The 71,363-nt window shown below is 48.3% G+C and overlaps 3 protein-coding genes across 5 annotated transcripts in view; 1 reads left to right on the forward strand and 2 right to left on the reverse strand.

Moving 5' to 3' along the window:
* Positions 1 to 3,271: 3,271 nt before the first annotated feature.
* Positions 3,272 to 22,211, reverse strand: LOC149336103 (uncharacterized). Of its 2 annotated transcripts, XM_089552585.1 has the most exons (5): positions 22,069 to 22,211; positions 19,352 to 19,492; positions 17,644 to 17,797; positions 5,307 to 5,405; positions 3,272 to 4,043 (listed from the first exon to the last, which is right to left on the reverse strand). In XM_089552585.1, the coding sequence occupies exons 1-5, from the start codon at positions 22,108 to 22,110 to the stop codon at positions 3,694 to 3,696; spliced, it is 786 nt and encodes a 261-aa protein (XP_089408711.1). In that variant the 5' UTR covers positions 22,111 to 22,211; the 3' UTR covers positions 3,272 to 3,693. The 2 variants fall into 2 exon arrangements, with proteins under 2 accessions (XP_089408711.1, XP_089408712.1); XM_089552586.1 differs by lacking the exon at positions 19,352 to 19,492 and having other exon boundaries at positions 22,069 to 22,208.
* Positions 22,212 to 37,904: 15,693 nt separating this feature from the next.
* Positions 37,905 to 48,132, reverse strand: LOC149336104 (uncharacterized). The gene is made up of 3 exons (XM_089552588.1): positions 47,699 to 48,132; positions 45,520 to 45,694; positions 37,905 to 38,458 (listed from the first exon to the last, which is right to left on the reverse strand). The coding sequence occupies exons 1-3, from the start codon at positions 47,747 to 47,749 to the stop codon at positions 38,148 to 38,150; spliced, it is 537 nt and encodes a 178-aa protein (XP_089408714.1). The 5' UTR covers positions 47,750 to 48,132; the 3' UTR covers positions 37,905 to 38,147.
* Positions 48,133 to 65,962: 17,830 nt separating this feature from the next.
* LOC149336105 (uncharacterized) overlaps positions 65,963 to 71,363 on the forward strand; it is a 17,012-nt gene continuing 11,611 nt past the window's right edge. Inside the window, exon 1 of one of the 2 annotated variants that reach the window (XM_089552590.1) lies at positions 65,963 to 66,065. Coding sequence is in view for 1 of the 2 variants with exons in the window: in XM_089552589.1 (XP_089408715.1) it covers positions 66,413 to 66,415 (3 nt within the window). In the remaining variant the exon portion in view is untranslated. The other variant, XM_089552589.1, reaches the window with a different exon arrangement.

Genomic DNA, 71,363 nt, shown 5'->3' on the forward strand with positions numbered 1-71,363 from the left:
CCGAACCTTCCCTCCGCCCAGCGACAAGCTGGACAGGGCGCACGCGGTGACCCTCAGACAACTGCAGACGCTCACGTACCCCAACCCGGAACTATACCACAGGCTTTACCCCGGTACATACCCGACAAATATATGCAAGGTCTGCAACGCCAATGTAGCCACTTTAACTCACATGCTCTGGGACTGTACCAAAAACCTTCACGGTGCTAATTCCGGAACCCTCCCGCCGCGGTTGGCCGCTGCCTTGCGCAGCCCCAGCCTCGGGGACCAACTCTGGGCCGTCCAGCAGGCCCGCGAGGCGACGGCGAGGCAGCGCCTCGACGTCCCCACGTGGGAGACCTAAGGCCCCGTCGGCGAAAGCTCTGCAGGACTATGAATAAAGTTGTTACCAACCAACCAATGTAAATATATGTACCATTATTTTGCATGCTACTGATCTCAAACATATGGGTCAATGGTCAGATGGATTCTTTATTTTCGGCTTTATGTACTGGTATGACCACAGCTGTCTTCCAGTCTTCAGTAGTACACCATGACGATACGACTGTGAGAATACGTATTTCATGATGAAAGAACTACTCTTTTTAGCATTCTATATAAATTTGTTATTTATACCACCAATTCCTCTAGAAGATGTTAGTTTCAAATCGATAATCTGTATGATGCCTTGCAAGTCAAACCTGATGGGAGCCATCGCGAGATGATCGCACAGTTGGAGATCAGGACGGTTGATGACATTGGATGAAGAAGGAAACGACCTAATGAAAATGTCATTCAATACAGTAGCACAGAGGTGGTCGGGAGCAGGTTCACTGGTGGTTGCAATAACGACACTCTATTTTGCTTCAAGGTTTTATGTTCCACAAGCGTTTTGAATTAGCCTTCAGAATGTTCAGGAAGGTTACTTTAAAGAAGGTGGACTTAGCAGACTTCAGTGCTCGTTAATATGCTGAAGCAGCTGTCTTGTGTGCTGCCCAATCGGCAGATTTTAATGAATACTTAGTTCAAAAGTCTTTTCTGTTAGAAAATTGTTTTAAATATCTGTTATACCATGGAGCACACACACTGAAAAGGGATAAGACGATGAATCAGTTAAGACACTTTATTTCGGTCATGCAACAGTCTGTTTCCACTCTGCGCTCGAGATAACCTAGCAAGAAAATACCTAAAAAGGAGCTCAGTTATTAGGGCTAAAAAATGAGCTTTGTTATAGTCGGTAATGGTGTTGGAGCATTTAGAAAATGCACGATGCATGCAATAAATCGAATGTGAAATGCAAGATATTGTGGTCGCTTAGGCTGGGCATATGCATTACGTGTAACATATCTTCAGATGATGTTAGTGCAAGATGTAGACAGGCGGAAAGGCTATATACTAAAGGCCCCGCTTGCTAAAGAACTGGTCCGCGAGCCATGGTCTCGCCCGAAGTGTGACAAATCCAGTTTTCTAAAAACACTGGTTTATTCCAGATGCACAAAAAGCACTTTGCAAGGACACAGCAGCATTAGACGACAACATTACAATTTCAATATAAACATATTTTAAACAGTTCATGTCTAAGAAACAATGGATCATACAAACTCTAACATCTTTTTACTACCATCAAAGAAAAATCGTGTTTAAAAGAAATGCAAACAGTGGAGTGCCTAGGCTCCGCTCTGCTCGCATTTCCATCATGATAGTAGTGTCTGGAAAATCCCATAAAAGTCACTTCCTGTGAAAAGCACGAAGTAACGGCAGCGCTACATGAGGGTTTAGCCAGGTTTCACTCTGTCGAGCGCATGTCAATAATTTTTATGACGTCAAATGCTTTATTAACATGTTTAAAACACGACAATATCTGTGAAAGCATTCTACATTAGAAAATAATGCTGTAAGTATTTTCCATTGTTGGAAATTCAGAAAGAAGGGCTTTCAAATAGCAATACAGAAAATGCACTATTCCTCTATTGATTCCCACCTAGGAGGGACTACAGAAGGCTACCAACGGTGTGGTAGCGCTCAAAACACTGCACTCCGTGTAGAACCTAGCACCACATACATCAGATCCTCGTTTCCCCCAGATGTTCTTGCCGCTATAGTCTCGTCGTTATCTTCTTCACTTGAATAAAATGTGGAGTTGTCATCCTCGTCGCTATCATCCCATGAATAACTGCACTCCGCACTATAATGCCGCATGGATGATGCCATGTGTTTGAGTGCGCGGGAAATTCCCTTTCTACAAAGGTGAGCCTCAATACACAAGGAACTCCTCCTGCCATCTAGTGTGAAAAAATGGCAGTGGTTTAGCTCTGTTTAAACCTGGTTGTGTTCGGAAAGCAACGGCTCCCTGGCTATGCTTAGGATTTTCTTGTGGCTAGGCTGGCAAAGCGAGCGCCGGTGGCGCCATCAGGTGAAGCGCGGCTGCGGCAATTGCTAGGAGACGGCCCAAGGTCATTCGTGGAGTCGCCGCCATGGCAACATGGTTAGGCATATGTGCATAGCAACACGCCACGACTTATGTCAAGGCTGTTTCAAGGTCATTCGGAGGCTCGTGACGAAATGTGTGCACTATAGTAGTGTAGCTTCGCTACAAAAATTAAAGCGGAGATAGCCGAGTGCTCTCGTGCAGAAGCTGATCTGTGCACGCCGCTGCGGGTTCAAAACCCAGGCGCGGCCATATTGTTTTATTTCTGGAGATCTAGCAGGCTTCAGACACTCAAGAATGAGTTTTTTCGAGACTGGAAGCATTAGTGATAGCGCAATAAAAGATTACAGACCAGAAACGCACTCGACCGTCGGAATCGTCGCCATGCCTTGGTTGCAGATCAAAAATGCACTCGATGGACGACATCGTCACCAAGCCTCGGTTGTTTATTTGCTGCCCCTTCCACACCACGGCTAGACAAAACAGGAGAATGGAAAGGGGGACACACGCCTTAAATAAATTGGTTTTTGAGGAAAGGAAATGTTGCAGTATCTGTCTCACTTATCCCTATGGAGGAAAAAAAACTGAGGAGGGAGCGTCAGGGGACAACCTTGAAGCCAAGTCTCAACAAGTAAAGGTACAGTAAAAAAAAGAATTATGACTGTGAACATAGGGCTGCATGGTATGGGGTAGTGTACATGCCTCTCAAATTGCAGCTCACGCAAGGTGATTCAGTACAATTTGATCGTTTTTGTACCGATTGCGAGATTGTTTGCTCTGGAGTAGCCTGGTGATGATTGCGATTGTAACACCGGTTCTGCTTTACCTACGAAAAGTGTTTAGTAGTACAGCAAGAGAAAAACATTGGCAGACTAGTTGTTTTATTTTTACAGATACATTTGTGCACTTCATTACACATCGTTCAACGAAGAGAGTGAATGTGGCCAAAAGAAGAAATGAAACGTATTACAAACCCGGTGAACTCCCTCAAAAAAAGCAACGAAGCCGTTTGAGTCAATAAAAAAGCGCTGGAAACACAACAGTCGAGACAAAACACTGCGTTTGGGTCTTAAATGCGCTCTCTTGAGCACTGTTCTATGTTTGCATCATAACAAAAGAACATCTAAACATGGCACAGTTTAAGCTGCGGTACATATTATACACACTGACAAAGCACATCCTGCTCGAAACTGGCGCACACCCAAATGGAATCTGCCTGAATTAAAGATGAACTGACTGAAACGGGATCTGCTTCGTATTCCTTTTTCACAAAACCCCTTTAATCCTCATTCAGCAGGAAAATCTGGCAACTTCGTCAGCGAGGGGCGGCCATGCTTCCTTGCGCAGTGGTTGGACAGCATGCGGCCCGTTGGGAACTCCAGCGGGCAGAAGTCGCACGGCAGCAGTGGTGCTCCCGAGTGCATTCGCAGATGATACTCAAGCTCGCGCTTAAAAGTGAACGTGGCACTGCAGCGGTAGCACTGGTACGGTTCTTTTTCTTCGACCACCTTGGCCTGGTAAAACGGCCTTCCTTCGCTCCCCAACCGCTTGAAGCTCACACGTTGTTTGCGCCGGCGACAGCGTGGCACCTCCTCGTCCCCTTCTCTCTTCTCGCCGTCGACCTTGCTCTTTTCACCTGCGATTTTTGTTACACACGCATACTGGTTGGAATGCCTATGCAATAGGGGATATTCAAAATTCTGCAAGTGCGCTTTCCCGCATATCAATGTTGCCGCCAACAAGATGGCGGACCATGTGTTTCCAGCTGAAACAAAGCAAGAAAGACTGGTTTTTTGTTTGATTCTTCCAAAATACGTTTCTTACATTCTATCCACACCTTTAGCGCCTGTCCTGAAGCCCATGTAGCTCCTTTATAGCGAAGTCGGCCATCTTGTTAGGGGCAACATTGTTATGCAGGAAAGCGCACTTGCGGAATTTTGAATATCCCCTATTACAGGCATTTTGAATTTTTAAAAAAGAACGCCAACCAAAAATGAAACAACCCACCGGTTCAGAACCTACCCTGTTCTTTCGCCTGGTTTGACTGCGGGCAAGTTGCAGCTGGCCTTTTAGTGTGAAAGTACTACTTTACTAGCAAAACTGAAAAACCCGAGGTACGTGTGAAGCCCCAACCTTTGACGGCGCACTAGCGGCAGAGACCTTGCGTAGCTGCTCCATCAACGTGCGAACTGACACCCCCCTCCCCCGCATGCGGCTACCAAGAGCGGCTGACGATACGATATCGCATGGTTGCCTTTGAGGCGGTGCTGCCTCAAGTACTTCCTCATGTCCTAGTCGGTTTAACTACACTAAAACCCTACATACTTTTCTTTATCAGAGCTTCTCGGGGGTCCCAAATTTTGTATCTGCTGAATTGACAGCACTTCAGTCATCCATCTTTTTCAAGAGGAAGGCATCATTTGACAGCTTTCCTCGTTTTAACTAACCCTGCTTTCAAAATGCTGCTCTGGTTACTTCCTGTTCCTATACATAAAAAAATACCTTGAAACATTAGCGATTTTCGAAAGATAAAGAGGGGACTGGCATGGCAGCGATTATCGGTGACTCGAAAAAAACTGTTTTTGCGTAGCAGGGTTAAAGGAAACTGCGGATGCGGTGAGCAAAGGGTGTAAAATATCGGGCTAACTATGCTCCCTAAAAAAAATTTTCATAAATTTCTGGCTTGGTACGATCACACATGCACTTCCTTCAATCTTTATAGCACAGATATACCACCCCCCGTCCCAGATGATGGCCTGCTAGAATATCACTTCTGCAAGAGCTACACCACCTAGCCGGGAAACATCCCCTATAACAGTCAGCATACGGACTGGGGATACGCAAGCACGACATATCGAGGTCACAGCCTCTGGCTGCTCCTGCAGAACTTCCAACTCACTGTTCACAACACGTTTCAGATGCCCACGTGGATCACCAGCAGCGTCAGCATGGACACCGGCCTGGACCTGATGCTGAGCTGCTGCATCCGCGGTGTTACCTGGAACAGAAGACAACACAAACTGGGCAGTGATCATTACGTTATACAAGTCACTGTCCTGTACAAACCACCCTGTCATGCAAATACAACACACAAACTCATTAACTGGGATGCCCTTCGCACTGCACGCTCCACCCTCCCAGACACTCCCATCGCAGACATCGATGCCTGGGTGCAATCACTCAAGCACGACGTTCACCACAACACGCAACACATTGAAACGACAACCGAAACCCCTACCCTGGACACATGCCTAGCCCACCTCTGGGAGGCTTATCACAGCCTCCTGGAATGCTGGAAAGTGAACAAACATAACAGGTTACTTGAAAAGTGGCTGGCCGCACTGCGGACGCAAATCCAACAGCACTCTGCCGATCCAACTGGGGCCAGATATGTGACGGCATTGCCAGAAACCTGTCCAGCAAACGTGCATGGCAACTCCTCTGATACCTCACTGATCCCACACGCACCAAATCAGCAACACAGCACCACGTGACACGCTTTACACATGAACACATTGACGATCCCGACACCCTCCTAGACACGCTTCAAACCGTGTACACCTCTCCAGGCGTCCCCACACCTCTACCCCACTACACAGGACAAGCAAATCCCACAAACGACACCGACATCACGGAGACGGAAGTTAGAGCGACCCTCCTGATTCTTCCGCACCAACTCCGCACCTGGTGCAGGCCAAATCACAAACTCCATGCTTCGTAATCTGGACGCCCAATCGATCACCCAGATTACAAAACACTTTAACCAGTGCTGAAGGGAGGGTAACGTCCCACAGTCCTGGCAGCACGTGAAAGTAATATTTATACCCAAACCCAAAAAACCACTTACACCCCAAAATCTTCGCCCGATTTCGTTAACCCCTTAAGGGCCAAATAAATAAAAAAATTATGTTCCCAAATTGCCAAATTTTTTTATTACGTAAAATGCTTTAGTAACGTGTTTGAAACGCAAACAAAATCACAGAAACAATTTATGGCGGATAAATTATATTTTATTACTCATTACCTGGACCCTCCATACCTAACACCTCTGAGGAGAATTCAGAAACAACAAAATAAATTCTTGAAAGTCCAGATAGTGCGAGCGGCTTAGAATTGGCGTGCAAAAGATGCACCACTGCTTCTAGGTGCATTCAAACTAGATGAGCCTGCTTGCCCAGCTTACTAGAATTCAACAGCTGAGAGGCGTACCGGTTCGTCTCGACCACTACAACTTCAAGCAGCTCATCGTTGAAGTAAGCCTCAAAGAGCTCCAGCGGTTGAGGAGGAGAACTTGCTGTGAGCTTTAGTCCTGGAGAACCCTTGAAGGGAAACCGCGGAGGTCGGGCTGGGATATTGTCCAGGTCTATCCGGCACCATTCACGGGAGCTCGCCATCGTGTCATCGCTGCTGTCTTCCACTTCTGACTCGCTGTCAGTAAAAATGTCATCGCTATCCTCTTCACTTGAAGAAGAACAAAAACAGCATCGTCATCACTTCCGCTATCATCCGAAGCAGAATAATCTTCCACACCAGATCCACGCACGGATGATGCCATGTTTATTCGAAAACGTGGGAAACGGGATGCAGGAATTCCGCCATCTAGTGTACAAAATCGCATTCAAGAAAAGCGCCAATTATGGGACCCGTGCTGCCATCTATGTTTTATGTGGTAAAGTACCGTTTAAGAGCTGGGCTCGCCAAAAGCCCCTTGAAACGTTGCGGAAAAGCTATGACGAGCTCAGCTCGTCATAAGCAAAAAAGTGCCAATCGCTTGTGACGAGCTGAGCTCGTCATAAGCCCTTAATGGGTTAGCTTCATGCTTCGGGAAGCTCCTCAAGCAAGTTGTGTTAGTGAGACTCAAAAGGTGGACAACAATCTATACCTGCATAGCATGGTGGGATTCTGTCCCCATCTATCTGCACAGGACGGCATGCTGCAACTCACATACGACATTTTCAACCTACTTCTTCCAGGTCACACCAAGGCAGTCTTAGCTTTGGATCTCTCTAAAGCTTTTGATCGCATTAAACATCAGGCGATCATGACTGCCCTATCCCCATTGAATGTGGGTGAGCGCACGTATGCCTACATTCAAGCATTTCTCACTGACCGCACGGCTGAGATACACTTCGGCCCTTTGTCTTCCCCCTCCTACACGCTTCAGAGTATCGGCACCCCTCAAGGGTCCATCCTTTCCCCCTTTCTCTTTAACATTACCCTCATCCCCCTCGCCCGAAAATTGGCAACTATTCCCCACCTGAAGCGCACTCTATCATTGACCACGATCTGTCATGGTCGAGGCATTAAATATGCTGAAGAAAAGACACTCTTTTTGGCCATGTCTTTTGCTTTGTAGCTGGCATTAAATGGGGCCCAATGGAGCGCTCCTTGCTAAGACTTTACTATACTCTCTTTATAGGCTACATTCGTTACAGCCTTCCTGTACTCTCTACCATGAGCATTTCCTACTTGCAAACATTAGAGAGTGTTCTAGCACAGGCGCTCAAGGTATGCCTCGGATTACAACGTTGTGCCTTGCAGAAAGGCATGATTAAGGAATCTTGTGCGTGGCCATTATCAATCTACCTGTCACACATACCAATTCGTGTATATTTATGCGCGCTTACACGGAACCACTGTCACCCGCTGACGAAGATTTTTGATGAGCGACCGGGGCAGCAGTTTAGCATGTGCACTGCGCTGCCATCAATCCGAATTGCCATCAGACTATGCCCTGCCACATCATCCCTTGCAGCCACCATGGGTGATGGCTCAGCCTTCAGTATGTCTGCATGTTCCTGGCATACTAAAGAAATCTGTGATGCCGCTAAGCGGACTGAAGCAACTTGCTCTTGCCTACATCTGGTCAGAATACCAAAACTGTGCGCAATTATACACAGATGGATCTGTGCCACCAAGGGCATCGACAGCAGCTTTGGTAATCCCTGCTCAGCAGACGACTCGGAGATTCATTTTAGGACACAATTCTACTCCAACTGCTGCAGAGCTTGTGGACCTTCGGGAAGCGATTCGGCACACCTATGGAGAACCGCCTCAGGAGTTGTGCATTTTCACAGACTCTAAACCTGCGCTACAAATTTTGGGATGCTTCCTACGCCACACCGCATACCAGGCTCTGGCTCTTGATATAACTATAGACTCCTTTCATCTGCTCCGCAAAAAGGCCACCGTGTAGTGTTCCTGTGGATCCCTGGTCACTGCGGACTCGACAGAAATGACATTCAGCAAAGCGGAAAGTTGGGCAAGTTGGATAACGTCTGCGTTATCTTGCTTGCTTGTCTGCGTCGTTTACTTTCCGTCCCGTGTGTTCCCTGTGCGCTATTTTTTACATCATGATCGACAGAAATGAGACTGCCAACGCTGAAGCAAGGAGTGCCTTCAGCAGTGGACTGCGCACAGCTTGCCGTTCTCTAGACCAGACGCCATTTTTGTCATTTCCGGATCCATGAGGACAGCAACGGCTAGATACTGGGCCCTGCCAGACACTCGACACATCCGTCTTGAACGGCTAGATCCGGCGATGGCCTTTTCTGTTTCTCGCAGAATACCATGCCCTATTGCATGCCTAGTGCATAGGTTACGTTCAAACATCGCCTTCAGGCACAAGTACTTGCATTTAATTGGACAAGTGGACTCCCTAGACTGTTCCACATGTGGCGTACTAGAGACTAGAGCATGTTTTAGTGGCCTGCCAAGCATGTGCATGAGAGAGACTTATGCTAGCATCTGTTTTGTAGCCTTTTTACACCAGACCCCTCTCGGACGATTTGATGCTCGGCGCTTGGCCAGATAGTTCGAAATCACTTCAGGCAATGCGAGCGCTCTCACGCTTTTTAAGCGATACGAGCCTTAACTCGCGTCTGTAATGTCAGCAAGTATGCCTTGTCGTTTATCATCTACCTACTGCCATCATCATCATCCCCTATCGTGACCATCTTTTTTCTTTTCCCGTTCCCATGTGCAGAGTAGCAGGCCAGGTATTCATTTTTCAGGCCAACCTCTCTGCCTTTCCCGTCAATAAATCCTCCCTCTCTTTATGCCAACAACCCAACGCTGTAAATCACCCATGACAGTGACGGTGGCCAAGAAAACACCTTACAGGAAGCAGCCATCCTCACCCAAAATTACGCAAGGAACATCGGACTGTGTTGCTCCCCTGAGAAGTCCGAACTGCCCCCATCTGGCTAAGAACTATCGCTCCTCCATTGCCATTGAACTGAATGGGCACCCGGTACCGGAGGTTGACAACTTCCGCATTTGGGCCTGCACATCCAGAACGATGGCAAAAACACCAACACTCTCAAGAAACTTAAACAGGTTGTAGATGCGATATCGCACCTCATCCGCAGAGTTTCGGGCCATCACAGAGGCATGGAGAAGCATCTCCTCTGTCTCCTCAGTCATGCCTTCGTCCTCAGCCGTGTGCTGTCTCAGGTGGACATCAACTGGAAATTGAACTGTGAGTAACTGGTTGTTCCAGTTGGGAACAATCTGGTTCCAGTTGGAAGCCAACTGGCACCAATTTTGAAATTCAGTTAGAGCCCAACTGGTCCCAGTTGGGGGCCGAGTGGGAGGCATATGTTTCCAGTTTACCACCAACTTGGAGACCATTTCCCCGTCGAGAGCCAAATGGGAGGAACTGGGGACCAACTGGGAAGTGGTTCTATTTGTGGGTCAAGTGGGAAGCACAAATTCCCAATTGAGGGCCAACTGGGCAGAACTAGTCGTGGGTAAAAACTAAATGGGAAGTTATTTTTACTGCTTTGAAGGATGACGAGAAGGAAATAAATGCTGCTGCGGCTCAGCACATTTTACAGTCATTAGGTGCAGAAATAAATGTACTGTGAAATTAATAGAAGCCGGCTTATCGGCGAATATTAATCCGATCGCACTGTGTGCACTGCATGCGAAAATGCCCATAGACGCTCTCCTGGCGAATAACACCTCTTCCCTCAAAACTCTGCATTGCGTGTTTAGCATGGGTCGCGCTGTAGCGAACATATCGCTTGCCTATGTTATTAGCAATGCATTCTTTCCTTTTATTTAGCCCATTCTCTATCTCCAGCTCGTCGTGACATAAGCGTTTCAGGCAGGGTAACATTACAATTATTTCTTTATAATTGAACAACCACCGAAATGACCTTCTATTTCTTAGACCATGACATGCCATGACTGCCGCGGACCGGCGGCAGTGCCGAAAGCGCTGTCGTTGTCTACGCCACCATCGCGTCAAAATTCATATCGTATTTTATCAATAATAGCGCAAACTGCCCATGACAATTACAGCTGTGAGAAAAGTAATATGTTGCAATTTAAAAATTATTAACTTATTTTCTGTGCTCGTGCCACAGCAAGCAGACTACTAAGTATATACGTAAAAACGTGATGATACGAAACAAGCGTCAGTTTCACTCTGCATGAGCGAGGGCAGCCATGGCAGCAATGGTCGAGCCATGTCAAGCACACGGTGTGAGATTTCTCGTCGTGTTCCATGGGAGCATTGTGTTTAAAGAACCTCGACATAGCATTAATTATTTGCTTATTATTGCTGGCGAATTGTTCAGCAGTTTTTTCCTTGATGGAGCTGAAGGAAGACAGTTTGCTTGCTTCTATTACTCGGCGAAGTGGACCCCTGAGCACAATTATGACTACAAGTCGTTTTCACCGGCTACAATCGTGACCTTCCCAGGTGCGTACTCAGTTTGCTCACTGAAGTGTATTTTATGCTGTTTGTGCGCTCGTAATGAAAAAATCTAAAAAATTTATCGGCACGTTATATCTTTACGCTCACTAGTTTGGCTGTTTTGCCAAACTCGCTGCGCATTGAAACAAAGGTTGGTGATGTATGCAACTGACCTCTACTACCGAAATGTGGGCATGCATTCGGATGGTGTGCTGAAGTGCATGTGGAAGCACACTCCGCTCAGCATGACTGCTTTTTAGTGCCGCAAGGGCATCCTTTGATGCCTTATAGACTTGCGTCGGTAAAAACAGCGTAAATTACTGGGCTTGTTTGTAGTGGTAGCTGTGCTACTCTCTTGATTGTCGTCTATAAAAATGAACAATTATGCATTGTTTTGCAGCAACCCTGACCTATTCAGCTCAGCAGAAGAGTATTGATGCCACCAGAGCTGTAAACCTGATGATTATGCTCAATGAGAAGATTCAGCGAAAGTGCTGAGCGCAATAAAACACTGACGCACTTTAAAGTCATCTGCAATGTTTTGGGCTCCCGTGATGGCCATGTAGTACTCGCTTACTCAAATGTATTTGAGCTAGCTAAAGTGCTTGGACGTCTTGACGCCTCCATAGAGAAGTCCTCCGTGAATGGGATGCGGTAGGACCCCATCGCATCTGGAATTGCAACGGGTCCCGGTTACATCTGGTATTGCAATTGCTTCCAGGTGCAACTGGTTTAAGGAACAGATTTCCAGTTGCAACTGGAAATATGTTCGGTAAACCACTTGGACTGGAACCAGTTAGAAATTTTCACCTGGGGCATACTAGCCCACACCTACAACTACCAAAATGCGACATCAATGCTTTGGATGCCTTGATCCGCAAGGCATTCAAGGTAGCACTTTACCTTCCCCTCAACACACCCATAGACAGATTACTAGGCCTGGGCATCCATAACACGATCAGGGAACTCGTAGACGCCGGCAGGCCCAATACATCAGGCCCAAACAAACCTCCCCAGGCCGGTATATCCTGGACTCCCTCGGAATCAGAATACTGGCCAACAACCCTACCCTCCTCGCCATTCCTCGACTCCTTCACTGGTAGCTGCTCATTTAACCGTTCCCGAGGAATATGCACCCATCCTACCATGAACAGCCCCACAGAGCCAATGCGAAGGCACTCCATCGAGCGTACGGCTCCGAGCCGGACGCTGTATAGGTGGACGTTGCCTGCACGGGTGATGAAATGACAGCAGCTGTGGTGGACTCCTCTTTATCCACCCTCCTCACAATACCTCTCCCTCCAGACACATCCCCAGAGGCTGCAGAGGAAGCCGCCAATGCACTTGCTATCACACGCACGGGAGTCCGGTACATTTTAACTGACTCTAACAGTGCGACTCTAAATTTTGCTCGAGGCTGAGTCCACGTCCCAAATTTTGGCATACTGGGCTCGTCAGTTGCACCCCCCCCCCCCCCAACTGGAGCTGATATGGGTGCCTGCGCACTCCGGGAATCCCGGAAACGAGGCCACCGACCTTTTAGCCCGAGGTTCTTTAAACCGGGCTCAGGTGGCCTCGGATCGGGGATTCACGAAGGAGCGCATGCACTCATTCAGCGAGCTGGTGCAGGCCTACAGAGCCTCACGCCAGCTCTACCCCCCGCCCCACCCCTCCCTAGATAACAAACAAGCAGTACTCTGGCGCAGACTACAGACACACTCTCTCCCCTCACCCCTTACCCTAGCCCACTATCATCCATCCTTTCACACTCCCGCATGTGCCCTATGCCCAGAACCCTTCATCTCTTCCCTCCACATCCTTTCCCTCTGCCCGGCGGACCCTCCCACGCAGGACGTAGAAAGCCTCAAGACCTGGGAGGACTGGGAGACCCTGCTGCGCTCGGAGGACCCGGCCGTGCAGACCATCGCCACCGGCCGGGCTGCCAGTGTTATGGACCTTAGATCCTAAATAGGGGTGTGCGAATATCAAATTTTTCGAATACGAATCGAATACGAATACTTAGTTCCGAATATCGAATCGAATATCGAATAATCAAGGACAGACGCATTTAATCACTACAAAACATTTATTTGGGCACCCAAGAACATCACAGTTCAACTATCGATGATTAAATGAACACAAAAGGTGTGTGTGGCTGCACAAAAAGTATCAAAGTCTCGAACAATATTCTTAGAAGAGTGGAAATATCAGAGAAGATGGCTAGTACACAGCATTGATTAATTAAGGCTAGCTTGCCATCAGCACAAAAGCACGTTGCTGGGATGACGTAAAAGGTTGTCGTGAAGGAAAACCAGCTGCACCACATGGTCAGACAGAAGTAGTTCCCTTCTAACTGAAACAACTCCTCCAGCCACAGAAAATGCCCTCTCACCTGGCACTGACCTGGCACGTATTGCGAGGTACTTCGTGCACAGCTCTGACTACACCAGCTTCGCAGGTATAGCCACAAAAAAGCTCACCAGCGCAGTCAGCTACGGCATGGCCCTTGGAGGAAGAAAGAATTTTCCTTCCGTGTAGGCGCCGCCATGTTGTTATATATCTGTCGATAGGGCTTGCGGACCGAAATGAACGCCGGTGCTCACAATGAATATTCGGCTAGATACGAATATTCGCGTCGGGTCGAATATTCGAAACCACACGAATACTTGGATTTCGAATCGAATTCGAATACTAAAAATATATTATTCGAAATATATTCGAAAATTTCGAATATTCGCACACCCCTAATCATAAACACTTGAGTGCAGTGCGGAGACCCAGGGGTGTGCCCCGAATTCCTTTTATAATAATTACACAGTTTTTTCCTTTTCTCTCTGAACAATAACTGTTCATGATCCCCTCGTAATTACAATCTGGCTACCTCCTAAACTTGGGGAAAAACACAGTGCACTCCTACGACAAGGACGAAGAAAGACAAGACGATACAGCGCTGACTTCAACTAATTATTTTATTGTAGAGCGACATATATATATGCTCGAAAAGTGGGCAGGAAGACATCGGTAACAGCTGCTGAGTTTGCACGCGACCGAAAGATAACATACTAAAGTTGAAAAACATATGATGGCAAGGGTGAACCTAGGAGACAACAAAAAATGAAAGCGAAAAATGATAAAGAATGACAAGTGGAAGGGCAAAAAAAAGGATGATGCGAACAAGCAGTACAAGGGAAACAAATAACACTATGAGATGGCAACAAGTGAACAAAATGCACTAAAAGGCCAAAAAGACTATTAAAAAATAGGAAGAAATTTAAAAGCGATAAAAGAACCAAAAGGGGCATTAAAAGCACATGATAAAAAAGACAAGTGGAAGGGCAAATAAAAGGATGATGCGAACAAGCAGTACAAGATAAACAAATAACACTATGAGATGGCAACAAGCGAACAAAATGCACTAAAAGGCCAAAGACCATTAAAAAAATAGAAAGAGATTTAAAAACAATAAAAGAACCAAAAGGGGTATTAAAAGTACAAGACAGAAAACAACCTAACTCAAAAGGTCAAAAAGGATAAAGGACGTAATCTGGAATCCTACACGTTACCCCTTTAACCGCTAATTTATTTTCCAAAAAACGTACCAATATCGCCAATTTTTTTTTAATTGACCATAACTTTCTCCATGTAATTCTGTTTCTGAAAATATATTACTTCGATGGTTTCTGGTTAAAATTAACACAAAAATATTAAAAAGAAAAGCAGTTTACGAGGGTGGCTTTCCCACAGTGCATGCCGTAGTGATGGGTAGAACGCATTGAAATACCGCGTATTTATTTCATATTGTACGCTGTGACACAAAAGAAAGTGCCTAGACATTGCTTCGTCCTAAAAAGAAGGCCTCATTCAGCTTTGAGATCACGGGCCCCAACTTCCAAAGCCTGGGGTGCGGGTGGGTCGCTTCATCCACGGTTTTCGTATCAGTGAAATGGAGGCAGCGCATCGACGCGTTGAAGCGGTTCCTGCTCATGGCCTTCCTGAACACTGCTGTCTGCAAAACTTCTTTTGTAGACCAGTACATTTCCACTTGAGGTTTACCAATGCCCTGCGATATTATCGAGCAAGGAAGACCATGATCTCATCGCGGTCTGCCGGATTCCATGCAGAACGCCGAGCAGCAAAGCACTCTACCACGTAGCGGTTCGTCTCTGTGACGATTACATCAATGATGTCCCAGTCAAAAAATACCTAAACCCAGCCAAGAATGCTGTGCTCGTCAGTGGGATACCATAAGATCTCAGGCGCTGAAAAAAATGAAACCGTGGAGGCGCGAGCTGCGGGTTTTTCGTGCTCACACGCTGCTACACACGTGCAGCGGCTCACCCTCGTTGTTGTCACCGCTTTCCTCATCATCTAAAGCCGACTCTAGCACGTACAAAGTCCTAGTCACTTTCAGAAACAAATTCCATATTCTCAGAAATGCTGCTGTCACAACTGCTAGAAGAAGCAGCTTTTTTTCTCGAGACACTGCCACCCCCGACATTCGTCACAAATGGCTCTTTTGAGCCTTCAATTATGCGCCAAAGGCGCAAAATGCGTTTTTTTTTTTTTTTATGGTCGACTACCGCCCTCTAGTGTTCAAATTCGCAACCACTGCAACTGACGACCACAACTCGTCTTTTGAGGTGGCAGCACAGCAATATCGGGCCGGACGGGTGTGACTCGTCATTGGCGATTTTGGTACGTTCTCCCATGACGAGTACAGCTCGGGGTTGGCGGTTAACGGGTTAAAGTTACTCTGTGCCTGGCTCAAATAGTCTAACTCACGTTTCGCAAGCGCTATCGATGGTGTGCTAACACAACCTTCACCTAGCTTTAGAATGTGGGCAGCTTCTATGATTTCGTATATGGTTTGATGCACATTTCTTGCGATGACAGAGCATTCATGAAGAAAAGGCTCACAGGAGCCGGAGGGGCACTTTAAGCAGTGAACACCCAGGTTTTTCTTGACAGCGTGAAAAACAATATTCGAGTGCTCCATAAGACGTTCATTGAAGCAACGTCCGAGTTGCCCCACATAGGCCTTGCCACAGCTCAAGGCAATTTTATAAACTAAACGAAAGGTGCGTGGTGCCTTAACAGGGCTGGCTGGCTCTCTCGCAGCCACCATGACTTGAGGCTATCGAGGGCACAAAATCACCTGTGTTGGTTGTATGAGCCAAGAGGGGGCAAGTCCTTGCTGCCGTACAGTTCAGCTCACTCTAACATCGTTAAGAGGGGGCATTGTGAACCTTTGTTTCACAAATGCCTTAATGAAGTCCTGTGTCCACTCTATGGACCATAGCCTGAAAGAGCAGGTTTGGCGGCTGATAAAAGCTGGCTACCCTGAGCACCTGCTGATCTTAGTAGCCGGCTTCCTCTTGAGGAAACTCAAAGGAAGCCAAGTGAGTACTGCCCCAGACCACCAACACAAAGTCGCTGTGGTGCCGTACCTGCATGCTCTTTCTCACAGGCTCAAAAGGATCGGACAAAAGGCAGGTGTCTGAGTTGTGTTCTCGGCGCCCAACAAGCTACCCAAGCTTTGTTCCAGAGTGAATGCCCCGGCTGCGAAAGAGCCAGCCTGCCTGTTAGGCACCATGCACCATTCGTGTCTTGCGAGGTTGGTGTAGTTTATAAAACTGCCTTGAGCTGTGGCAAGGCCTACGTGGGGCAAACCAGACGTTGCCTCAATGAGCGTTTTATGGAGCGCTGAAATAATGTTTTTAACACTGTCAAGAAAAACATGGGTGTTCACTGCTTAAAGCGCCCCTCCGGCTCCTGTGAGCCTTTTCTTCATGAATGCTCTGTCATCGCGAGAAATGCGCATCAAACCACATGCGAAATCATAGATGCCGCCCACATTCTAAAGCTAGGTGAAGATTGTGTTAGCACACCATCGATAGCGCTAACGACACGTGAGTTAAACTATTTGAACCAGGCACAGAGTAACTTTAATGTGTAGGATTCCGGATTACGTCCTTTAGCCTTTTTGAACTATAGACTAGGTTGTTTTCTGTCTTCTGCTTTTAATGCCCCTTTTGGTTCTTTTATCGCTTTTAAATTTCTTCCTACTTTTTAATGGTCTTTTTGGCCTTTTAGTGCATTTTGTTCACTTGTTGCCTTCTCGTAGTGTTGTCTGTTTCTCTTGTACTGCTTGTTTGCATCATCCTTTTATTTGCTTTTCCACTTGTCTTTTTTATCATTTTTTGTTGCCTCCTAGGTTCACCCTTGCCATCATGTGTCTTTTCAACTTTAGTATGTTATTTTCCGGTCGCGTGCAAAGTCCTCAGCAGCTGTTACCCATGTCTTCCCGCCCACTTTTCGAACATATATATATGTCGCTCTACAATAAAATAATCAGCTGAAGTTAGCGCTGTATCGTCGTCTTTCTTTGTCCTTGTCTTCGGAGTGCGCTGTGTTTTTCCCCCAAGATGAACTACGAACTAGCCTGCTCTTCCACCCTTACCTCCTCAAGGAGGTTCTGTGTTACTCTATTATTCACGGCAATCACGCTAGTGCAGCGGGGTGATCGGCTAACCTTGCTTCTCAGAGCTGTCCCGCAGAGCCTCCTCTCTCATGTGTCTGAGGAACTCGTCGATCACCGTTTCGTAATTGTCATCCAGCAGGTCTGCATCAAAACATGCTCCACTCCCAGACACAGAGGCGGCCTCATCAGATCCAGGAGGGGACACCTACGCACGGAAATGCAAGAGAATAGGTTCACGATGAGTGCAGGTCATGACATTAAAGGGACACTGAGGAGAAGTTGAAGTTGACTTGCATCGACAGAATACCAGCTCCTGATTACAAAAACGCCATTCACACTGACAACAAAGCTCTTGTAACGTAGAAAAGAGCAAGAACCAAAATACAGGTATCGCCGCCACAGGCCAAACTCGCAAGTACAAGCTTCATGACGTCATAGGACAAAACAGTGTTGCTAGAACCAATAGTTCTAGCAACACTGTTTTGTGTTGCTGCGCCTCAGTGATTCGTGGCTTCTCGTGTCCTAGTGTTGCTAGAACCAATAGTTCTAGCAACACTAGGACACGAGAAGCCACGAATCACTGAGGCGCAGCAAATGCATGCGCAAATCTTGACGTCGTCAGATGGCGCCACGTACCCGACAGCTACGCGCGCTCCTGCAGCGCCGGGACCAATCAGCGCCTGCATGCTCACAGCGCTATGCGGGCTCCCGGTATTCCGATAACGGTAACAAGGTACACGGTATGCTAAAGGTGTCTATTTGCGAAAACTTCGTTGACGACTTCGAGAACGGGATCCATTGTAACGCTGGCAAAATGCCGGTGCAAATGTAAACGAAGTGACGGCCGCAATAGCCGATAGATGCCTTCAACGTGCGGCCGGCGGTAGCTTTCTTTTTGGCTGCTGCTGGGCCGCACTGCTGGCCGCCAGAAATCACGGAGTCTGCGTTACGTCATGTGCACGTCATGTTTCACGTCACTTAGTCCTGTGTCGTCATAGGAGAATACCAAGTTTGAAACAGAGCGGCAGGAAAAACTTTTTCAACTTCGAATCTAAATTTCTTAGAAATAAAGGCATCTTTCGCTGCCGGCCAAGTGGCAACAAAGCCATGAAATGCCGAACTATCGTATTTTGCTATAAAAAAAAATATTAAGAGCTCTCCTCAGTGTCCCTTTAAGGTTCAAGGTGGAGAACAGTTCCCAGAGTTTACTCGAGTGTATCTTGTCATGTCTGTCCGTGTCCTCATCTGAAATAAGTAGCACTGAATAACTATTCTAGAAACAATGCACTAGCCCCGTAATTTGTTTTATTAATTAATAAAGTAACCATGACAGGGTTACATTATATACGTAAGAGCAGTGCTGGTGACGTCGATTTTGACAATTTAGTTTCGGCAGCTTGGCCAAAGAGTGCCACAGGTAACGCTTCTGACCTGCATGAAGTGAGGTCAACGTTCCATTTTTCCAGGCATTTCACTCAAAAAAGTTTGCACCCACTGGGAAACGCTGGACACTTTTGAAATGTCAATCATGTCCCGATCTCGCACATATGAGACTGATGATCAAATCGCTATAGGCCACCGCCAGGGTACATTTTAAGACTAATGTCACTTTAGCTTTTCTTGTTTCTCGCGGGTGATCACTGACAAGGTTGGCAGAGTGGAACCTTATTCGTCCCATGTCCGCGTAGGTTTCGAACAAACGTGCTTTCAGAGCTGAATAATGCAGTTAAGTTCGAGATCTAATACGTCTTTTTCTCACCTGTAATGTCTCGTCACTTCGCATCACTTGCGTAATGACTTGGCTGGCTTCTGTGGGCAGTGGGCTCATGGATCCGGAGGCGGTAGCAGCATGATCCTCAAGTAATCCGATTTCTTGCAACAGTGGGATGACCAGATCGCTCTGCGTCGAAGACCCCAGCCCACTGGTCACAATAGCAAGGCAAGGCATCGAGACATTTGACAGGCATAAAGGACGTTCGGGTTTGCCAGATTTTTTGTCCAAAGAACTCGTTGCTTGGCACCATCGTGTGCATACCATGAAACTATCATCCTATTGAGAGGAATTTACACCTACTTGCCAAACACCAGAGACCTTAGTGACATTTTATCAGTAGCCACCTGCACACAAGCCAAGGATGTTCATTAGTTTTAATTTCTTTTCGCTTTTAACAACCACAATTAATGTACCGATGTCTATGGTTATGCCCCATGGACAGGCCAGACTAAACTTTTTTTTTTGCTCCCTTCATCCTCCTCCCTGTGCGGAGGAGGATGAATGACGTGTACATTTAATGTGCACGTCATTCACTTGATTTGCATTTTTGGTGCAATTAATCCATTTAAATCACATTTAATTCATTTATTTCGGAACTGACTCATTTACACTTCATTCTCAATTAAACCACATTCAATACTCCTGCCTCTATAATTACTTCAAATTTAATTCACAATTAATTCAATTCAAACTTCATTCAGCTATTTCACAATTTTGACACAATCAATTTAATTCACAATTCATTCAAATCGAAACTGATTCTATTCAGTGATACTTAATCCACAGTTGATTTACTGTAATTCACTTTTAATTCTTGCAATGTATCATTAAGTGACGTAGCCACATTAATTCATCATAATTTATAATTCACCTTAACTCGCTCTAATACGCCTTAAATCATCTTCATTTACTATGGGGGTTTCTATAATTTGCTAATTATTGATTAGATTTCAATTAACTCCAATGACCCCATTGTTTCACCTATCTCACTCTGTAATTTATATTGCATTAATTTACAATTAATTCCTTTCCACAATTCTGACAATTTTAATCCATTTAATTCACACTTAATTCGGAATTGATTCATTTTATTCGCGCTTAATTCGCAATTGATTTACTCTAATTCACTTTTAATTCTTTGCAATGCATCATTGACATTATAGCGACATTAATCCACCTTAATTTATGATTCACTATAATGCACCTTAATTCATGTTCGCTTACTACTGGCGTTTCTATAATTTGTTAATTATTGATTAGATTTCGATTAACTCCAAAGCCCCATCGTTTCACCTGGGTATTCATTTCGGATATTCAAATTTCACGCTGCGCGCTAGCTCCGCCCACCTTTCGGTCACGTGGTACATCACATGGTGTCACTGCACTTCGGGCGATTCAAATTTCGCGCCACTCCCGGGACGACCACGTCCTTTTTTGGGCTCTAATTAATTAACGAATGATCCGACCAGCACAAAAAATTTTTGCGCCGCATCCTGAAATCATCCTCCTTCGATTATAAGCACTTTTTAAACGATATCTCCTCACAATCGCAGCGGACACGGTTTTGATGACAGAAAGCCGCCGACATAGCCTAGTAATGCTGCGAGCTCCCACAGACCCGCCGCTGTGCCTCAGTGGTTAGGGCGCTCGTCTACTGAGTCGGAGTACCCGGGTTCGAACAGGGCCGTGGCGGCCGCGTTACGCACAGGCGCCCGCACGCTGTGCGATGTCAGTGCACATTAAAGATCCCCTGGTGGTGGAAATTATTCCGGAGCCCTCCACTACGTCACCTCTTTCTCTTTTCAATCCCACTTTCCTTCCCTTTGTGCGATTCGGGTGTCCACCGATATGTGAAACAATTACTGCGCTATTCCGCTTCCTTAAAAACACAATTTTAAATTTCCCACAGACCCCTCGACAAGACACCGGATGCCACGAAACGCCGAGACTGACCCTCGAGACTGACCATGCACTCGATGCTTTACGGACGATCAGTCGTAGACGAGCCACAAGGATGACGGACTTCATGCCGAGCTAAAGGCACGAGAGTTACTGCGCTGATTCCATTAAATTCGAACAAAGTTCAATAAATGTGTTTTTTTTAAAGCTTTGCTGTCACTCGAAGCCTGCGCTGGATTGTGGCCACGCATCCTTTAGTATATGAAGAAGCAACCATTAACATATATCGGTAGTTCAAGCATGAACACTCTTAGTAAATTAAGTATGCTCAGCTTCACAGTGGCACCGGCACGATGGCCCTAGTAAACAAAGGGTGGTGGTTGCGTGCGCTCCCTAACTTCGAAGGAACGCCATCTGGGCCTACGAAGCGTCTGCAGTGCATGCTCGGCGTTTCCACGATTATGGCGGGAATGCTAAATGTGACGGTATAGTGTTCTAGTACACTATAGTGACGGGGCCGCCAAATGTGACGAGTACAGGCTTGTTTTTGTTACTACGACAGATTCCAATCGACCAGACACAAATAATTCGCTCGGCCACACACAGTTTTGGGCATAATGAAAACGTACTCTCAACACCACGCACTCAAGTTCAGAACGAACGCTGAGAGCAATCGTGTCATTCTGCGGCGCCGCTATTGGCAATGCGCTCCAGGGTACAAACCTCGCCACCATCCCCTATACCGCAAAAATTGGAACTCATTCGCATAAAGGTATTGCGCGTATATTACAGTGCTAACATACCTCTTGCGAAGTACAAGACGGGATGATTTCCGACGCCTCCATTGCTGAAACTTCTCGCGGCAAACTCCAACGTCAGCGGCGTGCCTTCGCTTTCTAGCTCGCGTCCACAGTGGTCATTTGCGTCGCTACTCCTCGGCTCGAGGCTAGAGGAGCGGTTCGAGAGTAAGGAGAAAAGAAAGGAGGAGGAAAAGAAAGGGAGAGGAGAACGGGAGTGGGAGAGAGGAGAGGAAGGGTGAGACATGGGTGAGACGATGCCATGGGCAGGCCATGGGCGATTCGTAGTAATAGCAAAATCCTTACTGCGTGTGCGGATTTTCATGGCGGTGGTGGTGTCGACTCTCGCAGCTAAGCTCGAAGACCGAAAATGGAGAGAGAGTACATTTTTTTAACGTTTTGCATTCAACAGGGCAAAGCCCTGCGGCAGAAATAAGGTGCTTCATGGGGAGTGTGGATGTTTGTTGGCTTTCGCTCGTTTGGCGAACGGTTTGTTCCTGGCGTTTGTGTCTGTGAAAGGGTACCTCGCCGGTCCTAGTTCGTTCGGAGGTTGCTAAAAACGTACCCTTCGCTGTTGCACACGTTAGTCGATAGAGTTTGTCACAGTGGTCGCGTTTCGGCGAGCCCCGCTTTCTTGCCAACGCTCCTTCATACACAGACGTGCACACTTTGCGCAGTGTATGTACAGGGCGTACTCTTGTGGTTGTAGACAAGAAGAAATGGGTGGTAAAACTCGCCGCCGAGAAACGCCGGGAGGCCGGAGCAAAGGCAGCAGGACGGCAGAGTGGCGCAAATAATTGTTTCTGTATTGTGCGTGTGTATACGTGTGTCACTAAATCTAAAATGCACTTCGGCGTTGGCCCTCAACATCGAAGAATTGCGAATGCCTAATTGTTTTAAGCATTGGAGAGTATCTGTCCTCGCTTCGGCGAGCGCGGCTTCGGCCGCTTATCTGTTTTTGAAGCAGCGTCCGCCAGTTGTTGCTGCGACGCGCGTCTTTTCTTTCCTTTTTCTCTTTCCTCTGATCTTTTAACTCTCCTCTATCTGCACGTGGCAGCGGTGGTGGCTTGGCTAGAGCCAGTAGGCAGGCCCGTGGTGGTGGTGGTAAAACTTTATTGCCCACAGTAGGGGTCCTGAAGGACACTCGGCTAGGCGCCAGGTGTAGAGGGCAGCTCCCACGTAGGCACAGTGAGCCCGAAGCTCTCCGCCGCCCGTGCAATTTCCTTTTCATCCTTCTCTCAGTCACAACAAAAAACAACAAGCAAAGTGCAACACGCCCGTGTACCGTGCAATGCGAGCGCTCTCCGAATGACTGATAGAAAGAGAAGAGCACTTTTTTAAAGGACGACATATTCAGCGCTCAAGATATCCTGGGCAGGGTACACTAAGCACGCTGGTCGCCGTCTATATATATATATATATATTTTTTTGCTGAGGAAATGAAAAAAAATTGTCGATGATTACGTTACTTCCTAATGCAAAATTTGAGCGCAGCACATCAGCTGTTCCAGCTTTTCGATAGATTGAGGCAAAGAGTTCGAGCAAGACGTGTGTACAATTACAGACAACTTGTTATTTTTGACACACATTCCTTCCTCAAGGAACACTCCGCTAACAGTTCTTGATTGTCATGAAGGAAGCTTTGTGGTCGGAGAAATAGATGGACATATGTTCGACTTGCTGCGCCACTGCCTGGTTCTCAACGAAGAGGTCTATGCAGAGAGAGAGAGAGAGAAACTTTATTACAAGAATTCGGGGCACGCCCCAGGGTCCCCGCACGACCCCACTGTACTCAAGTGTTAAGGCGAAAGCCTTTAATGTCTCATCGTTGTAAGCAGCAGTTGTCGAAAGAAATGTCACGCTTTTCAGTTGGTCGAAACGGTCGTGACGTCACAGTGCGCGAATTTCAAACGGGGCCAATTGTACTTTGGCTAGTACCCAGGCAACCAATTGAAGGGATCGTATAGTGATGCTCCAAGTAAGTGGGACTGAGCTTAGTTAATTGCTTAATTACTCAATTAGCCTAATTAACTTTTCTAGTCAGGCCATATAAATAAATAAAACCGAGTAAGAAATTGGTCGAACTCGGGAATCGAGCCCCGGTCTTCGGAGTGTGATACGAGCATGCTATCCACTCCGCCATGCCAGTTCGATGGTTCGGGAAGAACAAAGGTGCGTCTAGTGAATACGGTGTCTTCGCTCACTCCCATCCTCCTCCCTTCCCTTCCGGAGAGGTTTAAGTGTTCACCGAGATATGAGAGACAGATACATTTCCTTTCCTCAAAAACCAATTTACCGACGAGCGAGGTATAGAACCGAATGGGCGATGGCGCTCTATGGACTCGTGGAAGCGTTGCAAGACGCTGTCGCGTTCCACTCTTAGAGGCGAAGCTTAACATCTTAACCACACATCAGTCACCGCACTTTAGGTAAAAAAAGTGCCCCCCTGAATTTTGACGGGTGTCCACCGAGATGTGTGAGACAGTTACTGCGGAATTTCCTTTCCTCAAATACAATTTTCATTTTCTTCATTACGGGCCATCTTTGTCTTTCTTCTACTCCCACTTTCTCCCTTCCTCTATGGTGCGGTTCAGGTGTCCGCCGAGATGACGGAGAATCACTGCGCCATTTCCTTTCCTCAAAAAGCGTTCAAAGGGCAAGGCATCGCGCCGAGCGGGTGGTGGCGTTCCGTGGACTCCCTGGCAGCGCTACAACACGCTGTCGCGTTCCACTCGTAAAGGCGAAACTTAAGCGTCATTAATTAGCAGTGAATTAGTATTCAGACATTCATCAGTAATTAAGTATTAATTAGTGATTTGTCATCACTTAGTAATTAGTACTCAATTATATGTGGCACCACCAGTGCCACAGAAGCAGCGAAAGTGGTGCGGAAAACGCTTTCGCCTCTACGCACTTTAGACAGTCGAAGTGCCCCCTGAATTTTTTATGTTCCTAAGGTCCATAACACTGGCAGCCCGGTTGGTGGCGATGGTCTGCACGGCCGGGTCCTCCGAGCGCAGCAGGGTCTCCCAGTCCTCCCAGGTCTTGAGGTTCTCTAGGTCCCGCGGGGGAGGGTCCGCCGGGCAGAGGGAAAGGATGTGTAGGGAAGAAGCGAAGGGTTCTGGGCATAGGGCGCATGCTCTACCCCCCGCCCCACCCCTCCCTAGATAACAAACACGCAACACTGGCGCAGACTACAGACACACACACTCCCCTTACCCCTTACCTTAGGTCTATGCAAGTATTTCGCGAGGATGTCAAAGCCGTGGGAGGCGTTACGAGCGAGAGGAACGGGATGTTCTCCCACATGAGCAGTCAGGAATTCCTGTTTGTTTGTCTTTATATCACATTAAAGTCCCCACCCACCCTGCCACCCTGGCAGGTGCAGTTAATGGCTGATCGCTTGAGTTCGCTCACCGTTGTCAGCGCTAACGCATACGGCTAGCCCACATCTCTCTCATCAACCCACGTACCTATAAGCGCGATTCAGGCGTCCGCTGACACAGGGAGCCAGTTATGCGCACTTCCTTTCCTTAAAATGATCGGCGTGCAAAACGTTCTCGACGCCAACGCCAATGGACCCAATGAATGCCGACGGCCTACGGCTTCAGCGTCGCGTTTCTGGCACAACGTTGTCAATGCCTGCAGCCCACATCTCTCTCTCATTACCCCACGTACCTATAAGCGCGATTCAGGCGTCCACTGTCCCATGGAGCCGGTTATGCGCATTTCCTTTCCTTAAAATGGTCGGAGTGTAAAATGTTGTCAACGCCAAAGCATTCGTTTCTGGCACAACGTTGTCAATGCCAACGCATGCAGCCATCTGTCACTACCGCCACGTAGGTTAAAGCACGATTGAGGTGTCCACGGTACCAAGAGGGCAGTTATGCGCCTTCCGTCTGGGTCCACCGAGATGTGTGAGACAGATCGTGCTCCATTTCCTTTCCTCAAAAAATTAGGCACAGCTTAGCTCTGCTTAAGCCTGGATTATACAAGCGAAAAGCTGCAGCTGTGCTTGGTTTGACGTCATGGCTTTCGCAGTTCGCACAATGCATTGGGAGCACCACGATAACGGTGGAGGCGTTCTGCCGTCCACACACTGCCTGTACAGAGGCGGAGGAGGAGACGCGCGTGTAGTGAGTACGGTGCTGTCGTAGAAGGTTGCTTATTCCTTTCGGGTGTACACCAAGATACGAGAGGCATTTGCTTTCCTTAAACCAATTTTCATTTGATTTCATTCTCTTTAAGGCCCTTACGGCGCGGTTCGGGTAGCCCCGAGATATGAGGCAAGCGTCGTTTCCTTTCCTTAAAATCAATTTTCTTTTTATTTTCCTTCCCTTATGACGCGGTTCGGATGTCCACCGAGATATGTTTTTTTCCTGGCGCACTGTTTGCCTTTTATTTATTTTTTTATTTCTGATATTTTATTTCTTTCATTCCGTTTTATTTTTGTTGCTGAGCGTCTTTTTATTCTTTTTTTATATTCTTTTCCTTATGCATTTTTTTAATTCTTATATTTTATTTTTCCTTCATTCTGGTTTTGTTTTCCTTTTTTTCTTAGTTGTATTGTTTTTATGTACAATACATTTTTTCGTTTCATTTCTAATTTCTGTTTATTTTTAATGGTTTTTAATTTTTTTGTTTTGATTTTTTATTCCTTTTTTATTTATGAAACCCCAGCTCAGGTGCTTCTAGACATGATAGCAGATGCCGGGGCTGGTAAGAATCCTTTTACCTTCTTTTGCATTTGCAATAAAAGCCACTTACTACTACTACTCAGGATAGTTCCGTGAACACGAGGGGCCGAGAGCTTCCGGTGAAATTTCTTGGAAACCGGTATGAAGTCCTTTGGCTGCGTGGCCTGTGGATGACATTGGTGAAAACATTTCGTCTAAGAGCTATTTTTCAGCAGATTTCGAAGCCCTCTCACCAACACCATCAAGGACTTCAGGATAATTCAGCAAGGTTATGTGGGAAGCAGGTTTTACATCGCAAATTGTTTTTCGACCTGGTTTACAAAGCGGGGAACATAAAATGGCGTTAGTGTCGATCCGTATTCACAAATTAGAAGAAAGACCATAAATATTTTCAAAATTGTGCTCGTCTAGCTGATAAACATTTACGACCAGATTTTCATTAGCGTGGTTATAAAACCTAATTGGAAGGGGCCGGAACTCTACATTTTACCAGATCTGACAAACGCTTCAGCCTCTTGCACAGGACGGTTCCTCATGCTTGTTTACAAAAAAGCATACAGCAGCAGCATGCCATGCATTGTCTTCGCATTCCGGCCTTGAAATAGCATTTGCCACAGCGGTTGCTTTTGTGTGCATGGTCATGAAACGTGAAAAAAATCTGCCATCATTTACACACACATCTATTTTCCTCAATTTTTCATGAAATCCTAAGATATTACGGGAGTAGGCATTGCTCTGGCTGAATGTAACTTCTAAGTCAAAATGTTTGCTTGCACATGAATGAGCACATATAGCTATGGCTCTGCAAATAAAGTGTTTCCGCATGCGTGGTAATCTCTTCAGCTTCGCATATCTGTTTAGAGACACTTTATTTTATGCTCGCATAAAGATTGTGTGTATTATTATTAGCGCAAAACGTAACAAAACCCCATTGTATTGGCCTCGAATTTCAAGTTGATTCACTTAGGACACACACTTCCCCATTGAGGTAACAGCGTTTCATTGACAATCTGCTCCACTGAGTGCACGTGATCAATTAGCAATTTTCGCTCCTTCAAGTTGGCAGAAAAAAAATGTTTTCACTATTTTCTGGGATACACATCTTAGGCTCTGCATTTTTCTCACCTGAAAAAGAAAAAAAAAACGCGACTGCGCATACAGATTAGCAGGCAGGCCAACACGTGCAAAGAAAACTGACTTCCTTCAAGACACACGTCATCAACGCACGTGTTTCTGGTCCGATGGGCAAAACATGCGCCGTACCGAGAAGGCTCACACAGGGAGAAGAAAGGCTGCCAGGCGTTTCGAATCAGGGAACAAAGCTGGTGGGGGAATGCTCGGCACCTGAAAAACCAGTTCAGAACCGAAAGTCGACGATTTTGCCCATCGGGACACACCTTTTTGACGTCACACTGTTTACATCAGGGAGAGGTCTATTATGAGGCACCGGCCGGATTCACTGGCGCCTGGAGCGCGCTCCTGCCACCCGCCCTAAGTCATTCAGCGCAAGCGTTTCCCCTCTTCTATCCTGTGAGGGCAGGCGAGGCGTCTCGAATCGGGGTAGAAAGGCGGCGAAGGAGCCCTCGGGACCAACAACACCTGCTCAGAACCAAAAGTTGTCAGTTCTGCCAACCGGGCCACAACTTTTTGACGTCACGCTGCTTACAATAGGGAGGGGGTTTCACAGTTCTGCGAAGCTGATGTTTTGCAAAGGCGATTGACATGCGGCCGTTCCAATCCAAGGTTCTTCTGCAGCCAAGGCCAGGCTAGAAAGAGGAGACAGACCTGTGTGCCTCTGCTGTGGGGAGTGGGTACAAGTTGTCAGGGCGCACCCGCCCTGGGCGCAGTGGGGTTTGTAATAAAAATCTTTAGCGCGGCACCCAACCCTTGCTCTCACCGTCGTGGTGAAGCGTTGCGTTGCGCGTTTCTTTCAAGGAACGACGCTTGCTCTGTCAACAACTGCGGGGGGCTGACGCGGAGCACGGTACAGTGGAGCACGGCTGCTGAGACTACACACTCGCCTTGCCGGACCAAGTGTAGTGTCACGGCCGCTCAATGGAAGCCTGCATTGAGCGGCCGTGGTAGTGTGTTCGCCAAACTCACTGCTGGGCAAATGCGTTTTGGTACGAGGCTTTTGTCGCAAGCTTTCTGGCACGGGGTTTTTGACACACGAGGTTTATGTAGTACGGGACATACACTGCAAGGGCGTTTGTCACGCAGGGCTAACAAGGCAGAGCTTTGGAAACGGGTGTCCTCCACTCGAATCAATCATGCTGTATCGTGCACATCGTACAAAAAATGAGGGTGCCAACAGGGGTGCCCTAACAGTGCTCATTTCTTCAGAAGGCATTATCTGGAGGGTACTGACAAACTATGCCCCTCGTGTGCCTCTGGAGTGGATGCCATTATCAAATTTTCTGGGCAAGTGGCTTATCACGCTTTTGTCACGTGAATAACCTTTATAACAACTATACAGTCAGGTGTGGCTGAAGAAGCAGGTTCGACATCCGTGCGCGTGGTTGGTAGATGATATTTTTTCAAAATGTTGATATGATCTGTTTAGACTTATGCCTTCGTTCCACTGTTGTTTCTTTTGGAACAGACATGTTTCTTCAGAAAAATAGTTGTCGCTACGGATATCGAGTATGCTGTTGTGCCGGGCCAAGATGGCTCGCACTTGACATTAGAGACTCCGGCGTACCGCTTGTCGCTGCCAAGGTGCAGGGGTTAGCGCATCAGGTGACTGCAACACTTCGCGAAAAAGTAAAAAAAGAAAACCGTACTGCCAGTTGGCGTATTTATTTCTCGCTTCCTGGGTATTTTTTCGCGCAGTTTTTTGAACACGACCGACGAAATAAGTGTTACTGCAAAATTTGCAGTTGGACCCTTGAGGCCTCTTACTCAAGCGCTTTTTTGAACGTACTATCACGATCAAAAGAAATGCGGTCAGGGTGCAGGTCGAGCTCAGTATTCGAAAGAGCAACTTTTGAGAAGGAAAACCGAGACTCCTTTACTCTCTTCCTCGATTTTTTTTTCGCATTCCCTCAAAATGCGGACTGAACTCGACTTCTGTCGGGCTTATGTATCCACTGGACGAATGCCCTGTGTTGGCTGACGCTCTGACAACCGGTGCCGTTGCGCAGTTTCCACAGCTATTCTAAAATATTTTTTTTTTCAGCGAGAGAGCTACCGGGCGCTCCGTGTTAGAAGGAGCAGAGGGAACGCTGTGAGTAGCGAGACAGGAGGCGGCCAGAGATGATTATCCTAGGGCGAAGACACGATCTTGCACCCCTGCCTCGCGCTATGGCTCATCGGTTGAGAAGCGCTGTCTTGAAACGCCGCCATATATTTCGCATCGGCTCCTGGACAATGCAGACCACTGGGAGGCCAGATCTGCGAATTTCCGCTACCTATCGCCGAAATTCACTAATTGTGCAAGGATCGATTCGCCCCAGACCTCAGGGTGAGCACAAAATGTTTTCTTATGCTAGAGCAAACACGAAACAGAGCAAACGAAACAGAGCAGCAGAAGCGATTTCAGTTGAAAAGTGACGTGAAAGCAAAAGTCCACTGATTTTGCGGACATCTGCCAGCAGCTAGAGGACTACCACGGTGCGCATAGTTTTGACTTCCCGCATTCCCCGGAATGGAGAAAAAATGAGCCTTTTACTATACAAATTTACTGCACAAACAGTGCCAGTACAAGAAGATGGGAGGGGGGGGGGTAGTGCAATATCCACATTCGATCGCTTATTTTCTAGACAGATGCTGCCGCACGCTCACATCCGTGTTCACAAGACAGCAGGGAATTAGAACTGTTGGAATATCACAATTTCGTGCTGATCACTAACGATATCACAAAAGCAGGAACGTTGCCTCGTGTGGCTACAAAATGCAGTTCCAATGAATGGATGGAAATGCTATCCTAAGGCCACAGTAGGGAGAAACTCGACGCGATTGTAATGAGTACTTATTAGCTCTTTCCAGCTATGTCCCGCAGTCTCCAGTCGAAGTTTCACAGCCAGTGTTTCCTTTTCGTTTTTCGAACCTTGGTGGTGGTAGCAGTTTATTTGACAATAAAAAGTGAAAAAAGAATGTTGCCGGCTGCGGCCGTAAGCGCTTTCGGGATTTTTGTTATCATGCATGGATGCGCGGACGGAAAAAAAGAAAATCAGCATTACTTGCAACGTATCTCAACGTCACAGACTACCTCTCCCAAGCTATTATCGGGAACGGGTGGGAGATGAAGGGGGCTAACACACTGTGATATTGCTTTCTTTTCCTCTCCGCAGCTACTAACCCAACAACATTAGTACTTGAACGCAATATGTTTGTACCATTCTGATATGCCTTATTCTGCCCATTTTCTCTTATTTACTGTTACCATATCAGCTTTCTCTTAGAATTCTACATAGCACTGGCAGTGTGTGAGTAAACAATAAAAACACTCGCCATGCATCGAAATCTCGGGTTGATGTTGCACTGCAGGTGTTTTTCCTGCAATTGCGAAATAAACGTCTGCATGGCGAACGGTAATCAATAGCACACAAGCTACGCACCACGCGCCTTTGACAGCAGAAAAGGCTGTGACAACACACATGGAAACCGCCCTTTGAAACCAAGAGGTCATCTACTATTCCGCTGCATCCATTTCGACATCATCCATATTGTTTTACGAAGGCCATAGCCCATAGATGTCTTGTGGCCCTTTGTTATAGATTCCAGTGGAACCTACGAAGCTTTATTTTGTAATATTGCTTGCCGTGGCTGCCGCTGCTAGTCATCAAATTATTGTTCAGGGTCGTGAGAAAAGAATAACTATAAAACAATGTGTACATCTCTGGAAAAAAGGGAAACAAAATATAATTTCTGTAAATGTCAAAGATATGGAGACTTTCCACATTCGAAATAGTGCCTCCTAAAAAAGAATCGCCAGGCACCATGGCAGGGCCGCCAAGGGGTGCGTAGGGGCGAAAGAAGCAGTACGGGTGTGCCAAACACGTTCGAGCGCGGTCGTCATTGTTGTGGCGTTTATCCCCCCTCCGTGACTAACCGCCTCCTTCTGCCACAACGCGAGGGAGAGGAGGTCAAGGTAGCGCAGAGAGGAGGACCAGACCGTCTCGGAGGAGCGCTTTTTCGCTTCCACGGACAAGTGGAGCCGCCCTGGTGGTTGAACTAACGTCTTGTCCAAGATGGCCGCCGTGGTACCCCCGCCTTAAGTAGTGACGCGGCGGCGGCGACGGCTGCGGCCACCTGTGCCGCGCGTGACGTCACTCGGTGTCGCGCATGCGCAGAACTCGCCATTTGGTTTCAAGGCATACGCGGCATACGGCCTACGCGAAGCTCGTTTCCGACCCTCGTAGTAAAGCTTTTCACTTCAAAACTACCCATTTTGCACCGGCTCCTGCGTATTTATGTTTGAGAACGTATACGTATAAGCATTCATGCGTTCGCATACGTAGATGCGAAGGAGCCAGTATACCTACTGCTCATGGATGGGCAACCGTATATTTTGCGGCGAGACCGACTGTACAAACTACGATTATTTGTTCCACCGGTTGGGCACTATAGAACTGCAGCATAAACCAGCGCGACATAGAGGACAGCAGAAAAAAATTCAGGGGTCACTGTGACTGTCTAAAGTGCGTAGACGCGAAAGCGTTTTCCGCACCACTTTGCCTATGTGACACTGGTGACGTCACCACTGGATGACGTCACACATAATTGATGACGAAGTAATGACAAATTACTAATTAATGACTAATTAGTAATTAATCACTTAGTACTAATTGACTGGTAATTAATGACGCTTAAGCTTCGCCTTTAGGAGTGGAACGCGACAGCATATTGTAGCGCTGCCAGGGGGTCCACGGAACGCCACCATCCGTTCGGCGCGGCTTTGCCCTTTGAACGCAACGCTCTTTGAGGAAAGGACACCTTAACCGCACCGTACAGGAAGGGAGGCAGTGGCAGTGAAAGAAGAAAGAGCGGTCGTAGCGAAGAAACTGAAAATTGTATTTAAGGAAAGGAAGTTACGCAGTAACTGTCTCACATACTCGGTGGACACCCATCAAAACGCGGACACATCTGTCGACACGGCTGCCGACACGGCTGTCGACATGGACGCAGACACGGCTGCCGACACGGACGCAGACACGGCTGCCGACACGGATTGCTAACGACAGCATGAGGCATTAAAGGTTTTCGCCTTAAAAAGGACGACGACAGACCGCGCCGATCCAGCTGGCGTCCATCCTCCTTTTTCTGGTGGCCCTGTTTATCGCGCTGGTCTGTGTTGCTACCAAGTACCGACTCGACAGTTTCACAGTTCGTTTGTGACAAAGAAGTGTGTTGGTTTTTGTGGCCTGTTCGTTGATCCGTACGTTCGCCTGATCTCCGACGAAGGCAATGTTTCGCGGAGCCTAAGGCGAGAGTGCATCGCGCTCTCTTAATCTTTGAAAAGTGTCAGGATTCCCCGTTATATGACTTTCTCAGGACAGTAGCTACTGTGTGGATGGTCGGGCCAAGCCGAGGAAGACAATAGGCCCGTGCAGGTTGTGCTAGGAAGTGAAGGGAAGATTCCGTCCGGCGTCCTTAGGCAAGATGAGTAGACTGCTGTCCAGAAGTGCTAGCGAATGGTGTAGCCGCAGTGCTCAGCAATGCCGCATTTGATTTGCGGCTTTAAGTGCTGTAACTCAAAAGTTGCTCAAATAGAACGCTTGTACAAACAAGAGACGTTGCTTTACTGTGTAGTCGGTATTGCTAGGGTTTTTAGGAGATCAACTTGCTCCTCTCACAATGGTGGAAGGAATGTGAAAACTGCTAGGGCTTAACGTTTACGCTTCTCCTCTTTAAAAGGCTTTGGCGAAATCTCCGCCTTTGATATAATCGGCAGGTAATAATGACAACCTCAACGTACTTTTACTGGAGTTTATAGTCGGTTCCGGGAATCCGGTTCTCTTATTGTATATTGACCGCACACATTATTGCTGCCTGCATAAATGAATTTGTACCTCAGGGCTCCATTCTACCCAAATTTCAACCAGGATTTCATAAAGGCCAGTCGACAGTGACTGAATCAGTAACCGTCATTGATTCCCTTGCGTAGTTCTTCGACAATAACGGTCAACTCGACATAATATTCTTGGATTTTTTTTTTTAAACTTTAAGTGGTGTCCCTCCTATAAAATCAATTCTAAAACTCATACACACTGGCCTTCCTGAAGTATTGTTGTCTTGAATTTCTGTAAGGATTAGGTTTCCGTAGAGGGATAACAATCGGACTGTCTTTCAGTCACTTGTGGGGTACCACATGGGACTGTTCCTGGGCCTTCATTTTTGTTCTGTGTCAATGCCATCACTGAAACAGTTGTTCCTCGTGTAAAATTAGTATGTTTGCAGATGAATGCGCAATGTACAGAGACATTATACATGTTGCAGTCATCAAACAGACCTCAAAATGTTTATGTAACTGACGTACTTGTACGATGCAACGAATTGGACATGCTCCTTAACATAGCGAAAGCAAACTTTCGTCGCATGGCAAAGAAAAAGAATGCATTTGCTTATACACTTCACCCAGGACTTCATGAAGTCCCTAGCTGCAAGGAGACGCCAGGTGGCGCCGAGGAGTGAAGACGCTGCCACGTCGAGCTCTGCTGTTAATGGCCTTTTTAGGCGGCTTTTGGGTGCATGCAGCAACATCTCACTTCAGACCGGTTTTCGGAAGTCCCGAGGATCAAGTGGAGCTAACTGTCTACTGCCCCCTGTGGAAGAGATGGATGGGTGCCAGATGGCGGAAGAGGGACGGTGCAGAAACCTAAATTTGTAAATTTTGCGGCCACGTGGCAACATTAGATCACCTAATATGGAGATGCGTTCGCGCCCCAGGGCGCAACGCGATTAAAACTAGCGACGAATGGGAGACTACGCTAAGAAGCTTCGACGAAAAAAAAACAGCGCTTCGCCGTCCGCCTCGCGGCCGAGGCTGAAGACCTTGTTGTTGTTGTTGTTGTTGTGACTGAGAGAAGGATGAAGAGGAAATTGCACGGGCCTGCTACTGGCTCGAGCCAAGCCACCACCGCTGCCACGTGCAGATAGAGGAGAGTTAAAAGATCACAGGAAAGAGAAAAAGGAAAGAAAAGACGCGCGTCGCAGCAACAACTGCGTCCGCCGGAGCGGACGCTGCTCAAAAAAGAAGCGGCCGAAGCCGCGCTCGCCGAAGCGAGAACAGATACTGAAGACCTTTCTCCCAGACAGGGTCGGACGTCCTCCGGCCGCGGTGCGACAGACTGCCACCCCGGACGCCTGCGTGCGGACCCGGAGGTGGCTGCCGCGCCATATTCGGCGGAAATAAATGTTCTTCCTCCGCCTCCTCCTCCTTAGCTGCAAATATTTATATTCGACGCTCAGCACCAATCTATCCTGGAATTAGCTTTTTGAAAGCATAGCCTACGCCAATGGGGTTCCGGACTGAGAGCTCCAACTGCCGCTACAACCTCCTAAACTATTTCATTAAAATAGGAAAGGAAATTCATTAAATTAGGAATATTTCGTTGAATTAGGAAAGGAAATGTGGAAGGAAGGTTGGAGTGAAAAAAGGAAGTGAGAATGAGGTGCGTAGTGGAGGCCTCCGGAATAATTTCGACCACCTGGGGATCTTTAACGTGCTGTAACATCGCACAGATGATGGTGGTTAAAACTTTATTTGGAACAGGGAAGTTTGGGACACGTAGGTCCGTGAGCCCCCGCACGGCCCCACCGCACTCAAACGTTCATGTCTCGGAGGCTCATGACGCTGGCAGCCCGGCCTGCGGCGATGGCTTGCTTGGCCGGGTCCTCGGTGCGCTGTAGAGTCTCCCAAGCCTCCCAAGTGGTAAGACGCTCCAGGCCCCGCGGGGAGGATCTACCGGGCAGAGGAAAAGTATATGGTCGAGAGTGGCTTTGGGGTGGTGGCAGAGGGTACAGGTGGGGTTTGTGTGGGCTTGGTGATAGCGTGAGTAAAGCGCGGGTAGAGTGCATGTTTGGAGCCGCTCCAATGTGTCTGATGAGAATTGTCGAAGGAGGGATGGGGTGGAGGGTAGAGCAGACGCTCGGTTTTGAAGGCCTGCGTCATTTCACTGAATGAGTGCATGCGCACCCGCGTGAACTCCAGATTGGAGGCCGCTGGTGCCCGGTTGAGAGAACCTCGGTCTAAAGCGTTGGCGGCCTTGTTTCCGGGATTCTCGGAGTGGGCAGGGACCCATATCAGCTCCATGTGGCGGGGCGGGTGTGCGGCGAGGGAGTTCAGTATTCGAAATGCATAGACGGGAACTCTCCCGCGAGCAAAATTTAGTATGGCAGTTTTAGGGTAAGATAGTATATATCCGGCCTCCGTGCGTGGGATGGCCAGGGCAATGGCGGCCTCTTCGGCCTCCTCCGAAGTGGCTGCGGAGGATATATGAAGGGAGGCAATCGGTTAGAGGGAGGGGGTTCGTGATGGCTACAACCGCGTCCTCGCCCGTGCATGCGGCATCCACCCAAACGGTATACGGTTCCGTGCTATAGTGTTTGTGGAGTGCCCGTGCGCGAGCTCTGCGTCGGGCTTCGTGGTAGGCGGGGGGCATGTTTTTGGGGAGAGGTTTAATAAGTAATTCGTGGTGAATGTGGCGGGGGACCTGGAGCTGTGCGGGATCCGTGGCTGGTAGGCGGATACCGAGGGTGTGTAGGATGTGTCTGCCGGTGGTGGTTCTCACGAGACATATGTAATGTGTCTGTCGGGGGGCCTAGATAAGTTCCCCTATCTCAGTACACTCGGGCGCCTTTTGCATTCCGCCTCCATCAAAGCGCGGCTGCCGCGGTCGGGTTCGAGCCTGGGTACTCCTGCATCTGTGTGTCTTCTTTCCGCAAACTGCGCTTTTTGAGGAATTAAATTTGGTCGACCCCGTCCCATCTTAAATTACTTGCTTCTCAGTAATTTCTGATGCATAAGCCCGAGTGTTCATGCAGTGAGTGGAATCCACATACCGAAATAAGATTAATCAACGTGAGAGTATAGAAAGAAGAGCTAGAAGATTTACTTATTCTAACTTTACTCCTTTAAATTCCTCTAAACCGTGCACTTACCCAAGTCATTCACTCGATTAGTGGACGTTGCGTGCACCAGACCCATCGCGGTATCGTTCGCAATTTTTCGGAAAGGTTAAACTTTACTGAGCACGATCCTGCAAATGTCCATCGTGAAAACTTCTCACAAACGTCACTGAGCAAGCCCCATGTCGAAGCGTGGCCCAGCCAAGGGCATCCCAACGCCATTGTTCAGCTGCGGGCACCACAGATGGCGCCGCAGCGCTCTGTCTTCCACAACGTGCATTCCTTCATACTGGTCCATAGAAAAAAAATTGCCGACAATTTCGTTGCTTTCTAATGCGAAATTTGAGCGCAGCTCATCAGCTGTTTCAGCTTTTCTACCGATTGAGGCAAATAATTTGAGCAAGGCATGTATGTACAATTACAGACAACTTATTTTCTTTCACACATATTCTTTCAAGAAACACTCCACTAACCGTTCTTGACTGTCATGAAGGAAGCTTTGTTGTCGGAGAAATAAATGGATATATACTTGACTTGCTGCACCAGTGCCTGGTCCTCAAAGAAGAGGCCTATGCAAGTATTTCGCGGGGTCCGCGGGGTCACGAAGGACGTCCACCGGTTTCATCGCTCATGGCTCACAAAGAACTGGAAGAGAATAAACTACTTATATAGGCACGCGGTTCGCAGTGGTGAACGGCGGCGGCTATGCGTTTCGGCTTGGGCGGGTGCTCAAATCGAGATCCGCCGCCACCGATCTGGTGCTCTGATTGCCGCCACATAGAGGTTGCATTGGAGGAATGAGCGAAGGGAGCAATTAAGTTATCGGGAGGTCGCGGAAGCCAGCGCGTGGGCGCATAGGAACGTTGCGTGGCGAAGAGATGGCAGCGACTGACTGATGCCGCTGACGCTGCTAGCGAGTCAAGTGAACGTGGCTTGCGTTTCGGCTTGGGATGCACGCACCGTGATCCGCTGAAGCCGAGCCGGCGCCTCGGCAACCGGAGAAAACTGCACGCTACCGCGCGGTCGCCGCCACGGAGAAAAAGGCGGGGGGGGGGGGGGGGGGGGGGTACACGCAGTGGCGAACGGCGGCGGCCATGCGTTTCGGCTTGGGCGGGCGGGAGATGGCGCCAGGAGCGCGCGCAGCTAGAGCAGCGCGCTGCCCCGGCTGCGGTGCTGGTTACGAGGGACAACGGCGACAACGCGAAACGCAGGAACCGGCGCCAAAGAGCTGCGCTCTAAAACAGTTCCTGACAAACGAACAAAAACCGTCTAATCTAGTTTGGATTTATAAATGGGTCAGCATCCCAACCCCGACAGCTACGGGTTGCCGTGCTCTCTGGAGCAATGTTGCGACAGCAGGCGGCCCGTTCTGCACCCTTGGCAGAACTCGCAAGGGTGCAGTGGTGCTCCGGTGTGGATGCGCAGGTGATACTCCAACTCTACTTTCGTCTTGAGCTTGGCATGGCCCCGGTGGCACTCGTAAGGTTCCTGGCCTGACACGCTAGTGCGGTGCCGGCCTCTTCCTGCGCATCCGAAGGGCTTGAGGGTCGCGGGCTGCTTTCGCTGGCAGAGCCGTGGTGGCGGTTCATTCCGGCCTCTGTTGCTGCCGTTCATCCCGTTCTGCTGACCTGCAATTTTTGTCAGAAACACGTATTGGTGGGGTATCTGCGTCTTCAACCCTGGCCGATGTATGTATTTGCGAGTAAAAACTTTTGCAAGAAAAATTTACGCCCGTGGTACGACGCGCACAATGGAGATCGAGAGAGAGCGTTTATTAACGTGAAAGGCTGGGATGTTGGCCGGAAAAATGAATTACCTGGCCTGCTACTTTGCACTGGAGAACAAGAAGAGGAGAAAAAAAGAGGGTCACGATGGGGGATGATGATGATGCGAGGAGGCAGATGAAAAAAGACAAGGCACACTTGCTAACATTACAAACACGAGTCAAGGCCCGTATCGCTTAAAAAGCGTTGCCTGTAGAGTTTTCAAACTTCCTGGCCATGCGCCGAGGATCAAATCCTTCGAGAGGGGCCTAGCGTCAAAGGACTTCAAAATAGATGCTAGTATGAGTCTTTCCCGACAATATGCTTGGCACGCCACTAAAACATGCTCTACAGCCTCTAGTACGCCACATGTGGAACAGTCCGGGGAGTCGCTTGTCTAATTAAGTGCAAGTACTTGCGCGTGAAGGCGACGTTTAAACGTGACCTATGCATTACGCATGCAATTGGGCGTGGTATTCAGCGAGGAACAGAAAAGGCCATCGTCGGATCTAGCCGTTTAAGGCGGATGTGTCGAGAGTGTGGAAGTGCCAAATATCTAGCCATCGCTCTCCTCATAGACCCCGAAAGGAGACAAGTGGTGTCCAGTCTAGAGAACGGCAAAGCTGTGTGCAGACCACTGCTGAAGGCGCTCCTTGCTTCAGCGTCGGCGGTCTCATTTCCATCCAGTCCGCAGTGACCAGGGATCCACTGGAACACAATACGATGGCCTTTTTCATAAGCAGATGAAAGGAGTCTAGTTATATCAAGAGCCAGAGCCTTGTAGGCGGTGTGGCGTAAGATTCATCCCAAAATTTGTAGCGCAGGTTTAGAGTATCTGAAAATGCACCACTCCTGAGGCGGTTCTCCGCAGGCGTGGCGGATCGCTTCCCGAACGGCCGCAAGCTCTGCAGCGGTTGAAGTAGAATTGTGTCCTAAAATGAATCTCCGAGTCGTCTGCTGAGCGGGGATTACCAATTCCGATGTCGATGCCCTTGGTGGCACAGATCCATCAGTGTATACGTGCACACAGTTTTGGTATTCTGACCAGATGTAGGCAAGAGCAAGTTGGTTCAGTCTGCTTAGCGGCATCACAGATTTCTTCAGTATGCCAGGGACATGCAGGCATATTGAAGGCTCAGCCATCACCCATGATGGCTGCAAGGGATGATGAGGCAGGGCATAGTCTGATGGCAATTCGGATTGATGGCAGCGCAGTGCATATGCTAAACTGCTGCCCGGTCGCTCATCAAAAATCTTCGTCAGCGAGTGACAGGCGTGCCGTGTAAGCGCGCGTAAATATGCTCAAAGTGGTTCGTGTGACCGAAAAATCGATAATGGGCACGCACAAGATTCCTCAATCTTGCCTTTGTTTGAGGCACAACGTTGTAATCCGAGGCATATCTTGAGCGCCTGTGCTTGAACACTAATGTCCGGAAGCAGGAAATGCTCAGGGTAGAGAGTACAGGAAGGCTGTAACGAATGTAGCCTATACAGAGAGTATAGCAAAGTTTTAGCAAGGAGCGCTCCGTTGGGCCTCATTTAATGAGCTACGAAGTGAAGGTTTAATGAGCCACGAAGTGAAGGAGATGGCAAAAAAGTGTGGGTCTTTTCTTTAGCATATTTATATGCCTCGACCATGACAGATCGCGGTTGATGATAATGCCCAAAAGTCTGTCGTGGGAGACGTATGCCATTGCAACCCCTTGAAGTGTTTTCGGGTAGCGGCAGACAGACTTGCGCGTGAATGCGACCCCAGCACAGTTTTTAGCTGCTAAATGCAAGCCCTGACGCCGTAGGCACGTTGTAATCTCGCGCGCATTTGCTGACGCGTCGAACCCGATGCCCAGATGCAGATATCATCAGCACAGGCACTATGTTGATGTTAGGAAGTTCATTAACCAGTCCAATCAACGCCGCGTTAAATATGGTTGGGCTGAGAACTCCTCCCTGAGGAACACCACGGCAAACCTGATGACGGGTAGTCTCTCCATCAGGCGTATACATGTAAAGGGACCGGTCGTTGAGGTAGCTCACAATCCACGAGTACATCCGGCCTCCAACGCCCATGTCGTCAAGGGCATCGTCATGAAGTATGTTATCGAAGGCCCCTTTGATGTCTAAGAAGACAGCTGCAGCGAGTCGGCGACTATATTTTTCATGTTCCACAGTCAATATGAGGTCGATTACGCTGTCAGTCGAAGAACGTACCCGCCGGAACCCGGTATCATGACCGGATAGACAGCATTCTGCTCTAAGAACCATTCGAGCCGCGCGAGCACCATTCGCTCCATCCCCTTACCGACGCAGCTTGCAGTGCAACTGGCCGGTATGAGTTGCAGGCTTCAAAAGAGCAACCAGGGGACTGATCTTCCAGCGGTCTGGAACAATTCTGGAGCCCATGTATCATTGTAGTAGCTGAGGAGCACAGTTCTGCCTTCCATGCCAAGGTGGGAGAGAGAGGCACGTAAGAAATCCCGTCAGAACCAGGTGTAGATGAACGCCTACACGAGGAAAGAACAGTGTCTTGTTCAGTCATCGTGAATAGCATGTCGTAGTGGTCGTTTGGCGAAGGTGGCACAATAGCCTCCAATCTGTTTGATGCTATCAGAGTTGTGCCCACAGCCATTTTGCAGAATTATTCTGCTACCTCTACCTTATTACGGCGTTGGTAAAGGGACAGGGCATGGAAATGACACCGTTATTATGGGTGTGAACGCAAGATCCTTGCTACATGCCAAATACGTGACAGCGGTTTGCGAGGGTACAGCGATGCTCAGAAGTTCCTCCAGCGTTGTCTCGCCAATCTCGCGAGGTGGCGCTTTATTTGTCGTTGAGCTCGGCGACATAGGGCGAGATCATATGTGGATTTAGTTCTTCTGTATTCCCTTTCGGCGCGCCGTCGGATTGCGCTTATAGTATCTCGAATTACACATCGATAGTAGATTCTGGCGTAGGCGCACGTATATACCGCGTGCTCTTAACTAGAGAGGACGTAATCAAGTCTTCTATTTTAGACGGTGACGTGAGGTTCGCACGAGAAGTCTCCAGGGACATCCTAAAGGCGGACCAATCTGTATATCGCACGTGAGACCAAGTGCACGGTAGCGCGTACCACTTGACGCATACATACGTTGGAATGTGGTCACTCCCATGTGTTTCCACGTCACTGCACCAGCTAACGTAAGACTGGAGACTTGCTGAAACAAACGCCAGATCCAAACAGCTGCTGTTCGACGTGCCAGTAGAAACGTACGTGAACCATCGTTGATATTGACAAAATTATGGGAGTGCATAAAGTCAAGCAGGTTACTGCCTCGTTATTTATAGCAGCACCTCCTCACTGAGGGTGGTGAGCATTAAAATAGTCCACTATTATATGAGGAGCTGTGCAACTCTGGAAAGCAGAAAATAGGTACGAAATATCAATGGCATCTCTGGGTGGAATGTAGCCACCGATTATAGAGAAGAACCGTCCTTTTAACGTGACTGCCAACCAGATGTAATGGTTTGGTTTATTCGGGTTTAACGTTCTAAAGTGACTCAAGCTATGATGGACGCCGTAGTGAAGGGCTCCGGAAATTTAGACCACCTGGGGTTATTTAACGTGCACTGACATCGCACAGCACAAAGCCTCTAGAGTTTCGCCTCCATCGAAATTCAGCCACCACGGCCGAGATCGAACCCGCGTCTTTCGGGTCAGCAGCCGAGCACCGTAACCACTGAGCCACCGCGGCGGGGATAAACCAGATGTAATGGTTTGTGTTGTGTGTCTGTGCGAGTTGGCGGACGTGCGCAATGTCTTGGCGTATGCGAACTAACACTTTGCTTGTTTCGTCTTCTTCGCGAGGCCACAGCAGTACACACCCAGAAAGGCGGAAAAGAGACGGCATGTTGGGCTCACATATACAAGCATAGGGAAGCGGTACTTGTGGGCGCGTTGCCGGAAGTCACTCAGACGACCGCGTAGGGCTCGGGTATTCCATTGCAACACTACACTGCGGCGCACGTGCATTTGCACAGAGGAGGTGGGTATTGGTAGTGCCATAATGAATTACTGCAATGCCGCCAAGAGCGGCTCAAGTGCGTCCAAAAACTGCACAACTATCCTTGCTGTTGGCGTGTTGATGCCTGAAAGCAGCACGCGCACTCAACACAAAGGCCTTTTTAGCATAATGATCACCTCCTGACCTTCGGGCTTGCCAGCAGTGTCAGCTGGAGTGGCAACCAGTCTTGGTCGTGCCGTGCCGATGTCCTTGGATGGCAGAGCAGGCATTTCAGCATCAGAGGAAGTTAACTGCATCGGACTCAGCCACTGCGGTAACATATGGGACACTGCTCGAGGCGTCTCGATAACGTTTTAGAGCGCAGCTCTTTGGCGTCCGTTCCTGGGTTTCGCGTCGTCGTCGGCCTCGTAACCAGCTCCGCCCCCATTTCAGCAGCGACCGACTGATACCGCTGGATGCCGCTGACGCCGCTAGAGAGTCAAGATAACGTGACTGCATAGAACACCGTCGCCGCCATGCAGAAAGAGGAGGAAAGGGTCCCCCCCCCCCCCTGTCGGCCTCGTAACCAGCTCCGCCCCCCTTTCATCCCCCCAGCGCTAGCAGCGACCGACTGATACCGCTGGATGCCGCTGACGCCGCTAGAGAGTCAAGATAACGTGACTGCATAGAACACCGTCGCCGCCATGCAGAAAGAGGAGGAAAGGGTCCCCCCCCCCTGTTCTTGTGTGGCGGATAGGGTGCTCTTCAGTTGCCGACGCGCCGGTTATTTCACGTAGGCCCAGGCACGTCGACGAATACGTGACCACCTTCCCACGGCTAGACCTGGTTCTTAGCGCTGCGGAAGCGAGGGTATCATATTGTTTGTGTCGGCATCGGCGGCGTTGTCCCTGAAACCAACTCCGCAGCTGGGGTTGACTCACTATCGAAAAGGTGAAACAGCTTATTTGCTGCGCTCAAATTTCGCATTAGGAAGTAACGTAATCGTCGGTAATTTTTTAGGCTCGTGCTGCTGTACCTCCAGAGCTGATACTTGCTGCGACGTTGGTGCAGCTAGACTAGTTGCATTATGTGGATCCGGACGACGGAGCCGGGAACGATGTCTGTGGTGACGAATACGCGCAGCCGCTTCTCGGTGGGTCGAATTGTCATCTTAGGGCAGTCCTTAGCCGTTGCTTCATGTACGCCCGAGCACTTTGCGCACTTTATAGTGCCTGTCGTGCAGGTGTTATGCTGGTACATCCCGCCGCATCGACGGCAGGATACGACGTTTTTGCAAACAGCACTCACGTGTCCTATCTTGTTGCACCTGAGGCACTGAAAAGGGCGCGGAACATACAGCGGGCAGGATGCCTCACAAGGCCCACTGTCACCCACACTTCGCGCACTTTTACGTGGGAAGCTCCCAGACACCCTTAGAGCGTGTGGGAGTAGCGGTCTCGGACTCGAAGGAGATGCCCTCGACCCAGCGTGGCAAGCTCAGCGGAGACCAGCCACCAAGTGACAAGAGGTTTTTGGGCGTTCGGTGCCCAGCTTTCGCTGGTCGCAAGCCAGAGAATGGGTCGGAGCCAAAGGTTCACAAAACAAAACAAGGTTTATATAGCAAAGAGACGATACAGAGGATTACACAATCACTAGTACAGACACATACAAAGTGATTAACAAACAATGCAACTCGGGCAAAGTTAAACTCGAGAGAGAATACAATACTAAGGCAATATTGCACCTAAAGTGCACTAATACAGAGAGAGAGTTAAACAAACAAAACACAATTTGTTCACCGGGCACTGCGGCAGTCCGACGACCAGAGTTCCACGACGATGCCGTCCCGCAGACTGGCGAACGTTGCCTCGTTGGTCCGTGGCTGGCCGAGTGGTGTTTTCCCGGGAGTCGAACGGGCGCGCTTCGATGAAGCTTAAACGGCGGTCCGGACTGACTGATACCTGTCAGCGTCCTTCTTTTATAGGTTCGCTTTCAAGTCTGTTTGTTCAACGCGCCGGAGTAGGCGCGCACATACACGCAGCATTTGCAGTGCTGTCTCCCTTCTCTCTTCTCACTGGCCGCGCGTCCCCATTGGTCCGGGTCAGGAGTCGTTTCGCGAAGGTTCCAGCGTGTTCTAGCGTGGCGCCGTCGTGGCGGCGTCGCCGACGCCCGGGTGCAGAGGAGGGGGACATGTCTTAGCGCACGCAAGGCTTCCCCCTCTTCCCCCCGTCAGCTGTAGAACCGACTCGCATGTTCGAGAATAATCGGCGGGGATGACTCATTTCCTCGGCGCACGCCGCGGCGATGGAGAGAGAGGCACGCGCTCGGCGGGGGCTTTCCCTCTCCCCCGTCGGGCTCGCGCCGGCGAGACGCCTTGCGCGCGGCGGTTTTTCTTTGTTTGTTCCTAAAATGCGCCGAATTTTGTGACACCCACCTTGACGTGCGATGGGAGAGAGTAAGTGTAAAAAACTAACTTTACACACTTGGAGTGGCCGAAACGAAAAATGTCAACTATCCGGGCCGTAGAATTGATCAGCGTCCGGAGGTCCTTGTCATCTATCTCCGGGTCAACAGCAGTGATAACTCCAGTGGTAGTCCGCTTCCCGTGAGCAACGTAGGAGAAGTCCGCCATGCCATCGAGGACATCAGTTTCTTTTAGCTTGTCCACTGCTGCCTGTATGCAACAGACATTCTGGCACCCGCGAAAGATGACCGCATGACCCTACAAAATATCTCAGAATTTCGACGTCTCCTACGATCAATTATGTCAGCTGAACAAGGTGACGCCGAAAAAGGTTTGGCTACATATGGACTGCACTGACGTAACAGCGGCAACCGTGTCGGAGGGGCAGGAGGGGCAACGTAAACTCTGCTTCCTCCGAGACATTCCAGGCTACTCCGTAACTCTGGTGAGCACGTCAGTGGAGCGGTGGAGTGGCCCACCTTGCTTGTTACAGCGGCCCTGCGTAGCCTTCCGCGCGGATTCTTTCCTCCTCTCCCTCCTCCGGATGAACTCCTGGATCCTATCGGCAAGAGCGTTCTCGTCCAGCTGGTGTGGGTCCAAGTACCTTGCTCTGGACGACGCAGCAGTGGCCCTGTAGGGTTGAGGAGGGGACAGCTGCGCAGAGGAATGCAAGTGTGCGCCCGAAATGAGTGGAAGGCAGAGCTGTATCTTTAATGCTCTGGTAAAGATACAACACCTTAGATACTCTGGAGAGTATTTCGGTACTTTTTCTCCAAGGAAGATGAAATGCTTGGCGCGCTTCAAGCATGCCGTACTTCTACCGCCTATTTTCGACAAACTAAGGCATGGATATTGCGCGGAAACTGCAATGAACTTCAGGTCGAACATGAACACGACCCTTCTGAACCGTTCCAAAATTTACTATAAGAATATTATCTAGCAGGAAAAAGAAATTGGGAGCGGAGACTTTAGCTGTACCTTAAGGGTATAACGCGAAAGCGTAGAGGGTTAAAGTCCATATATGCGGAACTGGTCATCCTCGACGATACATTCATAGGTCCTTGGGAGTCTCCATACGAGTTCAGGAGCAGTGGTGCAGCCGCATCACTGCTCTGCGGAAATGGCTCAGTATCTGTCTTATATATCTGTGGACGCCAGAGCCGCGCCGGACTGCACTATGGACTGCATTATGGACTGCATATGGACTGCATATGGACTGTACAGAGGTAAAAATTCAGGGGGCACTTTGACTGTCTAAAGTGCGTAGAGGCGAAAGCGTTTTCCGCACCACTTAGACTGCCGCGGTGGCACAGGTGACGTCACTACTGGATGACGTCACATAATTAATGTCTAATTACTAAGTAACGACAAATTACTAACCAATTGCTAATTACTGATTAATGACTAACTACTGATTAACTGATAATTAGTGACACTTAAGCTTCGCCTTTAGGAGTGGAACGCGGCAGCGTGTTGTAGCGCTGCCAGGCAGTCCATGGAACAGCGCCACCAACCATTCGGCGCCATGCCTTACCCTTTGATCCCAACGCTTTTTGAGGAAAGGAAATGGCGCACTAATTCTGTCATCTCGGTGGACCCCCAAACCGCACCGTACAGGAATGGAGGAAGTGGGAGTGAAAGAAAAAAGAGAAAGAGGGGCCGTAATGAAGAAAATGGTTTGGTTTAGTTTATGGGGTTTAACGTCCCAAAGCGACTAAGGCTATGAGAGACGCCGTAGTGGAGGGCTCCACAAATTTCAACCACCTGGGGTTCTTTAACGTGCACTGACATCGCACAGTACACGGGCCTCTAGAATTTCTCCTCCAAAGAAATTCAACCGCCGTACATGTCTCTAAAGCAACCTAAGACAGCACCGTATTCACTACACGCGCGTCTCCTCCTCTGCCTCCGTACAGGCAGTGTGTGGCTGTGGTGAAAACATTTATTTGGAAGGAACAGGAAGTATTTTTGGATCAGCCCGTAAGGTACCGTACCTTACCAGCACTATATAGGTGAGGTGCCTAGTTTGGGAGCCCAGTGGCGGTGGCCGCCGCCCGGGCACTCCAGGAGGCGCTGCTCCAGACTAAGGCTTGTTGGGCTTGTAAGTCGTGGCAGCCGAGCAGAGTCGCCTCCCAATCCTCCCGGGTTGGGTTGGGGATGGGGGGAATAGCCGGATTGGAGGCGCAGGCTCACACCACGATAACGGTGGAGGCGTTCGGCCTTCCACACACTGCCTGCTTTAACGGCAGGCAGTGTGTGGATGGCCGAACGCCTCCACCGTTATCGTGGTGCTCCCAGAGCATTGTGCGCGAACTGCGACAGCCATGACGCCAAACCAAGCGTAACTGAACCTTTTCGCTTGTATATCCAGGCTTAACCACAGCCAAGCCACTGCCAAATTTTTTCTTTGTATAAAAGCACACCCCTTATGTAATTCCCTCTACAGCGAACTGTAAGGTAATAAACTGAACTGAATTGTCCGAACCTCAGAATGGTGGCTCGGTGTTACTGTACGCGCCAGAGCGGCGGTACTCAGACGCTGGTAACGCCCGCGCACTGCAGGGCATAAACCTCGTGACTCAGTTCTATAGAGTGAAAGTCCACAAAGACCATTCAGTCGCATAAAGATACTGCGTGCATTGTGAAATTCATAAATACCTCTTGCGAAGTACGCAATCCAGCAGCCTCCTTCTCCTCCATCTGGTGCATTTTCTCGTTGCAAATTTCGTCTCCGGCGTGCGTTCGCGCTCAGACTGCCGAATTCGCAGCGCAGTGGCGAGACAAAACGGTGACAGGGGATGAAGGTCAGAAGGAACCGAGGTGTAATAAGGTGCAGTCAGCTTTGCACAACAAAAAGTCGGTACGCTTTCAGACGCTTATCGAACGCTGCGTCCGCTCTGTTCTATAGAGGTTTTTGAACGAGCACGTTGCGCTGTTCCCGAGTTGAGACGCCTGACGAACGCGACGCGAGCTGTGGTGCATCGGGCAACTGGACGCGGCTTGGCATCTGTAACGTTGAGTGCGTTTCGAACAACGCTACTCGTTTGGTTTGGTTCGGTTTGGTTTGTGGTGTGCATCAGGCAACTACAGGTTTTCCCACTGAATTTAATCCTAGTGCCAGCAGAATTAATCTGAGCGCCGACAGATATAATCTGCCTGCCATGTAATTTAATCTCAGTGCCATGCACTTAATCTAAGCGCCAGCGTATTTGATCCAATCGCCAACTCGACCAATGCCAGCGCCAACCAATTTAATCCCAGTGCCAACGCAAATAATACAAGCGCCAGCTGTTTTAATCCAGGTGCCAACCAATTTAATCCGCATGTGGAAAACGAATGCGGTAGAAGATTCCAGAGCGCAGAGCACGAATGCCAGAAATAAAGCGAAGTTAAGATAATTTCTGTGACCATGCGAGCCTGTGAGTCACATTCTCATGAACTATTTCGTTTTCTTCGCATACCTTGCAACATCAAAGAGCCACTAGCAGCTGTTAAACCTCAGTATTTGATGCAACTCTTGCGGCTTGTGACTGTCGTATATTAATTAGTTGGGTAAGCACTGCTGATTATGGGTTGCCTTATGCGCTGAATCTGCATGCTAGTTACAATTACGGCCTTCATACCGTTTTTATATTGCCGGCCGTTTTCATACAACCGGTGCGAAATGTTTTCGGGAGGCTCTGATAAAGATTCAACACTACTAGCAGAAACAAAAAGGGAGTAGTGTAATACAGAGTTCTTCCAGGTGGGACGAGTCATAGAACCGGAGTAACGGTTCTTAACTTTACGGTTTATTTAGTTTTAAAAGGGAAAGTGAGCGGAGCCTTATAGCGGTGTTAACAATCTAGGTTTATACAAGCACAGAAGGGGCCGTCTTTGAAATACAGTTTTATTTTCTGTAGGACATTAGGTGGCGCAAAGTGTGACCTCCCACTTTTTACATGTCATCTTCACGCAAAACTGCTGGTATAAAAGAAAAGTTATGGCGGTCGAAAGCAGCGCACTCTACTCGCTGTACTTGCTGCATACAGTGTCGAGCAGCGTCGAGCAACAAACTGCGCCGATGCTCCCTTTTAGTCAGTCCGGGCGGAGTGGTGAGCGCCAAGTCTCTCCGCTCGCTGAGGAAAGGTTTGACTTCAGACTTGAACTTCGAAAACACTTCCTCTATAGGGTTAAAAAATGGGCTGTAAGGAGGCAGCCTCTTGATTGAGTGCAGCTGACTGGTCAGGACTGCCTGTTCGGCATGTGTGTGAGCGGGGGCATTATCAAAAATAAAAACGGCTTCTGAACCAGGCTGTTCACTTTCGGCACGGGCTGATATATCGCTCAAAAATTCGTTAAACACGACCCAGTGAACCTTGTCGACAGCCGTACAATGTATGACACCGTTTACTGACATACAGGCGATAATATTGTTACGTGGCGGCCAGCCGAAGAATGAGGCGTGGCGAACGATGGCTATGAGATGATTTAATGGCCGCTGGCCTAGCGCGGGCGCTCCGTCCCGCGCCACTGCCAGCTTCGTCTTCGTCACACTACCCGGGGCCTCCGAGCGATCGTCCCGATCGGTGACGAACAGACGGCGAAATGGCGATGGTCTTGAGTGAAGGATTGAACAATATATAGAAGATGGTGCAGTGCTGGCCGCCACGATGAGAAAGTTGAGAGAATGAGTCCCGGTCCACGAAGCATCCGGGCCGTAGGGTGCCAGGAGCTGACGGCCGAGGCCCTTGGACGCACCGAACGGCAGGGGCAGGGGGGCGGTGTCCTTATGTGTGGGCAGGGTCTTGGGTCGGTCGGGTCTCGGGTCTTGTGGGTCTTGGGTCTTGGGTCGGTCGGGTCGCTGTCGTCAGTGCATCGTGTCCTGTGGTCCGGGCGGGGGACGGGGCTGGGGTGAGCGGCGAGGTCGGTTCAGGTCGGGCGGGCTGGGGCACGGCCGTGCGGCGCTGACCAGGTACTCACAGCCGACGTCCACGGCAGGCCCAGGACGCCGAAGCTCCGTGACCAGGATGGTGATGAAGGGACCCCAGCACCTCACACCAAATGTTACGTGGCGGCCAGCCGAAGAATGAGGCATGGCGAACGATGGCTATGAGATGATTTAATGGCCGCTGGCCTAGCGCGGGCGCTCCGTCCCACGCCACTGCCAGCTTCGTCTTCGTCACAATATTAAGGTTTGCGCCTCTGGTGCCAGTCGTCGTCTGCACTGCAGGTTGCCCCTTAACCGCACGGCCGAAGCTCCTTGAACACCATATGTTATAGTTGCTCTCATCAACGTAAAGCTTGCACAAGCGGGGTCCTTCACACTGCAGCCACTGCGCATATGCTTTGCGGGTGCGTTTCACGTCATCTCTGTTGCGGTCGATGGGCCTCTGAGTCACCAACTTCATAGAGTAGCCATGCGCATCCAGTAGGCGATCAATGCTACCTGTGCTGATGGCAATTCCGGACAATTCTTCGTCCACCGCCTGCTTTATTTGCTTTAGCGTGAAAGCAGGGTTGTTTCCACAATATTTTTGAGAGCCGCTACAACCTCATTTCCGAATTTCTTCGACGTTCTGCCTTTCTTCAGCACCTCTCTATCGGTAGCTGCAATGGACCTTGCTGTCTTTAAATTGATGCCCAGCGTGTCTGCCATTTTTTTCGCATCTCCTCCACGCCTTGACACATCGAGAACTCTGGCCCTGTCATGTTCGGAGACTGCTGTTCTTCCTTCTCGGTGCATCTGGGGGCTTGAATGACGGTCCTCGTTTTCGCTGTCCAGTTAGGACGTAAGAGCACGGCTCATCGGCTTCCATGGAAGAAAATACTGCTCGTTAATGCCCATGTGAGATGAAGAAAAAGTCGTACACTATCACCTGCTTATAGTATACGAGTGCGTACCACCACCGTCCGGCTCTACTCCGTTGTGCAAATGCAGCCACAATGCGGCACACACAAAGCCGTCTGCTTTGAGACTTTCTTGTCTTCTGTGTTTTTAACAATGCTTTTTTACGTGCCTGAGAAATAAATCTTATTACTTGAAAAGGGAAGTTCACAGATTTCTAGTAACGTGTGCACATATCTATGTCTTTTTCTGTTGTCCTAGCATATTTTGCAAAGGGAGACGACAATCCACAGGAAATTGAGGTGCAAAACTTGCCTTCTGCTTTGGAACTTTCCATCATTGGCTGTGTACCTTTTTTTTCACACGAAACTACGTAGGGCTAATCTAAGGTACGGTTTATTAACACTTTCTTTGACTATCTGACAAAATTATCGCATCTTTTATTGAAGACAGTGGATTCAATGCTCCATTATAAACAGTGTGTGCATTTGTGCCCTCCTCCGTTCTATGGTCATAATAAAGAGCCAGTAAGCCATAGCACTGAGCCCCTGAGCAGATTTTTAATTCTGATATTGTGCGCTTTAAACGGCGCTTTAAAACACTTGTATCAAAGCAGTGTTGGTTATAATATTGATGAAAGCTATGCAATATGTGGACATTTCGCTCAGGCATCGCATGGTTTGAAAAATTATCTCATCTTTATTCCTGGCATTCGTGTTCTATGCTTTGGAGTCTTCTACAGCATTCGTTTTGTGAGTGTGGACTAAATTGGTTGGCACCTGGATTAAAACAGCTGGCGCACGTATTATTTGCGTTGGCACTGGGATTAAATTGGTTGGCGTTCGCATTGTTTGAGTTGGCGCTTGGATTAAATACGCTGGCGTGTGGATTAAATGTTTTGCACTCGGATTAAATTCATGGCACGCAGATTATATCAGTCAGCACGTAGATTATTTCCACTGGCACTAGGATCAAATTCAGTGGGAAAACCTGTAGACGCGGCTTGGCGTCTGTAACGGTGAGTGCGTTCCGGATAACTTCGCTACTCGGTTAATTGGAGCATCTATATCTATACGGCTTGGTTTAGTTGGTTTATGGGGTTTAACGTCCCAAAGCGATCAGGCTATGAGGGACGCCGTAGTGAAGGGCTCCGGAGGTTTCGACCACGTGGGGTTCTTTAACGTGCACTGACATCGCACAGTACACATTACCATTTGCGGAAAAGCGAGCGCCACCTGTCGTCCAAAGAGGGAAGCTCCATCGGAACTTTTGGTTGGAAAGTTGTTCCCGAGCAGACATGTGCAAGGCAGCGTTCAGTAGTTCTCGTGCGCTTGTTTTGTTGTTTTAGTGCTGTTTCTTTGCCGGAAACGTGCGTTTGCTTACGAGAGAGGACTATAGAGGAGGTGAACTTCCCAATTGCGTTTTTAGAAACGGGGTGGAACGAAAATTTTTCGCGTGGTAGCCTGAAATGTGTGGTAAAACCTCAACTCCACTACCTCAGCTGTTGGCCAGGCTCATCGCGGCTGGTCCTTCAAGGAGGAAGGTCACGTCAGAAACTTAATGATGAATCTTCAAACAACTTCAAACAACAATCTTCAAACAACAAGGCGGCTGTGGCGTGAGCAGCACGGACGGCACTCCCACTTACCTGGCTATCCCGGCTCTTTCTTGTGCAGTACCACTGGCCTCGTGTGAACAACGTCGACTTCAGCGCATGGGAATCGGAGAACCGCATCGACAGTTATCGGCACGCCTGCGCACAAGCTACGCCTGGATAAGCTGTGACGTCAACGCATTTGCATCTATAAAACGTGACGACTGACCGGACGACTTTTTACAAGGCGGCTGTGGCGTGAGCAGCACGGACGGCACTCCCACTTACCTGGCTATCCCGGCTCTTTCTTGTGCAGGTTGGTGCTTTGAAAATTGTGACATAACCGCTCGTTCTGTACTTTAAAGCTGCTACGCCACTGCTGCCATTTTTTGCATGAAACTGTATTTGCATTGAAACCGCGTTCCTCGTGCAATCATGCCAAATAAGGATTTGCTAAGTGCGTTTGAAGATCTGAAGAATGAAATTAAAGGTGACTTGAAAGCTTTCAAAGAATCCCTTGAGCGGGACATCCGCTCAGAACTCAGAGACATAAAAAGCAGCCTGAACTTCATAAGCGAGAAGTACGATGAAATGAAAGATGACCTTAAGAAATCACTTGATGAAAATGAGCATCTGCGAAAGACGAATGAAGCATTGCAAGAGCGATGTGACTGGCTAACAACTCAGACTAAAATCTGCGAGGCACGCTTGGTGCAATGTGAACAATATTCAAGAAATGCTAACATAGAAATCAAAGGTATACCCGTTGAACCGGAGGAGGATCTAGCGGAAATCATGGGAAAAATCGGTAACGTTATTGGCGAAGAAATCTCGGCCTCAGACCTTGATGCATGCCATCGCGTTCCTGTGTATGGAAACCCTTCTGCATTTAACGTTGTTGCCCAGTTCGTCCTCCGCAAAAAACGCGATGCAGTCCTTCTAAAAGCGAGAAGCAATAAGAACCTTTCCTGCAAAGAACTTGGGTTCAAGGACAAGACACAGGTGTATATAAATGAGCATTTATGCCCTGATCGCAAGCGTTTGCTAGCACTGGCAATCACAAAGAAAAGTGAGGCAGGCTGGAAATTTGTCTGGGTCCGTGGAGGTCAAATCTACGCACGGAAAATGGAAAAGAGCAAAGTGCTAAAGATTATGACCACTGAGGACGTGAACAAAATGACCTAAGTCAGTGCACTAAATCGATGGCTCCTCTTGAAAATGGAGAGTTATCATTTGCTTGCTCCGGTAGCTTTAAACAAGGTTGCCGAGGAACCAAGTCTGAAGATTTTCCATTTGAATTGCCGATCGGTGAACAACAAGAACGATGAAATACAGTCACTTTTCGACTCTTTTAAATTTTCCTTTGAAGTCGTAATGTTCACAGAAACCTGGTATCATGACGAATCGAACTATTTAATTTTAGAGGGCTACACGCATTTTGCCCTCAATAGATCTGACCGCAAAGGTGGTGGCGTTTCAATCCAAGTTTTGAATACTCGCGCAGTTACAGAGGTAAAACAGTTCATTTTATCTACTGCTGACTATGAAATGCAAACTGTTGAGCATGATCGCGAAGTTTACACTGTTTTATATCGCCCCCCAGACGGTAGTTTCGAGAAATGCCTTGATATGCTTGAAAGCCTTTTTGATTATGTGTCCACCAATCGACAATCACTGGTTTTAGCGGGTGACGTGAACGTTGACATGCAAAGCATCTCGACCAGACAAACAGAAATTATGTCCCTTTTTGATGCTTACGGACTTTCAAACCTTATCAATACTCCCACTCGCATAACCTGCTCTACATCTTCCTCTCTAGATATCATCGTTACTAACTTGGAAATTTCTAATGCAAAGGCTGGCACACTTCTATCAGACGTAAGTGACCACATTCCAACTTTCGCTTTCATTCCTGCTGCAAGGTCCAATTCTGCCCGACAAAAAGTTTACAATAGCTATCAGCGCATAGATATGATAACCCTGGAACGCTTCCGAACGGATATGTGTGCAGCTAGGTGGGATGATGTGATGCGCTCAAAGGATGCGAATGACGCATACAGCATCCTGGTTAAGAAACTAAAGGCTGTGTACGATAAATGCTTCTTGGTTGATCGTCCTCGCAAACAAAAAGCTAAAAAGCCGTGGTTAACGCAAGACCTACTGCGCAAAATAAAGGTTAAAGAAAAGCTGTTTGCACAGTTTATTAAATCCCGCGACCCGTCAAAGCTAGAGAAATACAAGAAATACCGCAATTCTCTTAACCGAGAGCTGAAATCCGCGAAGTTCAATTACTACAACAGCACTTTCTCATCCATGTCTGGTAAAAATGTGAGTGCGAAATGGTTCCAACTAAACAAACTCTTAAACCGAAATCCCAAATCTCCTGTTAGCTCAGTAATGAAAGACGGCATCGTTATTACCGGAGACGATCTCTCAAATGCATTTAATGAACATTTTTCGAGTATCACAAAAACCCTACTTTCTTCCACCGCACCGAATCCCGGCTACGCTTTGCAAACACCAATTGTTGCCGAGTCTATATTCCTTTCCCCCACAACTGAAACTGAAGTCGTAACAGTTTTTAGCAACCTAAAATGTAGCAGTGCAGAGGACAAAGATGGATTCCGCATAAAACCTTTTAAGTTTATTATTGACTTACTTGCTGTACCGTTAACTCACATTTACAACATTGCTCTCGCTACAGGGATCTTTCCGACAGAAATGCAAGTCGCAAAAGTTCATTCATAAAGGAGGCGACACATCAGAATTATCAAATTACCGGCCGATCTCGATCCTGCCTGTGTTATCAAAGGGTTTAGAAAAAATTATGTGTTCCAGAATAACTAAATTTTTAGATAAGCATGGTGTCCTATCTGACCAACAGTTTGGCTTTAGGCCTAAAAAATCGACAGAGACAGCTTTGATTAAACAAAAAGAACTAATAGTTGAAGCCTTTGAGAAGAAATGCCTGGTCCTTGGCATTTATGTCGATTTTTCAAAAGCCTTCGACTTGCTCAACCATAATCTGCTGCTGCAAAAACTGGAACACTACGGAATTAGGGGAGTCACTTTGTCTCTGCTCAAATCATACTTAGCTCATCGCAGACAAATGGTTTCTCATAATAACAAGTTATCTAGCCTTGAGCCACTTCTCTCTGGTGTTCCCCAGGGCAGCATAATGGGGCCCTTACTTTTTCTTGTTTACATTAATGACATCTTTTCTACCCCTACCGTTGACCTCGTGGGCTTTGCTGATGATATTACAGCACTGTTGTCGGGTAGCACAGAAGCCGAATTATTTTCGCGAGCAAATAAGTTTCTGGAATATCTTCACGAGTGGTCAAGAAATAATCATCTAAAAGTTAATTCTGAAAAAACGAAGGCCGTCTTATACCGAACAAGAAACAAAACTGTTCACACCAATTTCACCCTATCATTAGGAGGCAAAACAATTGCAATCGTGAAAAACATAAAATGCTTAGGAGTTATCTTCTCAGAGTGTCTCACCTGGGACGAACAGGTCAATCATGTTCGGAAAAAACTGAATCGCTTCAACGGTCTTATTTGCCAACATAGGGACACACTTCCGTCTCGAGTAAGGGTCCTCATTTATCAAGCATTCTTTCTCCCATCACTGACTTACTGTCTCACAGTTTGGGGAACGACGACCCAGCACAACATATCCAAACTAATAACAGTACAAAAGCGGGCAATTAGACTCATAGCAAACGTATCGAGGCAGACCCACACACATCCATACTTCATTAAATTTGGCATTCTAAAGTTCACTTCTTTGTTTCCTTTCAGATTGCTATCAATGTACAAAACTGCGGTTTTTACTAACAATGAAACCACTCTCTCACTTCTAAAAATGTCTCGCTATTCAACCGTCTACGATACCCGCTCTCATTTTCCTTGGTCACTGCCTCTTTGTCGGACCAAATACGGTATGCAATCTTTATCTTTTATTCTGTCGAAATACCTAAACATTTTAGAAAATAACAACATATCGCTAAAATGCATCACGGTAAAGAGCTTAAAAACCATTTTGTATCTTTTTGAAGACATTTAATTACAACTTGTTCCGAACTGTGATTAAAGCTCTAACACGTGTGAATTCTGCTGTTGTACACCTGGTTGATGTGATGCTTTTGGTTTTTTGAGTATTTATGACGCTTTTTGTTGTGATTGTGATACTAATGTTTAAGTGCCACTGTAGATATTATATTCATGTTGATACTTTATTTATTGTTTTCGAGTGCCTCACCTGTAGCTGTCTTGTAAACTAACAACTGAGGCAATACGTTGCCTCAGCAGTGTGGGCGCAGGGTGCCTCTCAAGCTGCATTCAAGCAGCTTTTTTCCCTGCGTCCTCTCTCTCCCAGTAATACTTGTACTTGTACCACTGTAATACTTGTAATACTTGTAATACTGTAATACTGTAAGTAATACTTGTACCACTGAGAGCGAGAAATAAACTTCAACTTCAACTTCAACTTCAACTTCAACTAACGATGAACTAGATTTCGTGTGAGTGGTGCGTGCGCGCATTCGGTGAATACCGGCGTTTATGTGACAACGGCATGGTTCGTCGTTAGTACGGGCACGGCCGCTAGATACAAAGCGCAAAGCGAGGACCTCGCTTTGCGCTTTGCATCAAGCGGCCGTGGTACGGGCCTTCCTTGTCGTTGGTTTCTCGTCATTGGTACGCTTTCTTGTTAGGGCAGGAGTTTCTGCTGACTTCCTACAGTACATTTTGCTGCTCGGTACACTTAACTGATTCGTAACCGACCCGTTGTACTATCTCAATCATGGCTCGTGCTGATACGGCAGAGCGTTGCTTTGCGTGCTGGCGGGCCGCAGGAGCGTTAGAATGAACGGATATACGCGAGCTTGCGCTGTGCCGTGCTCCCGTTGTTCACATAGCATGGCTTGACATTGTTGCATTTATGGCGATTGTTCATACTAGCATATATCATTCGGTTTCCACCAAATACGCACGTGCGTGGATGGCAAAACTCTTCTAGGACGACCGAGCTGCGTGCACTTGGCAGCAAGCGCGAAATACGCAGGAACATCCGTTTTGAAACGATCTGGGCGGGAACCTGAGCCTCGTGCTTCCTTTATGAATGAAGTAATTCGTGCAGCCGCAGGCCAAGCAATGCCAGCGCGCTGCAAAAGCGAAGCAAGGAGCTCACGTCATTCGCCGCACTACAGCGAGGGAATGCACGGCCGGCTCATGTTTTCCAACCAAAACCAAATCGCCTATAGAGGGCGCTGGCTGCGCCTTTGCTGCGCATGCGCAGAAACTTTTCCGCAAATGGTCCCACGGCCGGGGTCGAAACCGCGTCTTTCGGTTCAGCATCCGAGTGCCATAACCACTCAGCCACCATGGCGCTCATAATGAAATTATTCATGATCGCCTCTGTATATAACTCGAAGATAAGTTTCTTAGACATCTGTGCATTCACTACAAGCGCCTTCACTCACTTTTTTGAGTCCAACGGTCGTGGTGGAGTGGAAGCTTTCCTGTTTCGCATGCCGGAGGCCCGGGTTTTATTCCCACCTACTCCACAATTTTGTTCTGTTTTGTATTAATTGAGGCCGCTGCAAGGTCATATCTGCTTCGTAACGTTACGTTCAAGGTTTGTACACGAGAAATGAATCTCTCCCTCCAAAAATTGGATTGAATTGTAAAACTTTTATTTCCATTAGTATGAGAGGTTGAGGCCCCTCACCTAAATGACGGTCAGATCTTGGCTCCTGGCGGTGTCTTCAGCCAGTTTTTTTCCCTCGAGGGAGGCAAGACATTTCCAAAGAATATGATTGAGTTCCACTCAAGGGCGTCCGCAGAATTTTTTGCAGGGGGGGGCCCCGTTGGTGCCCCGGGGGGGGGGGGGGGGGTATGTTCGTAGCAGAAAGGCGCTATTTACGGAGTAAATTTATTTATTTATATATAAATAAAAATTAAACAAAATGCACACATGAAAGAAAAATTACAAACAGCAAATTAAAGCGCGGCTAGGAGAGGTACATTGGAGTTTATCAACGAAGAAACAACTAAAATTAATAAAAATGCAAAAAGATGCTATATCACTTCGTGGGGAAGAGTGCTCAGTCTTGCTGCATACGGGTTCTCGACTCACCCGAATTGATGACCAGCACACAGCACAATATGTTCACAAACACGCAACTACAGTCACTCAGTCAGTCTTCCTTGAACAGCAACTGTAGGCGCCTCGGATTTTTCTGGGCGAATTGCGTAATTACACGTGTGATAAATTCACTTCTGTGCTTCATTACACGCTCTCGGTGCACACTCATCATACACATTGATTGGAAAAACTGTTGAACGCGTACGTTGAAAACAAAAGATGACTATATATACAACGAAAACTTATTTACAAGATAAATGCACGCTCGCAGCTTCATACACCTCGCTCCATCTTGCTTGCGCATCCGCACAGTCGAGCAACCGCACACACACTGCTCTCTGCTCGTCGTTTTCTCGTCCGCTGTCTTGGTTGTTCTCAGCTTCGCTGACAACCGGCCACTAAAAACACCCAAGCACAAACACAGAGGCGCGCACACGTGCAAGGGCTTACTTGCCGCAGTATCCCCGAATGCGCACTTTGGGGGTGAAAGGAACGCCGCGCAACTTCCGAGGGGAAGGGACACTCGCCACTCCAGTCGGAAAATTTGTTTTTGTGTTTTTATGGGGTTCAGAGCCCCAAAACGACTCAGGCTATGAGGGATGGAGTAGTACAGAGTTCCGGGTAATGTCGACCACCTGGGTCTCTTTACCCTGCACTGACACGCACAGTACATGGGCGCTGTTGTGGTTTGAGGCCCAGCCAGAGGTGACAGGCGAGCCAGGCAGGCGCCATCGGGCTGCGTTGACCAAAGGCGCTGGTTTTCGCAGAAGACGCAAAGAACGCTGGTGTGGGGGCGCCTCGGGAGACTGCGTCGCCGTGAACAAAAGCAGCTAATCCCCTTTGCCGGAGATTCTGAAAGCGGCGCTTCTACCGAACTGCGCTACCCGTGGATCGGAGGAGACAGCGAGCGGCGGCGGCGCCAACTCATCGCCCGCTTGTCCCTGAGCAGCCCGACAAAGCGGGGGTGGACACGGCTGATTTTACCTTCCCTCCTTAAGAATTCATCGGTGACCGGCGTAACGATAGGCGAAAACAAGATGCCCCGTGCACTGTCTGCCTCCGTGTCGCTATCTCTCTAGAGATCAAAGAAACAGACACCCATCTCAAGGCGGCTCGAAACACATGCTCGCCGGTGCCGCTGTATGTCTGGAACAGGTCGCCCTTCAGTAGAGCTAACGATGGCGTGGTTTGAAAACGGCGGAACGACGCACGCCCGGACGCGGCATTTCGCAGATGTGACCATGCGGGGCTGCTTTTACCCTTTTGACTGAGCGCACCACCGCCCCTGGCGTGCGGCCATCACTCACGGTTCGAGTGAGTGATTTTCCAGGGGGGTGCAGCCGCCCCCCCTTGCCCCCCCCCCCCTCCGGACGCCCATGGTTCCACTTTGTCGTGACATAGCTTGCCCTCATTTGAATATTGTTAAACGATAATAAGGACTACACATAACCGGCTTCGGGAATGTACGAGTTTGGAGACGGCGCCAAGAGGTGGCCTGACTCTTTGCTAATGATTCATCAACCTGGGGGGGGGGGGACACTTTGCTGTGTTGAGTCTTTAACGTTGTGGGATCTCCCTGTAACAAACAAGACGATCATGGGCGTCCGGAGGGGGGGCAAGGGGGGGCGGCTGCGCCCCCCTGGAAAATCACTCACTCGAACCGTGAGTGATGGCCGCACACCAGGGGCCGTGGTGCGCTCAGCCAAAAGGGTAAAAGCAGCCCCGCTTCCACGCTTTGGGTCACATCTGCGAAATGCCGCGTCCGGGCGGGCGTCGTTCCGCCGTTTTCAAACCACGCCATCGTTAGCTCTACTAAAAGGCGACCTGTTGCAGACATACAGCGGCACCGGCGAGCATGTGTTTGAGCCTTCTTACGATCGGTGTCTGTTTCTTTGATCTCTAGAGAGATAGCGGCACGGAGGCAGACAGCTGCACAGAGCATCTTGTTTTCGCCTTCGTCGCTCGCTATAATCAGGATACGTTCGTACGCCGGCCACCGATTAATTCTTCAGGAGGGAAGGACAAATCAGCCGTATCCACCCCCGCTTTGTCGGGCTGCTCAGGGTCAAGCGGGCGGTGGGTTGGCGCCGCAGCCGCCGCTCGCTGTCTCCTCCGATCCACGGGAGAGCGCAGTTCGGTAGAAGCGCCGCTTTCAGAATCTTCGGCAAAGGGGATTAGCTGCTTTTGTTCACGGCGACGCAGTCTCCCGAGGCGCCCCCACACCAGCGTTTCTTGCGTCTTCTCCGAAAACCAGCGCCTTTGGTCAACGCAGACCGATGGCGCCTGCCTGGCTCGCCTGTAACCTCTGGCTGGGTCTCAAATCACAACAGCGCCCATGTACTGTGCGTGTCAGTGCACGGTAAAGAGACTGTTAAGGTCCTAGTACATGGGCCTGGAAAGACTACTTCCCGACGTGTGTCATCGGGAAGCAAGATGCGGTGTCAGGATCGAAGAACGCAGGTCTGGGAGAAATTACCACCAAACGTGGGTCGTCGTTAAGCAAGATACGGCGAAGGCTAAGCAGCGGCGGAGGCAGCTGGCACACATATGTCTCCTGGGTGGCTGAGAGTACCTGCTTTCTACTCGGCGACCGTTGCCCCAAGCCTGCCGTCATGGACCACACAGGGGACCCAGGTGACAGCTGATTCCATTCACCGAGCCCTTCCCGGTCGGAGTTCAGAACCATAAATAAGGGGTTGAAGTTTTAGCAAAAACAGACCGCCTTTCCGAAGTCTCTTCAAGTGTCGCCGCCGCCGCCGCGGGGAGACCGACGTTATCTTCCCTAATTGCTGCGAGCGTGCACGGGGACAAAGGGCTTGCTCTTTGGCGTGCCAAGCACCGCGACGAGCTGGCGGGCATCATTTTGAACATCTGCAAGGACAAAGGACCACTTTCCGGCCTTTTCCTGACCTCTTTGTTCCGGCCTCGAGCGGCGGATGCCATCTGAGGAACAACAGATGTCGGTGACCCGCGGGACTTTCAGCTGGCCAGAAACCACCACCTACCGCAGTCAACGCCTCGACGGCGGCCTTCTTTCCTTCGGAATCAACACGTGACAGGGGCGTGACCCTAGGTGCGGTGTTGTGTTTGTGCGCAGAGGTGAAAGTTATAGGCCCCTCCCAATCCGGCGTGGGCGTCCTCAACCTAGGGAATTTGGGGACGAAGAAGGGTATAAAAGTCGACAACGAATGCGGCAGAATAGTCTCCCACTTCGGTCTCTCACTCAGGTCTCTCACTTCTCTTACGCTTGTAAATATGTGAATAAACCTTCCGTACACTTTCCTCCTAAATGGAGTTCGCCATCTTCCTTTGGAGCCGGGACCTGCTGCCCTGAACGACCCTCCACAACTCGCTGGGCCCCTCCGTCCACAACAAGACCCAGACCCAGGTGGTCGACATTATCCGGAACTCTGTACTACTCCGTCCCTCATAGCCTGATGCGTTTTGGGGCTCTGAACCCCATAAAAACACAACAACAAATTTTCCGACCGGAGTGGCGAGTGTTCCTTCCCCTCGGAAGTCGCGCGGCGTTCCTTTCACCCCCCAAAGTGCGCATTCGGGGATATTGCGGCAAGTAAGCCCTTGCACGTGTGCGCGCCTCTGTGTTTGTGCTTCGGTGTTTTTAGTGGCCGGTTGTCAACGAAGGTCAGAACAACCAAGACAGCGGACGAGAAAACGACGAGCGGCGAGCAGTGTGTGTGCGGTTGCTCGACTGTGCGGATGCGCGAGCAAGATGGAGCGAGGTGTATGAAGGGGCGAGCGTGCATTTATCTTGTAAAGAAGTTTTTGTTGTATATATAGTTGTCTTTTGTTTTCAACGTACGCGTTCAACCGTTTTTCCATTCAATGTGTATGATGAGTATGCACCGAGAGCGTGTAGTGAAGCACAGAAATGAATTTATCACCCGTGTAATTACACAATTCGCCCAGAAAAATCCGAGGCGCCTACAGTTGCTGTTCAAGGAAGACTGACTGAGTGACTGTAGTTGCGTGTTTGTGAACATATTGTGCTGTGTGCTGGTCATCAATCCGGGTGAGTCGAGAACCCGTATGCAGCAAGACTGAGCACTCTTCTCCACGAAGTGATAGTATCTTTTTGTATTTTTTATTAATTTTAATTGTTTTTTCGTTGATAAACTTTAATGTATCTCTCCTAGCCGCGCTTTAATTTGCTGTTTGTAATTTTTCTTACATGTGCGTATTTTACTTATTTTTTATTTATATATAAATAAATAAATTTACTCCGCAAATAGTGCCTTTTTGCTACGAATATACCCCCCCCCCTCCGGCGCCAACAACCAATGGGCCCCCCCCCTGCAAAAAATTCTGCGGACGCCCTTGAAGACGATCCCTGTCTGTGAAGCCCTCGGTGTGCCCACTGGCTCGGAAACCGAAACCTCGAGCCGATTTGTGAGCTGCTTCATATCCAGCCAGGGATGCGTGTACTAGGTGTCCAGACTATGTGAATAGTGCGCTCGTCCGATGCGGTACGCAGGATTCCGTTCGTCAGGTGGAAGACCTTCTCCAGGCAAAGTCCATCACTGCAACCTTGGCGTTACTGACTATCGCTGACGCCCCCGTGCTGGCTATTGCGAGCGCGATGTCGGCTTCTTCAGCAATTTCGGAACTGCCGGACATGATTGAGGCGCAGACTCGAAGATATGGCCGCTATCACCATTCTCCCCTTCCCGCAATTGGCTGCGCGTCCACGTAGGCCACGTAGGCTCCGCGAATTGTCGATGTCTTCGGCGGATTTAAGAAGTCTGCGTCTCCAGAAAGATCCACTGGAATCGATGCCGGAAGTCACCAGGACCACCGGGATAACAAATCCACGGCAATAAACGCAATTTTTGTGTGATCTTCATGATAATCAGTTCGTCGCTTCGACGACCTCGCCAAGCCTAACGGCGACTTTAGACGGCGCTGCCCGTAGGGTGCCAGCGAGGCAAGTCGCCGGCCCCTAAGGCCCAGGACTGCGATCGGAGATCAATATGGAAGTTGCCATTGAAGGAGAGACGCTTTCGCCGGAGGAATTTTCTGTCCAAGGCGGCTGGCTCAAGAATGATGTCTAAACGCAGCGCTCGTACGAGAGGTATAGTCATGAGGCAGGGGGACGCCAATATGGTGGCCCGAACGCAGGAAGAAAGCAGGATGGCAAGGGGCTGCCAACTCAGCTGAGGAGGCCAGGAAGATGGCGATGCATTCAGTGGAAACACGGCAGTTTCGTCTTCCCTTCCCGGACTCCCCCCTCCCCCCCAAAAAATAGAGGACGCTTAAGCTTCGCCGTTAAGAGTGGAACGCGACAGAGCCTTGCAGCGCTGCCAGGGAGTGCACTGAACGCTATCGTCCGTTCGCCGTGATGATAATGATGATGTAAAGGTAAAGCGTTTAATAATATCTACAAGGAGGTTGACAGGGAAGCAGCCTCTAGAGGGCAGCTCCCCTTACAATACTAGGAGGAGTCCCTTATTCAGCGACCCCATTGGTCTGGACCGCCACACGAGCTCGCTGAACCAGGGCTTGTTGGGCCGTCAGGTCCAAGCAGCCGAGGAAGGCCGCCTCCCAGTCCTCTCGAGTAGGGGAATGGGTTGTGGGTGCAAGGGAAGGATTTTGCTGCCATGACCAGACCATGTGGAAGGTGTCAGCCACCTCCCCACAGAAAAAGCAGAGGCCATGGAGAGAAGGAAGGATCGAAATGTTTGAGTACTGCCGGGCAGAGTAATAGTGTTATTCTTTTGCCCGATTTTCCTAGGCCTTTGAGAGGAGCCGGGTACTGACGGTGCGATCCTGGATTACTAATGAGAAGATATATCTTTCAATGTTAAAAGAGGACAGGTCCTAATCCACATCGAGAGGGTCTACGTCGGGGGCACGGTTAGTGAGTGCGCGGGCGGCCGAGTTCCCTGGTAAGCCCTGGTGGCCTGGAGTACAAATGAGAAATCGGATCGCGGGGTTCTGATCCCGAGCTGCTCTTCGAAGTATTCCTTGTGCTGTAGGCGTTATCCAGCCAGCTCATAATTCCGATAGGCCCCTCGCGAGTAGGATAAGATGAATTTAGATTGAGGGTGGGAGGCAGCCAGGGCGATTGCTACCTTCTCCACGTGGGTTGTGATAGAGGCCTTAAAAGTGAGGCTGTCCACCTGTCTTTCCTCGTGAATGACTGCGACCGTGTACCATCCTCCCCTGGAATAGTATGGGCCCGCAACGTCTACGTAGAAAACGCTGTGTTTGGAGCCATAATGGCGGTGCAGGGCATTCGCCAGCGCCTCACGCCGTCCATTCTGGTCTTCTCTGTCCATTTTGGTAGGAAGGGTTGAAACGCCGAGGGCGTCTCTCCATAGTTCGGGCACTCGTACCCTTTCCGCAATGGTCGCGTTCTATATATCGCCGGTCCAGATGGCGACGACCGGACACAGTCTGGGCAATACGGGTGTATAGATTAGTGAGGTGCGCCTCGCGCACCTCCCCATAGGTGTTCACCACCCCAATGCAAGGAGCCTCGTATAGGAGGCAGAGATCGGGAGGTGGAGCGCCCTCCTTCCACCGAAATGAACATGATGGAAGCATAAAACGTTCCGTCGAATACAAAAATGGCTGGTGGTTTAGGATTACTAAGCACGACATATTTTGCCAGAGTACAGTTTTTTACCGATGGACACCAACGCCAAGTACCTGAAAGCGCGACTGCGGTGTCCACTGATCCAGGGAGTCTGTTATACGCGTCCAACTTTTTCATCGTCAATGCCAATTTGCCCAAAAGTACGCCGGCGACCTATATGTTCAAGTGCCGCGTTTCTGCAGCACGGTTGTTATATCCAACGAGTATTGTTCTTGTGCCATGTTTCTGCCGCAACGTTCTCCATGCCAACGCACGCAGCGCACATATATCTGTCACTACCGCCTCATAGCTCGAAGCACGTATGTTATCTTTTCAATTGTACAAGCATGAGAAATGGCGAAAGAACTTCAGAAAATGTTTGAAGACTTTAAGCGCATTGGTTCGATAGTAGTACTAGTTGACGAAGACTTTCGACGACGATATAGGCTACACTTTTTTTATATATATTTCGCCACCATCGAAATGCAGCCGCTGGAGTGAACGTAAAAAGAAAAAAAACGGCAAGGGGGCCAATTCATGGTAACTTTTGAATCCGAAGAAATATATCTAATTTAATCACTTCTCATTTTCCGTAACTGGTAACTGTTGGCAATCGTTGCGTATGCTGTTCCGATGCTGCAAATGCATTCTAGCTTCCGTACGCACTGTAAAACACCCAATAAACTGAATTCAAAACTGAAATCGAAACCACATTTCCGCCGCTAGGCGGCCATCGGTACCTTCGAGCCTTTGTTTTGTTGATTTTTTCCCACCTGTTGTGTGTGGTGTGGCGTGTTGGTGTGCGGGCTTCAGCGGTTGTCGCGAACTGCGTTTTCGACCGCGTTTTTCGAGGTACTGCTTTGAACTGAAGTGTTTTTTGTGCATATATAACTGGAGTAGTGCGTAGGTTCGTTCACTGCTGTCCAAGTACTCGTATCTCACGTATCGGAACAGAAGCAGCCTTTGGAGGCTCTGCCGAATGCGTTTTTGTTGTAGATTGGCAGAAAGGCCGGCGCTCGCTCACGTTTTAAAGGTTTGATATGAGAAATCACGGGCGAAGTTATAATGTGCGCGTGTTTATGCACCTGAATGCATTTTGTAATATAGAAACGTCCTGAAGTCGGCGTTAATGAAAAACACGAGCGTTGCCGTGATTTGGAGACGTACTTCAGCTCGGCACGACTACGCACCTGCCTCGAATGGTAAGCAATACTATGTCTTCATGCATGCTGGTTTGCATTATTCAAAGCATATTTTATGGAAGAGCGGCCTTAAGGCTTGGCGCTTCTAGTACCAAAGTGCCAAGATCTGCAGACAGGCAGCTCTTTCCGTGTATCCAGGAAGAGAAGCAGCACTGAACAGAGTTCGCCGAGAATGATTCTACTCAGAGCTGTTTTTGTACTACTCCGGCCCTAGCTTCTATTTGTTTTCAAGTTGTGAGACACGTGTGATACGATATCTGTCTCACAACTTGAAAAGAATAGGAGCTAGGGCCGGAGTAGTATTCTCTGCTCCAAGCAAATTGCAACGTCTCTGCAAGAGTGTCAACCGTGAAGGGTTGCCACCTGCAGTATGCGAAAAGAACAAAGAATTCTCTTCTGTACGAGTGCCCCAAAAATGTGGCGCACAGGTGTGAGCTATCCCACGGAACGTGCTGTATCAGTCAAACAGGACATGCCTAAACGACTGTCTGAGCGAACACAAGCGCTCCTTAAAACCACCTCCCGAAAGCAATATGGTCATATATTGGCTGTTGTGTGAAAATTGCACCTCTGCTTTCAGCCGTACAACCATACTGTACACGCATAAGGACCAGCACACGCGGGAGATTGCTGTTGATGCGTTTGATCCGTCAGGAGCAAGACAAATGCATCAGCAAACTTTCTGTTGTGCTCACATGCAATGATCTAGGCTACATCAGTAGCTTAGATGGCAGAGTAACGGTTTTTTCTACATTTTTAAACATTCTTTTTTTTTTGTTTTTATTCGCCAGCGTTTTCGCCCTTCGCAGTCAATCAGTGCCACATGTTTTAAGCAGGCAAACTGTCGCAAAAAAAAATGTTGGTTGTGCTCTTTCTTCACCTGTTTATTGTGTGGCAGCAATAAAGATCGTCAGTCTTGAGTCAGCGCCGAGTCTGTCTAGTTCTTTCATCCCATTACAGTCATGCTGTGCCCTTCATGCTGACCAACATGTACCGAATAGCTCAAGAAAGTAACCTTTTACACTGTGAAGCCATTTTACCCATTGCATTCGCATGGTTTGAATGAATGACCATTCAGATTGCTATTGCATCTTTTTGGGAGCGAACAAGCTAAAATTTTGCAAGCTTACCAAACTCTTAGGATGCTTATGTTTGTTATTAGCAGCATTAAGTCTCCTTTGCTGCTCATGTCTACAGAGGGCAAAATGCTCGACTCATGATATTGCGGGAACTATATTTGGTAGGCTGGCCGGAACAATGCCTCCATCCAAGTGCGTAGGGGAGTGGGAGTTCTTAGTGTCACGGTTATACATGTGCACAATGTAAAGATTCAGATTGGTGTCCTCTTTGTAACTTGTAATTTTTCTAGTGCTACAGAAGCCTCTTACAGTCCAGCCAATATATTGACCTATATGGAAGCTGGTATATGCCTGGTGATAAGTAGGCTGTTTATTTTGTTGCTGTGCAATACTGAATAAGGTGATTCCACGCCACCTTATTCAGACTTTTGCATGGAAATTGATATATTTTATCCAATTTATGTTCTCATAAAAGTCATTTCAACTATTTTTCTGGGTTATCCAAAAGGCAAAGAATGTGATAAAAGTGTTTCATAGATGAAAAAAACGCAAGGCATGTCAGTCAGCTAAAAAAAAAAATCTATTTTTGAGGCATATTCAGCCACCAGTGGCACAATGAGGTTGGCCTCATTTATTTTCTAATGGCTGTGACATTTCTAAAACTTTAATTGGAGCAATTTTCGTTTTAGGCGAGAAAATAATTTTGCAGTTTGAGTCTCTACCTTCAACCCGAGCATTGCTGACTGCTTGCTCGACACTGCGGTGCACGCTAGAGCTGGTATCAAGGAGATGCAAAGCTTTGCTGCACGGTACTCCATGTGGATGCTCCTCATATTTTGATTTTGAAAAGTCTGCTGGCATGTTCGCTCACATTTTGTCAGTTTAAACTCGAGCATGACTTAAAGGGACACTGAGGAGAATTTGAAGTTGACTTGCATCGACAGAATACCAGCTCCTGATTACAAAAACGCCATTCATACTGACAACAAAGCTCTTGTAACGTAGAAAAGAGCAAGAACCAAAATACAGGTATCGCCGCCACAGGCCAAACTCGCAAGTACAAGCTTCATGACGTCATAGGACAAAACAGTGTTGCTAGAACCAATAGTTCTAGCAACACTAGGACACGAGAATCCACGAATCACTGAGGCGCAGCAAATGCATGCGCACATCTCCTTGACGTCGCCAGATGGCACCACGTACCCGACAGCTACGCGCGCTCCTGCAGCGCCGGGACCAATCAACGCCTGCTCACAGCGGCATGGGTAGTATGGGGGCTCCTGGTATTCCGCTAACGGTAACAAGGTACACGGTATGCTAAAGGTGTCTATTTGTGAGAACTTCGTTGACGACTTCGAGAAAGGGATCCATTGTAACGCTGGCAAAACGCCGGTGCAAACGTAAACGAAGCGACGGCCGCAATAGCCGATAGATGCCTTCAACGTGCGGCCGGCGGTAGCTTTCTTTTCGGCTGCTGCTGGGCCGCACTGCATGGCCGCCAGAAATCACGGAGTCTGCGTTACGTCATGTGAATGTCATGTTTCACGTCACTTAGTCCTGTGTCGTCATAGGAGAATCCCAAGTTTGAATCAGAGCGGCGGGAAAAACTTTTTCAACTTCGAATCCAAATTTCTTAGAAATAAATGCATTTTTCGCTGCCGGCCAAGTGGCAACAAAGCCATGAAATGCCGAACTATCGGATTTTGCTATAAAAAAAAAAATTTTAATAGAGCTCTCCTCAGTGTCCCTTTAAGTCCAGCATGCACCATTGAGAGAGATAAAAAAGGCTTGCTGTGGTGAAAAATGCGTATTCCTTTTAATGGTAGCACTCTTGTAAACCGCCTAGTAAGTTCACTTTTGTTTTCTTGAGTCATTTGTTGGAGCACCCAGAGGGCTACGACACTCTTACTGGTTTTCTCCACCCATGTAAACAGCTTATAGAGGATCAGTATTTGACCTTTCTATGGCCTCTGAATGCTTTCTCTTGCTGCAGGGGACCTCGCACTTCCACCAATGCCGTCCCATGTGATGGGGTGAAAAAGTCCATTCCACTGAAAAGTTTAAATAATTGTCATGGTAGTAGAGGTTTTAACTCTGATTGGTCAGACCGCGAAGAGTGCTTCCCGGCTGAGTACTGTTTGTATCGAGGAACGAGGGCCATGTGGCCATTCATTTTTACTTTTTGTAGATCTATCCTTCAGCAGATTTCTTTATTGCCGAAGCTGGTGGCATCGAAGACCAGCACACCATTGTATTCGTGCAGCGGAGTGCTGGTTTTGTGTAATTTACAGCTGCTGGCAAAGTGTGCTGGAGTGAAAAGGAAGCACTGAGCTGTGTCGATGTTGAACGCAGGGACTCAACTTGCAAGATTGTTTTCTCGCTTAAAACAAAAAAAAGCTCCAAATAATTTCATAATTTAATTAAGATCACCTCATTATGTAGTGGACTACTGAATATGTCACAAAAAGCAAATTTTCTCGACTTTAGAATCCTTTCGCTGACTTGCCTTACGTGTTTTTCTCTCTGAAACATTTTTATCGCCTTTGAATTCTGGACAGCTTATAAAATAGAATAACTACTGTGAGAACAAAAAATTTGATAAAAGATTTGAATTTTTTATATTTTGTACTTATTACAGCTTTTATTTAAAACAAAATAAGTTCAATTTACTGCATGGGATATGGAATACCTTTAATTTATATAACAAAAACTTCATAGTCCTGCATAAGAATGTTTCTTTTTACAAATTTTTTTTGCAAGGTTAGGTTTGGCTATCGCTTACAAACGAGATGGCGGCCACGACGGGAAAAAATTACTCTGCCTAAAACAAGCTGGGATAATGTTTGCCTAAGTAATGTAATAAGCCATGAATTTTTTTAAAGAAATCGAAGATTCGGTGCTAAGCCTGGAACAGTTGGCATGGAATGACCCAATGACACATAAATGCTAGCTGTGCGCTGGTTTGAAGAAGCCGTTATGATATTTTTGTAGCTCGATTAATATTGCAGTGTAGGTTGAATGCAATTTTTCCGCTTGCATAATTGGAATGGTTCCATATCATGCTGTTTATTTCGCATCTTGTATGTAAACTTATATTGCATTGCCTAGCCGCCATGGTGGCTCAGTGGCTATGGTGCTCGGCTGCTGACCCGAAAGACGCGGGTTCGATCCCGGCCGCGGCGGCTAGAATTTCTTTGGAGAAATTCTAGAGGCCCGTGTACTGTGCGATGTCAGTGCACTTTAAAGAACCCCAGGTGGTCGAAATTTCCGGAGCCCTTCACTACGGCGTCTCTCATAGCCTTAGTCGCTTTGGGACGTTAAACCCCACAAACCAAACCAAACCATATTGCATTGCCAATATTTTTTGCTGCTAGCATTCACCCCATATGGATATTGCTGCTCCTGAGCAACATACTCAACTGATCCACTGGAATGGTATCACTGTGTGTATCTTTGGTAAATTTCTGGGAAAAATTTATGCATTCACCTGGCTGCTTGGTATTTTCATGTTTCATATGTAATGACTGATGAAGTGCAGATCTGTCCTAAGGATGAATGTGGCCATTTGTTAACCCCATTTTACAGTTGTGATATTTACCAAATGATTAATTCTATTTATCTACTTTGTAGTTTTGTTCACTACATGGTGCATGTATGCCTCAAAGAAAGGGAACGTGAACCAGAAAGGAAGCAGCTTGGAACCCCTTGTGGACTTTTTCCAGATGTAGACTTCATCTCTTAATGTGTGATAGTATATTAGTCGAGGCAAAGCAGCGTGCAGGGTAACAGGACACTGACAGGAAGACAGAGATACTGTGCTGACTAACAATTGAGGAATTTATTGCTTTGCTCACTATAAATACAAGAAA

This window comes from Amblyomma mixtum, chromosome 7, assembly GCF_055824585.1.
Source record: "Amblyomma mixtum isolate Tamu chromosome 7, ASM5582458v1, whole genome shotgun sequence".
Taxonomy (NCBI): domain Eukaryota; kingdom Metazoa; phylum Arthropoda; class Arachnida; order Ixodida; family Ixodidae; genus Amblyomma; species Amblyomma mixtum.

Excerpts from the sequence above, each read along its gene's own strand:
- LOC149336104 (XM_089552588.1), bottom strand. The coding sequence starts at position 47,749 with ATGCACCAGATGGAGGAGAAGGAGGCTGCTGGATTGCGTACTTCGCAA. Across the intron at positions 45,695-47,698 it reads GATTGCGTACTTCGCAAGAG|CTGTCCCCTCCTCAACCCTA; the intron begins GTATTTATGAAT and ends TCCTCTGCGCAG. Across the intron at positions 38,459-45,519 it reads GGGCCGCTGTAACAAGCAAG|GTCAGCAGAACGGGATGAAC; the intron begins GTGGGCCACTCC and ends CAAAAATTGCAG.
- LOC149336103 (XM_089552585.1), bottom strand. The coding sequence starts at position 22,110 with ATGGAGGCGTCGGAAATCATCCCGTCTTGTACTTCGCAAGAG. Across the intron at positions 17,798-19,351 it reads GAAGTGACGAGACATTACAG|GTGTCCCCTCCTGGATCTGA; the intron begins GTGAGAAAAAGA and ends TTCCGTGCGTAG. Across the intron at positions 4,044-5,306 it reads TCTGAAACGTGTTGTGAACA|GTGAAAAGAGCAAGGTCGAC; the intron begins GTGAGTTGGAAG and ends CAAAAATCGCAG.